This window comes from Oncorhynchus nerka, linkage group LG22, assembly GCF_034236695.1.
Source record: "Oncorhynchus nerka isolate Pitt River linkage group LG22, Oner_Uvic_2.0, whole genome shotgun sequence".
NCBI classification, from domain to species: Eukaryota; Metazoa; Chordata; class Actinopteri; order Salmoniformes; family Salmonidae; genus Oncorhynchus; species Oncorhynchus nerka.
The window spans coordinates 82,902,768-82,974,856 of NC_088417.1; the positions used below are offsets into that span (position 1 = coordinate 82,902,768).

The 72,089-nt window shown below is 44.1% G+C and overlaps 3 protein-coding genes and 1 pseudogene across 5 annotated transcripts; 1 reads left to right on the top strand and 3 right to left on the bottom strand.

Annotated features, from left to right (window-relative positions):
• Positions 1-4,255: 4,255 nt before the first annotated feature.
• LOC115105859 (splicing regulator ARVCF-like) lies at positions 4,256-37,026 on the bottom strand. 3 transcript variants are annotated; one of them, XM_029628307.2, is made up of 17 exons: positions 36,671-37,023; positions 31,566-31,742; positions 28,441-29,024; positions 26,954-27,432; positions 26,643-26,826; positions 26,318-26,435; positions 25,173-25,341; positions 16,413-16,430; positions 13,353-13,424; positions 7,717-7,844; positions 7,337-7,487; positions 7,045-7,237; positions 6,802-6,913; positions 6,566-6,653; positions 5,695-5,759; positions 5,092-5,185; positions 4,256-4,941 (listed from the first exon to the last, which is right to left on the bottom strand). In XM_029628307.2, the coding sequence occupies exons 1-16, from the start codon at positions 36,689-36,691 to the stop codon at positions 5,093-5,095; spliced, it is 2,652 nt and encodes an 883-aa protein (XP_029484167.1). In that variant the 5' UTR covers positions 36,692-37,023; the 3' UTR covers positions 4,256-4,941; position 5,092. The 3 variants fall into 3 exon arrangements, with proteins under 3 accessions (XP_029484167.1, XP_064863551.1, XP_064863552.1); XM_065007479.1 differs by having other exon boundaries at positions 5,707-5,759; positions 36,671-37,021; XM_065007480.1 differs by lacking the exon at positions 16,413-16,430 and having other exon boundaries at positions 36,671-37,026.
• Positions 37,027-48,914: 11,888 nt separating this feature from the next.
• LOC115105860 (palmitoyltransferase ZDHHC8B-like) lies at positions 48,915-68,558 on the bottom strand. Its single transcript, XM_065007481.1, has 10 exons — positions 68,255-68,558; positions 58,309-58,430; positions 55,097-55,254; positions 52,518-52,690; positions 52,225-52,327; positions 51,990-52,081; positions 51,749-51,881; positions 51,453-51,567; positions 51,027-51,139; positions 48,915-50,910 (listed from the first exon to the last, which is right to left on the bottom strand). The coding sequence occupies exons 1-10, from the start codon at positions 68,356-68,358 to the stop codon at positions 49,825-49,827; spliced, it is 2,199 nt and encodes a 732-aa protein (XP_064863553.1). The 5' UTR covers positions 68,359-68,558; the 3' UTR covers positions 48,915-49,824.
• Positions 68,559-69,144: 586 nt separating this feature from the next.
• On the top strand, positions 69,145-70,337 carry LOC115104736 (rhodopsin-like). The gene is made up of 2 exons (XM_065007748.1): positions 69,145-69,984; positions 70,050-70,337. Exons 1-2 carry the CDS (start codon positions 69,145-69,147, stop codon positions 70,335-70,337), a joined length of 1,128 nt encoding a protein of 375 aa, XP_064863820.1.
• A 1,195-nt stretch (positions 70,338-71,532) lies between these two features.
• The window catches only part of LOC115104812 (nuclear pore complex protein Nup155-like), a 25,290-nt pseudogene continuing 24,733 nt past the window's right edge, over positions 71,533-72,089 (bottom strand).

Genomic DNA, 72,089 nt, shown 5'->3' on the forward strand with positions numbered 1-72,089 from the left:
GCTACACTCGTTGTGAATCCAGGCAACAAGTCAGATTTTTTAAATGCTTTTCGGCGACAGCATGAGAAGCTATTATCTGATAGCATGCACCAATACACTACAACAGAAAAGCACAGCAGGGGACGTAAACAAAATAATTAGCATTTCGGCGTTACACAAACTGCACAATAAAATAGAAAACAGTCATTACCTTTCACCATCTTCTTTGTTGGCACTCCTAGATGTCCCATAAACACTATTGGGTCTTTATTTCGATTAAATCGGGCCATATAAAGCCAAGATATCGTTATATGTAGACTGTGTGATAAACGAAAAAACAGCGATTTCACAACGTAACGTCATTTTTTAAATTCAAAAAGTAGACGATAAACTTTCACAAAACACTTCTTAAATACGTTTGTAATGCTACTTTAGGTATTAGTAAACGTTAATAAGCGATAAAAATCATCTGTAGGCGATGTAAATATCATTAGCTGTCGTCTTGGAAAAAATTTCAGGAGAAAGCTCTTCCGGAATGATCTGGGCGGAGACCGGAGGTAAGTCGTGCCCCTCTTTCGGTTCAACCAAGAATCAAAGATGATTCAATTCACAAGACTCTAGACAACATGGGGATGCTGTGGGAGTTGAATGCTCGGTCTTATCTAATTCGGCTCACTGTTAACAATTGCTGGAAGTGGCGCGAGGATATTTATTTCCATTTTCTGTGATCAGGTTTTCCTGCGCTTTCCGATGTAACGCACGTTATGTAATAGCCACAGTCGTGATTTAACCAGTTTTAAAAACGTCCGAGGGTTTCCTATCCACACATTCTAACCATATGAACGTACTATATTCCTGGCATGAGTAGCAGGGCGCTGAAATGTTGCGCGATTTTTAACAAAATGTTCAAAAAAGTAGAGGGTCGACTGAAGAGGTTAACCTCCCCACGTCTACCTTTGACTCATTCCTCTCTGCCTCCTTCTTTCCACTCCTCTCCTCTTTTGACCTCTCCCTCTCACCTTCTCCCCCTACTCACAAGGCAGGCAATACGCTCGACCTCATCTTTACTAGATGCTGTTCTTCCACTAACCTCATTGCAACTCCCCTCCAAGTCTCCGACCACTACCTTGTATCCTTTTCCCTCTCGCTCTCATCCAACACTTCCCACACTGCCCCTACTCGGATGGTATCGCGCCGTCCCAACCTTCGCTCTCTCTCCCCCGCTACTCTCTCCTCTTCCATCCTATCATCTCTTCCCTCTGCTCAAACCTTCTCCAACCTATCTCCTGATTCTGCCTCCTCAACCCTCCTCTCCTCCCTTTCTGCATCCTTCGACTCTCTATGTCCCCTATCCTCCAGGACGGCTCGGTCCTCCCTCCCGCTCCGTGGCTCGACGACTCATTGCGAGCTCACAGAACAGGGCTCCGGGCAGCCGAGCGGAAATGGAGGAAAACTCGCCTCCCTGCGGACCTGGCATCCTTTCACTCCCTCCTCTCTACATTTTCCTCTTCTGTCGCTGCTGCTAAAGCCACTTTCTACCACTCTAAATTCCAAGCATCTGCCTCTAACCCTAGGAAGCTCTTTGCCACCTTCTCCTCCCTCCTGAATCCTCCTCCCCCCTACCCCCTCCTCCCTCTCTGCAGATGACTTCGTCAACCATTTTGAAAAGAAGGTCGACGACATCCGATCCTCGTTTGCTAAGTCAAACGACACCGCTGGTTCTGCTCACACTGCCCTACCCTGTGCTCTGACCTCTTTCTCCCCTCTCTCTCCAGATGAAATCTCGCGTCTTGTGTGACGGCCGGCCGCCCAACAACCTGCCCGCTTGACCCTATCCCCTCCTCTCTTCTCCAGACCATTTCCGGAGACCTTCTCCCTTACCTCACCTCGCTCATCAACTCATCCCTGACCGCTGGCTACGTCCCTTCCGTCTTCAAGAGAGCGAGAGTTGCACCCCTTCTGAAAAAACCTACACTCGATCCCTCCGATGTCAACAACTACAGACCAGTTTCCCTTCTTTCTTTTCTCTCCAAAACTCTTGAACGTGCCGTCCTTGGCCAGCTCTCCCGCTATCTCTCTCAGAATGACCTTCTTGATCCAAATCAGTCAGGTTTCAAGACTAGTCATTCAACTGAGACTGCTCTTCTCTGTATCACGGAGGCGCTCCGCACTGCTAAAGCTAACTCTCTCTCCTCTGCACTCATCCTTCTAGACCTATCGGCTGCCTTCGATACTGTGAACCATCAGATCCTCCTCTCCACCCTCTCCGAGTTGGGCATCTCCGGCGCGGCCCACGCTTGGATTGCGTCCTACCTGACAGGTCGCTCCTACCAGGTGGCGTGGCGAGAATCCGTCTCCTCACCACGTGCTCTCACCACTGGTGTCCCCAGGGCTCTGTTCTAGGCCCTCTCCTATTCTCGCTATACACCAAGTCACTTGGCTCTGTCATAACCTCACATGGTCTCTCCTATCATTGCTATGTAGACGACACACAATTAATCTTCTCCTTTCCCCCTTCTGATGACCAGGTGGCGAATCGCATCTCTGCATGTCTGGCAGACATATCAGTGTGGATGACGGATCACCACCTCAAGCTGAACCTCGGCAAGACGGAGCTGCTCTTCCTCCCGGGAAGGACTGCCCGTTCCATGATCTCGCCATCACGGTTGACAACTCCACTGTGTCCTCCTCCCAGAGCGCTAAGAACCTTGGCGTGATCCTGGACAACACCCTGTCGTTCTCAACTAACATCAAGGCGGTGGCCCGTTCCTGTAGGTTCATGCTCTACAACATCCGCAGAGTACGACCCTGCCTCACACAGGAAGCGGCGCAGGTCCTAATCCAGGCACTTGTCATCTCCCGTCTGGATTACTGCAACTCGCTGTTGGCTGGGCTCCTGCCTGTGCCATTAAACCCTTACAACTCATCCAGAACGCCGCAGCCCGTCTGGTGTTCAACCTTCCCAAGTTCTCTCACGTCACCCCGCTCCTCCGCTCTCTCCACTGGCTTCCAGTTGAAGCTCGCATCCGCTACAAGACCATGGTGCTTGCCTACGGAGCTGTGAGGGGAACGGCACCTCAGTACCTCCAGGCTCTGATCAGGCCCTACACCCAAACAAGGGCACTGCGTTCATCCACCTCTGGCCTGCTCGCCTCCCTACCACTGAGGAAGTACAGTTCCCGCTCAGCCCAGTCAAAACTGTTCGTTGCTCTGGCCCCCCAATGGTGGAACAAACTCCCTCACGACGCCAGGACAGCGGAGTCAATCACCACCTTCCGGAGACACCTGAAACCCCACCTCTTTAAGGAATACCTAGGATAGGATAAAGTAATCCTTCTCCCCCCCCCCCTTAAAAGATTTAGATGCACTATTGTAAAGTGGCTGCTCCACTGAATGTCATAAGGTGAATGCACCAATTTGTAAGTCGCTCTGGATAAGAGCGTCTGCTAAATGACTTAAATGTAAATGTAATGTGTCATTCATTGGCTAAAGTAAACAAAGAAGTGATATCATCAACGGTATAATAAACAAAAAAATGCATTACCCTTCAAACTTGCTGCACACTTGTTCGTAAATTCATTCTGGCGATCTACTTCAATTTCAGAGCACTCTCGCCTGAGTGTACCAGAGCGCAGAATAACTGATGAATTTATGAACGTGAAACACCAGTTGAATATGTCAGTAAATGTTGAGTAATTAAATTGTTGCCAGCAGTACAGTTAGTCACTAACGCTCTAGATAACATGAAAACACCATCTCTGCTAGGGCATAAAATGTTCAGAGTAAGGTGTTCTCTCACTTGACTGTAAGTGGCTAGTAAGCTAGCCAACTTTAGCCAGTTAGCTTGGGTGTGAAATGGCTAGCTAGTTAGCGGTGGTGCGCGCTAGTAGCGTTTCAATCGGTGACGTCACTTGCTCTGAGACCTTGAAGTAATGGTTCCCCTTGCTCTGCACAAGCCACGGCATTTGTGGAGCGATGGGTAACGATGCTTCGAGGGTGACCGTTGACGTGTGCAGGTTCGCGCCCAGGTCGGGGCGAGGGGACTGCCGTTCAACCCTACTTCTCAGCCAGAACGCTTTGCTCTGAATTTACGTAAGCGCACTCCGAACACACCCTTCATTTCGTTTGTGTTTCTCGTCTCTGTTCCAAGCACCGTGGAACTGTCCATTGCTGAAAGTAAAATAACCACAGGACAACTGCTTAAACTGTATGTGGAATACACCCCTGGCCCTTGTCCTAATGGAAAAAGACGAGAACAAAGATGATAAATACAACATTGAGAAATTATGGATTTTATTTGCTTACATTTTCAGTTCAACATCGCGATGCAAGAACAAACACTGCACTGCATATAGCAAATTCATCGTCAGCTCCTGATAAAATGGCACTATTACTTGGTAGTGTATAATGTTAACGTATCCATTCCATTTTTGGTTACAAGATAACGTTCACAACTGTTAATAAATAACATGAATATTACAATATAAATGCCTTCATTTAGAATATGAATCTTTTATTACACATTTACAATCCCATTTCCAACTTGTCTCTCACATGAAAGTAATGCACAATTTGCAGAAGTGAAACAACACAGTATGGAAATACTGGAGGAAAAGGCAGGTCAAGAAAAAAAATTGTTTTGACAAATCCTAATTTCATAGAAAGTGTTAGTATTGTGTTTTTCATCCTGCACTACATTCAGCTGTGTCACTCCACTCATCCCACTGTCCAGTATGTATAAAATATAGTAGAGGTTATGTTCAACTGCAGCCAGAGTTTGAATAACACTTTGAACATGTAAATGTAAGATCCTATATTCACTCCATTCTGATTTTCTGGCGGGAGAATAACCATGTTGTCCTGAATGGTGAATTGACCTACAGAAAGTCTGTCTAAAGAATAAACACCACAATGACCTCCACAAATGTTGATGTTCCACTTGCTCTTTTACTGCCACGTCTCCTGTAAACAAAAAAAGAAAAAGAACAATGATCTATTTTTTCGTAATCTATGACTCCCCCAATAACAAAAGCAATGAACATGTGTATAACATCAATCCTAAAATGGTTAAGTGAAATGTAATTTTCCTGCTCTATAATCCCTTCTGCCAACCTCAGACCCAGGAATCGAGGGGTGGAGGTTTGCGTTCCACCAGACCCACTGCAGGCCTTCCAGCCCGAATGAAGTGCTTCCTCTCTGGGATACTCTGCAACAAAATAGAACCATTATTTAGTTAAAGGTCCAATAGGGCTGTTTGTATCTCAATATCAAATCATTTCTGAGTAACAGGTAAGTACCACACTGTGATTGTTTTCAATTAAAATGGTCAACAAAAAACCCCCCACAAAAATAGCTTCTTAGTAAAGAGCCATTTCTCAAGGAACAATTTTGCTAGGATTGTCTGGGAGTGGTCTGAGTGGTCTGTTATTAGCAGAGAGGTTTAGAACTCTTTCTTATTGGTCTAACTAATTTACCGCCTGGTGATGTCACTAGGTAAGCCAAACCTCCATCCCACCAAAACTGGTAGAAATGTTCAGTCTTTTAAAACAGCTTTTACAATAAAATGGCACTACAACAGTGTTATTCCAACCTCATAGTGTGGAAATAGATATGAAACACAAGAAAATCACATTTTTCACTGCGCTGGCTCTTAAAATCTTGAGTCACCATTGAAAAACTCCTGACCTTTAGGTATAGTAAGGAGCTCATATGTACCGTGTTACTGACCTGGAGTAACCCATCACCCACTCTGTCACTCAGCTCCACGGTGGAGTATCCATCTGTGGGAAAAACAGACAGGATACAATAAACAAAGGTCATTTTGTGTTCAAATGACAAGAAACAGGCTCACACACAGATGTAGGATCTTCATTGAATCACTCTTTTGTTTCTGACCATTTTCCTGCACAGCAGGAAATGTAAACTTGTAGTGTATTTGAGTTTTAAAAAGGCTTCTAAAATTTAAATTTGTAATTTCCACTTTGAAATTTCAGAATTGATTTGCCCTAAAGAAACACATACAAAAATGTCCATTCATTGCAATCCACATAATAATCCAAATGTCCTCTGGCTGCAGGATTATTTTCCTACTGTAGAAAACTGGCTCAAATGAAGATCCTACATCTGCATGAACACACACACTTTCAACAAGTTCTCACAGTCTCACTGCAGAATTAGACATTCATCCATGTTCTCTAAATGAGGAGAATTTCGAATTTGTTCCAAAGATCAAATATTGAAGTGTTTTTGAATCCCTGGGTTGACTCCTGCTGCCCTGTATGTTCCATTTCTCCAAACCGAAGTTAAAGGTAAAGTTTAGGCACTCATTCCGAATGGTTAAGGTAAAGGTTATTGTTTGGGATATGACAAAAAACAGTGTCCACGACTGGGATCGAACAACTAACCTGATCCAGAGTCATGGGATTACTCAAGTCTACTTGATAGTAATAGTGCTCACTGTTGCCCCTAGTGGCCGATTTTGAAGACATTTCCCGATGTCCTCAGGAATGGATAGACTTTCAATTTCGATGTCAATCTCTCTACACACACACACACACTTATGCTGAAGCTACAGTCTCATGCTGACCTTGGTTTTTCTCCATCAGAGGGAGTGTGATGTCATCATAGGCTGCCTTTCCGCTCTTAGTTTTTTTGGGTATTCCACTAGTGGTTGACTGAAGGTAAAAAAGAAAGAAGACTCAGTATGCCATTATGAACTAATTGTGTCCCATACAGTGCTCAATATCAGACTGTGTTTGTGCCACCCATTTAGACTGTGTAGTGAATGAGGAATACAGCCTTCTACAGCATGCCATGCGAAACCTTAAAGTGGCTCTTGTTCCAGCCTCCCTTATAGAGGCTATTTCTCAGGTCCTTGTAGGCCCACACTGTCTGCAGGACATGAGATGCTGCTTTGGTCTCCCGCACAGATTGGCTAGCAAAGAAACAACAGAATAAACCAGAGCTAGCATAAAGGAGAGAGTACAACACGGTGAACTGAGCATCTAGCCAATTGAAACCATCTCCCATAACCAACACCAAAGATACTATGCTATGATAATCTACCTTGTCTTGTTAATGGCCACCAGTTTCTGGATGCCGTGACCCTGTATGAGACCACGGGCATTCTCAGGGCTGTCTGAGATGATCTCATGGATAGTGTTCAGAATGGCCACCACTGTGTCCCCTTCCAGGTTCTTGGCTGGTCGCTGCTGACCACTGGGCAGGTTACTGACCAGGTCCCTCATGGCATAGCTTCCTATGGGGCAAAGGGTAAAATTATGTATCGTGTGTGTGTGTGTGCACTCGCGTGTGTGTGCATGCATTGATGTGTGCATACGTGTTTATGTGCATGTACCTATGAGGTCTTTGTTCCGTCGATCTATGGCCAGGTTGCGTAGAGCAATAGCTACAGCTCGGACCACTTTATCACCATCTGAACGCAGTAGCTCCACCAGGACAGGCAGACCTTTCTCCTTTCTAACTGTGGCCCGGATGTAACTGGACCACTGAGAAAAGGCACAGAGAGAGAATAATAGAAGGATGTCATGTATAAATTGCACACCCCTATTGTGCTACTACCTATCATACTTTTATATACATGATAGCGTTTCAACCACATTTCATTACACCCATCACACAGAGAGAGGGGGGGGGGGGGTAGAGAGGGGATGAGAAACAAATATTCTGTTCTCCCACAGCCTCAGATAAACTTCTCCCCCTTTGCCCTTCACTCACAGCCCAGTGACCTGCAGCAAGGTTCTGCAGAGCTCCAGCTGCTGCCTCCAGGGTGTTGTGGTTTTGACTGCGAGTGAGGAGAGACAGGTACAGCCTCACCACCTCTGGCTGGTACAGCAGCTCCAGACCTACAGAGAAAGAGGGAGAGAAACAGCACATCTGCAACCAGTAGAGAACTCTCATACACATTGGAACTGATATGATGAGACAGTGGATTCTCAAGCCACCAATCAACAACCAAACAGCACATATAGCGCTTATAAAGCTAGCACAGTTCAGACTTCATAGTGAAAAACCGATGTGATAGAACTGAGGACTTGCACCCTACTGTTTCTTTTATGAAGTGGTAGAGTATACTTCTTCTGACAAATTGGAGTTTTTAGGCAAAAGTGTGACGATTTAGCGCAGGATGATATAAAAAATGCAATAGTTGTTTCCTACGACATCAAAGACAAAATCTCAAAACACCTCTTCTTTCATAGTCATGGTTTTATGGTCCAGAACCATGAACAGATCACTGCAAGACAAGGAGCAAATATTTATGATCTATCAGATGCCTCCTCTAGAGAATATAGACAGGCTATGAAGCACAAAATTATCATTGGATTAGTATTTCAGAAATAATATATAATGTACAAAAAAATTATCCCAATTAAAAGCTCAGCCATGCTTGTGTGTGCGCAAATTCAATATTCACACTGGTTTTATGTTGAAGGAATGTTCTGCCTGGCTACGGGATTTGGACTGTGCTTGAAATTACAAAATGTTTTCCCAACTTTAATTTTGTAAAACACGTGCAAACACCCACACAGCATGTAAACATGGATGTCTATTCTATTATTAACAACTGAATGCTGTAGGCTCCACATCTTATCAGCTCTCACAGAGCTCTTCTCCGCTAACAAATCCATCTGTGTACATACGGTATCCCCCACTAACTTCAGCCTATTCATTCACAGACTATACTATTTTACTGGAGTGAGAGGCTTCTAGCTATACCCACATCCCCAGCAGCCTGGCTAGAGTACATAAGGAGTGAAAATACACAGGAACTCTGTTACAAGCTGTCTTCCAGAGGCTTTCCATCCATATTCAGCCAGCTGAAGCTGCTGGGAAGCTGCTGCTGGCTGCGAGGCTTACATGCCATCTAATCCTTACATGGGCTTGTAACCTGATTATCACAAGGATTGCATCCTCTGGCAGGAGCGCGGGAAGGCTCTACATCCGGACGCACAGGTTCTGTTGAGGGTATAGACTTGTGCTACCTGGATGGCTACCCAGGGTCATCAGTAATCATCATACACACTCAGGTGGGCTCTGTTGGGCCATGACCAAACTTTCCATTTGAACCTGTCGACTTCTACATCAAAAGACATCTACAATGCTCAGGGATTTTTTTAAATATCTTGCCTTACATTGTGTTTCACTTATAAATATGTATGTATATGAACATATTCAAACCACAGCGGCAGAGCTGCTGCGATGATGTCAACGTCATAAAGAAGAGAGTTGTATAATCAATTCAGTTCTAACTCTTCTTTCCTAAGGTGTCATCTTCTGTCTGATCTTCTGAATGTCAATGACTAGTATAGAATCTTATCAACAGTCTGGAATATCACACAATGCCTGCATAAATCACACATTATATTTCATACACACAAAAAAAAAAAAAGCCATAGTGCCTTATAATCACATCATGACACAAAATACTTAAAATCCTCACTTAATTTGATGCTGAATATAACCTATAATAGCTGTTCACACCGCTCCCTCCCCCCACCTCAAACACAAAAGCACATACAAACACTATATAAGGCGTTCAGAAAGTATTCACACCCCTTGACTTTGTGTTACAGCCTGAATTTTAAATTGATTAAATTGAGATTTGTGTCACTGACTTTCACACAATTCCCTACAATGTCAATGTGGAATTCTGTTTTTAGACATTTTTACAAATTAATAAAAAGTAAAAGCTAAAATGTCTTGAGTCAATAACTATTCAACCCCTTTGTTATGGCAATCCTATATAAGTTCAGGAGTAAAAATGTGCTTAACAAGTCACATAATAAGTTGCATGGACTCACTCTGTGTGCAATAATAGTGTTTAACATTAATTTTGAATAACTACCTCATCTCTGTACCCCACACATACAATTATCTGTGAATTTCAAAATCAGATTCAACCACAAAGACCAGGGAGGTTTTCCAATGCCTCGCAAAGAAGGGCACCTATTGGTAGATGGGTAAAAAAAAAAACAGACATTGAACAATGCAAAGTTATTAATTACACTTTGGATGGTGTATCAATACACCCAGTCACTACAAAGATACAGGCATCCTTCCTAACTCAATTGCCTGAGAGGAAGGAAACTGCTCAGAGATTTCACCATGAGGCCAATGGTCACTTTTAAAACAGTCACAGAGTTTAATGACTGTGATAGGAGAAAACTGTCAATGGATCAACAACATTGTAGTTACTCCACAATACTAACCCAAATGGCAGAGTGAAAAGAAGGAAGCCTGTACAGAATAAAAATATTCCCAAAATGAATCCTGTTTGGAATAAGACACTACAATACTGTAAAACTGCAATAAATGTTGCAAACACAATACATTACAGTACCACTCTTCATATTTTCAAGTAGTGGTTGCATCATGTTATGGGTATGCTTGTCATAGGCAAGGACTAGGGAGTTTTTTAGGATAAAAATAAACGGAATAGGGCTATGCACAGGCAGAATTCTAGAGGAAAAGCTGGTTCAGTCTGCTTTCCAACAGACACCGGGAGACAAATTCACCTTTCAGCAGGACAATTACCTAAAACATAAGGCCACTGGAGTTGCTTACCAAGATTACTTTGAATGTTACCGCGTGGCGTAGTTACAGTTTTTACTTAAAATCAGCTTGAAAATCTATGGAAAGACTTGGAAATGGCTGTCTAGCAATGATCAATAACCAACTTGACAGAGCTTGAAGACTTTTAAATAGAATGTGCAAATATTGTTTAATCCAGGTATGCAAAGCTCTTAGATTTACCCAGAAAGACTTACATTGGTAATCGCTGCCAACTTGACAGAGGTGTGAATACTTATGTAAATGAATACATTTGCAAACATTTCTAAAAATAAGGTTTTCACTTTGTCATTATGGAGTACTGTGTGTCGATGGGTGAGGGAAAAAACAACAACAATTTAATCCATTTTGAATTCAGGCTGTAACACAACAGCTGACCATGACTCCATTTTGTTGCTCCCAGCCTATAGACAGAAACTAAAACAGAAAGCACCTGCGCTCAGGTCTGTTCAAAGCTGGTCCGACCAATTGGATTTCAAGCTTCAAGATTGCTTCGATCACTTGGACTGGATTATGTTCCGCATAGCGTCCAACAACAACATTGATGAATACGCTGATTCGGTGAGAGAGTTTATTAGCAAGTGCATCAGTGATGTTGTACCCACAGCGTCTATTAAAACATTCCTCAACCAGAAACGTGGATTGATGGCAGCATTCGCGCAAAACTGAAAGCGCGAACCACTGCTTTTAATCAGGGCAAGGTGACCGGAAACATGACCGAATACAAACAGTGTAGCTATTCCCTCCGCAAGGCAATCAAACAAGCTAAGCGTCAGTATAGAGACATGTATGTGGCAGGGTCAATCACGGACTACAAAAGAAAAACCAGCCCCATCGCGGACCACAATGTCTTGCTCCCAGTCAAACTAAACAACTTCTTTGCTCGCTTTGAGGACAATACAGTGCCACTGACACGGCCCGCTACCAAAACCTGCGGGCTCTCCTTCACTGCAGCCAACGTGAGTAAAACATTTAAACGTGTTAACCCTCCCAAGACTGCAGGCCCAGAAGGCATCCCAAGCCGCGTCCTCAGAGCATGCGCAGACCAGCTGGCTGGTGTGTTTACGGACATATTCAATCAATCCTTATCCCAGTCTGCTGTTCCCACATGCTTCAAGAGCGCCACCATTGTTCCTGCTCCCAAGAAAGCTAAGGTAACTGAGCTAAATGACTACCGCCCCGTAGCACTCACTTCCGTCATCATGAAGTGCTTTGAGAGAATAGTCAAGGACCATATCACCTCCACCCTACCTGACACCCTAGACCCACTCCAATTTGCTTACTACCCCAATAGGTCCACAGACGACGCAATCGCCATCACACTGCACACTTCCCTAACCCATCTGGACAAGAGGAATACCTATGTAATAATGCTGTTCATCAACTGCAGCTCAGCATTTAACACCATAGTACCCTCCAAACTCTTCATTAAGCTCGAGACCCTGGTTCTCGACCCCACCCTGTGCAACTGGGTACTGGACTTCCTGATGGGCCTCCCCCAGGTGGTGAGGGTAGGTAACAACATCTCCACCCCGCTGATCCTCAACACTGGGGCCCCACAAGGGTGCGTTCTCAGCCCTCTCCTGAACTCCCTGTTCACCCATGACTGCGTGGCCATGCATGCCTCCAACTCAATCATCAAGTTTGCAGATGACACTACAGTGGTAGGCTTGATTACCAACAACGACGAGACGGCCTACAGGGAGGAGGTGAGGGCCCTCGGAGTGTGGTGTCAGAAAAAATAACCTCACACTCAACGTCAACAAAACAAAGGAGATGATCGTGGACTTCAGGAAACAGTAGAGGGAGCAGCCCCCTATCCACATCGACGGGACAATAGTGGAGAGGGTGTCAAGTTTTAAGTTCCTCGGCTTACACATCTCGGACAAACTGAAATGGTCCACCCACACAGACAGCGTGGTGAAGAAGGAGCAGCAGCGCCTCTTCAACCTCAGGAGGCTGAAGAAATTTGGCTTGTCACCAAAACCACTCACAAACTTTTACAGATGCACAATCGAGGTCCATCAAAGCGGGGACCGAGAGACTGAAAAACAGCTTCTGTCTCAAGGCCATCAGACTGTTAAACAGCCATCACTAACATTGAGTGGCTGCTGCCAACATACTGACTCAACTCTAGTCGCTTTAATAATGGAAAAATTGATGTAATAAATGTATCACTAGCCACTTTAAACAATGCCACTTTATATAATGTTTACATACCCTACATTACTCACCTCATATGTATATACTGTACTCTATACCTGCATTTTGCCTATGTCGTTCGGTCATCACTCATTGATATATTTGTATGTACATATTCTTATTCATTCCTTTACACTTGTGTGTATAAGGTAGTTGTTGTGAAATTGTTAGGTTAGATATTACTGCATGGTCGGAACTAAAAGCACAAGCATTTCGCTACACTGGCATTAACATCTGCTAACCATGTGTATGTGACAAATCAAATTTGATTTGATTTGGGTATGATACTGCAACCACAGAAACCATATCAAGCTATTCCATATTGTATTGTACTCATACAGTAACTGACATACAGCATTCGTATGGACCATGTTGTTCTATCAAAGCATTCAGACGGTCTACTTTTGTGTCTGATTGGTCCCCATACAATCCAGTCACTTCTTGACATTATAACACATTGGGAACTATTCTACATCATGCACAATACATGTTATAGATGCCTCATGCCAAGGTTAAGGCTTTCCACACTGTAGGGCTTTGGAATGCAGATCCACAGATCACTAAAGATGCTACATATTTACCTTTCGTTGGTTGTGTGCGTTTGGGTAAATCCAGTGTACCATATTTTTTGTCACCTGGTCCGTTTCTCCAGCCTAGACAAAATACACGCAGGCACGCACACACGCACACACACAGACACACAAACACACACACCGTGGTTAGCAAAAAGCACAATTGAAATGTCAATTGTAAATAGGAAATATCATACAGTAAATAGGAAATATCAAAACATGGGAAGTGTATAAAGACATGACGATGATAATGAGTCAGAAATACCAAGGTCTTCCATTGAAGCTCAAGACTTGAGGTAGATAACAGGGCAAGCAACCACAGAGAAGAGGTCCTGGAGTCTCATAGTTGACCGAACATTATTATGTATTTGAAGAGTTTATTTCCAAAACGCTATATGCACCAATTTTTTACATTTGTCTTTTTTATTCATCAGAATTGATTGCTTATGAGTACCTTCATGCGTGTGTAAAATATTTATTCATTGATTTTAGATGTGAATGAAAATGTTGTTTTTGAAAACTGAAATCTGTTGTACCTAATTTCTACCAGTATGTCACCGTGCAGCTAGAGGCAAAAAAAACTGTAGATCATCTTTACTCCACACACAGAGATGCATACAAAGCTCTCCCTCGCCCTCCATTTGGCAAATGGCTGGGATCATCAACTAAATTCAGCTGCGGACTGATTTTTTTTTCTTGAACGGAAGGTCAGGGGGCCAGAATATAATTACAAATCATTTGTAGACTGCAAATTAACCACAAGAAGCCCCATAGTTGCACATATGTGGGAATACAGATTTCATAAATGAAAATCACTCAGAGCTGATATGCTAGAGTTTTTACAATATTTTAGGTCCAACAATTAAAACTTTTTTTTTTTTTTTGCTCTGAAAACTTTGGGGGGACAAATAAAATCGCTGCCAGTTGGGAACCCTGCTCTATGGAATATGGAATACGTTCAGCGATTTTCCCACATCTGTCACCAGCTTCATTAATTAAGTGCATCGACAACGTCGGCCCCACAGAAATCCTGCTACGCTTTCTGACTAACCATCAAACAGGCAAAGCATCAATAATGAACTAGAACAGTGGTTCTCAATCTGTGGGAATCCTGAATCCCTGAATCATGTCATATTTTTTGAGTCACTCAAACATCACATGAATACATATTAGAAATGGCAAAATACATAGAATTGCAAGAACATTAGCTTTAAAACTGCACAATATCTTCTGCACTCCATGACAAAGTGTAAAATTGCTTCAAATATGCTTCAAACCTGAACAGTTTTATGTCATGAACAGTGCTTGTGCCCATAGAAATAGATGTGGCATGCAGGGTGGGCAAGGGATGTTCCCCAACGGTGGAAGGGGGGCCTGAGTGAAACAGTTTGGGAACCCCTGGACTAAAGAGTCAGTCGATAAGAGCTTCATATTACTGTATTGAAATTAAAACAAATTCTTATATTGATGTCACCACACGGTCAGGTCTCTGACCTCCTCCCTATAGCCTGTCTCGTCGTTGTCGGTGATCAGACCTACCACTGTTGTGTCATCAGCAAACTTAATGATGGTGTTGGAGTCGTGCCCTCAAAGCTCATCACTAAGCTAAGGACCTGGGGCTAAACACGTCCCTCTGCAACTGGATCCTGGACTTCCTGATAGGTCGCCCCTAGGTGGTAAAGGTAGGTAACAACACATCAGCCACGCTGATCCTCAACATGGGGGCCCCTCAGGGGTGCGTGCTCAGTCCCCTCCTGTACTCCCGGTTCACTCATGACTGCACGGCCAGGCACAACTCCAACACCGTCATTAAGTTTGCCGATGGCCTGATCACCGACAACGACGAGACAGCCTATAGGGAGCAACTCAAACATCATCATTAAGTTTGCCGATGGCCTGATCACCGACAACGACGAGACAGCCTATAGGGAGGAAGGATGGTGCAAGGATAACAACCTCTCCCTCAATGTGATCAAGACAAAGAAAATTATTGTGGACTACAGGAAAAGGAGGGCCGAGCATGCCCCCATTCTCATCGACGTGGCTGTAGTGGAGCAGGTTGAGAGCTTCAAGTTCCTTGGCGTCCACATCACCAACAAACTAACATGGTCCAAGCACACCAAGACAGTCGTGAAGAGGGCACAACAAAACCTATTCCCCCCCAGGAGACTGAAATTATTTGGCATGGGTCCTCAGATCCTCAAAACGTTCTACAGCTGCACCATCGAGAGCATCCTGGCGGGTTGCATCACTGCCTGGAAGGGCAACTGCTCGGCCTCCGATCGCACGTCACTACAGAGGGTAGTGCGTACGACCCAGTACATCACTGGGGCGAAGCTTACTGCCATCCAGGATCTCTATACCAGTTGGTGTCAGAGGAAGGCCCTAAAAATTGTCAAAGACTCCTGCCACCCTAATCATAGACTGTTCTCTCTGCTACCACAAGGCAAGCGGTACCGGAGCGCCAAGTCTAGGTCCAAGAGGCTTCTAAACAGCTTCTACCCCCAAGCCATAAGACTCCTGAACATCTAATCAAATGGCTACCCAGGCTATTTGCATTGCCCCTATTTGCTCTTTAATTATTTGTACTTTTATTTCTTATTGTTTTGGTATTTCTTCTGAAAACTACATTGTTGGTTAAGGCCTTGTAAGTAAGCATTTCACTGTAAGGTCTACACTTGCTGTATTCGGTGCATGTGTCAAATACAATTTCATTTGATTTGATAAATGTATCATTTGTAAATTTCTTCATAAAAAATGTAGTTATTTATTACATTTAACTGTGTAAAACCTAGCAATACAACTTATTTCTCTGAGAGTGAGGCAGATATATAGTATTATTTGTCTCTGAAATTAAACCAAGTAATAGATTTTAAACAAATACATGTCTGTCATTGAACAATACCATGCCATAGTTAGATAGTGAGAAAACACACCAATCTCTTTCATAATTTCTTTAAACAATAAAGGCTATTTTACCAACATTTTTGAAAATATATATATAGCGTTTTGAAATTAAACTACATTTTTTGATTGTCAAATATAATTCATTTATTTAGACAGACTTACTTTGATTGAACCACTCCTCTTGTGAATGATGATGGAAGGAAACAAATCAAAAGACAAATAAGGAAGACATTTTCAAATGGCAAATATAGCATTACAGCAATACAAACGACACACCAGAAATCACCCAATTCTACACCTATTACATGCTTGCCAAAGTATGTGGTACATTTCACAACTCTAAGCACAAAAATCTTAACAGACCATCAAAATGGCTCATTTTTAGAAACTCTAAGCACATTTTCAATTGACCGAGTACAACAAACAAATTCACAAAGGCACTTGTTCGCTGCACCTTTTCATTTGGATACATATTTAATCTATCTGCTTTTCAAAATGCAATATTCACTTCACTTTTTATATGATTTTCTTTTAATTTGTTAACAATACAATGAACTGGATGTGGCCTTAATTACTGCATGATCATTCTTGATCAGCCAGTGTGCGTCAATAGGACAAAATGAAAAGAGTCACTCATGTGCTACCATTTGGAACAATGCACTGCTGAAATACCTGGGTTGTATGTATAACAATATGCTGATTTCCATTCATTATCTGATTTCATTGATACACTGTAAGCAGAGAGACAGTAAATACTGTATCAGTTGACAAGTCACATAGAAAAGGTGATCTTGAACAGTGGTGAACTGTCATTCATGGCAGGTGGGGCTCTGAGCCCTACCTGTTCATCCTCACCTGTTTTTTATCATATGTGACACACATTCATGTGTCACAAATCAGTTTGCAAACAATGTAAAAAAATATATATTTGAGTTAATAAAGCCACATACAGACATGGTCTCTTTTTTGCTTTCTTGACTAAGGCAGCTCCAAAATGCATGTATCTCAGCCTAGCTCAGTGCTTTCTGTGGTGGTGGGGCAGCCAGCGGAAAATACAGAGTGTAGCCATTGGTAAAGTTCTCTAGTTGTGGCTCAGTGTTCTGGCACTCATGAGGACACTACGTCACTGCAAAGTCTACAAGGAGAGCTCGAAAATTCAAGCCCCTTGGGTGCTGCCACAGTTACATTAGAAGTGCTCATCCAAGAAGGCTCAAGGTCATTGGTCACAGATAAAATGGCATCAAATCACGTTATATTTACTGAAGCTTTGATTGGACTGATCATGTCAACATCATACTTTCAAAATCTTAGCTAGCAAGCTAGACAAGCAGTCATCATCATGAATCAAGTCAACAATCTAGTGGCAAATCCTTTTCAGTCCTTGTCATATGAAGAGAAATTATAGATAAAAAGTACAGTTGAAGTCGGAAGTTTACATACACCTTAGCCAAATACATTTAAACTAAGTTTTTCACACTTCCTGACATTTACTATACCTAGGTGTCTGGTTAGACTGTAAATTCTCCTTCCAGACTCACATCAAACATCTCCAATTCAAAGTTAAATCTAGAATTGGCTTCCTATTTCGGAATAAAGCATCCTTCACTCATGCTGCCAAACATACCCTTGTAAAACTGATCATCCTACCAATCCTCGACTTCGGCGATGTCATTTACAAAATAGCCTCCAATACCCTACTCAATAATTTGGATGCAGTCTATCACAGTGCCATCCGTTTTGTCACCAAAGCCCCATATACTACCCACCACTGCGACCTGTACGCTCTCGTTGGCTGACCCTCGCTTCATACTCGTCGCCAAACCCACTGGCTCCAGGTCATCTACAAGACCCTGCTAGGTAAGTCCCCCCTTATCTCAGCTCAATGGTCACCATAGCAGCACCCACCTGTAGCACGCGCTCCAGCAGGTATATCTCTCTGGTCACCCCCAAAACCAATTCTTCCTTTGGCCGCCTCTCCTTCCAGTTCTCTGCTGCAAATGACTGGAACGAACTACAAAAATCTCTGAAACTGGAAACACATCTCCCTCACTAGCTTTAAGCACCAGCTGTCAGAGCAGCTCACAGATTACTGCACCTGTAATAGCCCATCTATAATTTAGCCCAAACAACTACCTCTTTCCCTACTGTATTTATTTATTTATTTATTTTGCTCCTTTGCACCCCATTATTTATATCTCTACTTTGCACATTCTTCCACTGCAAATCAACCATTCCAGTGTTTTACTTGCTATATTGTATTTACTTCGCCACCATGGCCTTTTTTTGCCTTTCTCCCTTATCTCACCTCACTTGCTCACATTGTATATATACTTATTTTTCTACTGTATTATTGACTGTATGTTTGTTTTACTCCATGTGTGACTCTGTGTTGTTGTATGTGTCGACCTGCTTTGCTTTATCTTGGCCAGGTCGCAATTGTAAATGAGAACTTGTTCTCAACTTGCCTACCTGGTTAAATAAAGGTGAAATAAATAAATAATCAGAGTAACAATTCCCTGTTTTAGGTCAGTTAGGATAACCACTTTATTTTAAGAATGTAAAATGTCAGAATAATAGTAGAGATAATTATATATTTCAGCTTTTATTTCTTTCATCACATTCCCAGTGGGTCAGAAGTTCACATACACTCAATTAGTATTAGGTAGCATTGCCTTTAAATTGTTTAACTTGGGTCAAACGTTTCGGTAGCCTTCGACAAGCTTCCCACAATAAGTTTGGTGAATTTTGACCCATTCCCCCTGACAGAGCAGGTGTAGAGGCAGGTTTGTATGCCTCCTTGCTCGCACACGTTTTTTCAGTTCTGCCCACAAATTTTCTATGGGGATTGAGGTTAGGGCTTTAGGATGGCCAATCCAATACCTTGACTTTGTTGTCCTTAAGCCATTTCTCCACGACGTTGGAAGTATGCCTGGTGTCATTGTCCATTTGGAAGACCAATATGCGACCAAGCTCTAACTTCCTGACTGATGTCTTGAGATGTTGCTTCAATATTTTCACATAATTTTCCTCCCTCATGAACCCATCTATTTTGTGAAGTGCATCAGTCCCTCCTGCAGCAAAGCACCCCCACATCATGATGCTGCCATCCTCTGTGCTTCATGGTTGGGATGGTGTTCTTCGGCTTGCAAGCCTCCCCCTTTTCCCTCCAAACATAACAATGGTCATTATGGCCAAACAGTTCTATTTTTATTTCATCAGACCAGAGGACATTTCTCCAAAAAGTACGATCTTTGTCCCCATGTACAGTTACAAACCGTAGTCTGGCCGTTTTATTGCAGTTTTGGAGCAGTAGCTTCTTCCTTGCTGAGCAGCCTTTCAGATTATGACGATATAGGACTCGTTTTACTGTGGACATAGATAATTTTGTACCTGTTTCCTCCAGCATCTTCACAAGGTCCTTTGCTGTTGTTCTTGGATTGAGTTGCACTTTTCACACCAAAGTATGCTCATCTCTAGGAGACAGAATGCGTCTCCTTCCTGAGCGGTATGACAGCTGCGTGGTAAATGTTGTTTATACTTGCGTACTATTGTTTGTACAGATGAACATGGTACCTTCAGGCATTTGAAAATTGCTTCCAAGGATAAACCATACTTGTGGAGGTCTACAATATTTTTTCTGAAGTCTTGTCTGATTTCTTTGGATTTTCCCATGATGTCAAGCAAAGAGGCACTGAGTTTGAAGGTAGGCCTTGAAATATATCCACAGGTACACCTCCAATTGACTCAAGTGATGTCAATTAGCCTATCAGAAGCTTCTAAAGCCATTACATAATTTTATGGATTTTTCCAAACTGTTTAAGGCACAGTCAACTTAGTGTATGTAAACTTCTGACCCACTAGAATTGTGATACAGTGAAATAATCTGTCTGTTAGCAATTGTTAGAAAAAATACTTGTGTTATGCACAAAGTAGATGTCCTAACAGACTTGCCAAAACTATAGTTTGTCAACAAGAAATTTGTGGAGTGGTTGAAAAATTTGTTTTAATGACTCCAACCTAAGTGTATGTAAACTTCCGACTTCAGCTGTATTGGTGCTCATCGGCCATTGGACATAAACATTACACAACAAGTTTGGAAGGGATCAGTGGCTAACTGCAAGCGTTGCAAAGCAATCACTAGCCTGCTATTCAGTGGAGAAGGTGTGTGGTCCAAGTCTGGGTTTAAGGGTCTCTTTTCCATGTTTAAAAGCATAAACATTCACATGCAACACCATGGGCCAGAAAAGGTTGAATACATTGTCCATGCTGTCAATCCAGCATGACTTCCGCCGCATTCAAAATAACTGGAAACTCGGAACTGGGAAATCTCAGACTTCACTGAGACTACTGGGAACTCAGGAGAAAAACAAGCTCTGACAGGGAAAATACATTTTGAACGGTCATCCAACTCAGAAATCTAAATTGGGAACTCTGGCCTCTTTCTAGAGCTCCAACCTGAAGATCACCGACATCGTGATTCAACCTTGTTTTTTGTTTTTGTTTCCAGTTGTCTTGAAAGCACCATAAATCCAGAGAAAGCCAGACTTTGATGGCAAAGTTTGATGACAAACTCTTCCCACAAGAAGAAGCGCCACGCCACCTTCCTGTTCAAGTGAGCACAGCACAACAAGGTGAGTCCAAAAATATATTGTATGCTGCTGTGTAAATTATGTAATTTGCCAGGGAGATATGTATAGTATAGCTAAGACAGTAATACTATGTTGTGTAGTAAGATGTTAGTATCCCATGTGCCTCACCCTAATAATTTGGTCCCTTTCCCACTCATCATTTCAGGCTAGGGTCTATTTTTCTCCACTTCCTGTCTGACTGACATGCCCAAGCTAAACTGCCTGTTACTGAGGCCAAGAAGCCAGGATATGCATATAACTGGTACCATTGGATATAAAACACTTTGAAGCTTTTATAAATGTTAAAATAATGTATGAGACTATAACACAATTGATATGGTAGGAAAAAATCCAAAGAAAAACCAACCTGAATTTTTTTTTTTTTTATAGCATTCCACTGTAGGAGCATGGACTATGGGGCATTTGCAATTCCAGCTCCCAGATTGCAATTCCTATGGCTTCCACTAGATGTCAACAGTCTTTGTTCAAGGTTTCAGGCTTGTTTCGTCCCAAACGAGGAAGAATTTTGAGTTTTGGTACTGGGAGTCAGAGTTGGAAATCAGTCTGTGCGCACGCACGACGAAGAGGACATGCACCTACTAATTTTACTTTCCTATTGAACATACATCTATCCGTATGAAATATTATAGTTTAATTACATTTTAGGGTACCTGAGGATTAGATAGAAACGTATTTTGACTTGTTTTAACAAAGTTTAGAGGTAGCTTTTTTGATTCCTTTCTCTGCATGTTGAACGAGTGGATTACGCAAATCGATGGCAGACTTTTTGGGATATACAGAAGGATTTTATCTAACAAAACGACCATGCATGTTGTAGCTGGGACCCTTTGGATTGCAAATCAGAGGAAGATTTTCAGAAAGTACGTGAATATTTAATCGCTATTTGTGATTTTATGAAGCCTGTGCTGGTTGAAAAATATTTTGATGTGGGGCGCCGTCCTCAAACAATCACATGGCATGCTTTTGCTGTAAAGCCTATTGTAAATCGGACAATGCAGTTAGATTAACTAGCCCTAAGAATAACTTAGCCTACTGTTCTGACTTGGTGGTGCACATGTAGCCTATAGCCTGTTTTAGAGAAATGTCATCATTGAATATTGTAAGAGCTTTCATCGTCTCTGCTTATGTGCCCCCTTTATTTATCCTACGGTTATGACTTGGTGTACAGGGAGAATACTGTAAGAACAGTCCATGTTCTGAATTCTGTCGCTGTACATTTCAAAAGTCCTGAACAAATAATTATATTGACTTAGTCCATCTTAGCTCGCTCATTAATGACTTAATTCAAAATTACAGATGCCTCTTATCCGCTCATCATTCCCTTATTCCATAGTTTGTATATCTTAATTGTCAGTAGAAACCACATTTGTTTAAGCAAGTCAGCCATATCAGCTATGTTTTTTTTAAGGCAGTAAATTAGGCCGAATGAACTGTTTCGCTGCCAGAATAGGCTCCGCTGATAGCCGGGTGTCGCAGTGGTAAGGATTCCCTCCATGGTGCTGAAAAGAAAGTTCTGCTGTTGGGACAGCTTTATGTAGGCCCTAACAGTTTGTGGGCGCGTTTGTCACCGTTATAATGCAATTAATGTATTGTTTAGTGTTGTGTTGTGTAGTGGCTTTGCTGGCATGCATCCCCCCAAAAAATGGTTGAGTTTGCTTCACCAAGATTTACATGATAAAATTGCCATTGCGCTTGAACAATGTTGCATTGAACAATAGCATACAAAACCATGGTACTGTCACGTTCTGACCTTCCTTTGTTTTGTCTTTTGTTTTAGTATGGTCAGGGCGTGATTTGGGTGGGTTGTCTATGTAAGTTTTTCTATGATTTTCTATTTCTGTGTTTGGCCTGGTATGGTTTTCAATCAGAGGCAGCTGTCAATCGTTGTCCCTGATTGAGAACCACATTTAGGTAGCCTGTTTTCGCTTGTGTTTTTGTGGGTGGTTATTTTCTGTCTAGTGTGTTTTGTCACCTTACAGAACTGTTTCGGTTTCGTTTCTTTCTCTTTGTTATTTTGTTTAGTGTTCTGAGTTTAAATAAATATCATCATGAACACATACCACGCCACGCTTTGGTCCTCACCACATTCCAACGACGATAGTTACAGAACCACCCACCACCAAAGGACCAAGCAGAGTGGTAACGGGCAGCAGCAGCAGCAAGATCTGGACTATGTTACAACATGGGACGAAATAGCGAGGTGGTCGGTTGACCCAGGGAGAGTGCCAGAGCCCGCCTGGGATTCTCTGTAACAATGTGAGGAGGGATACCGGCGAATGGAGTTGGCATGGCGATCAAGGAGGCCCGAGAGGCAGCCCCCAAAAATTATTGGGGGGAGGCACACGGGGAGTGTGGCGAAGTCAGGTAGGAGACCTGCGCCAACTCCCCGTGTTTACCGTGGAGAGAGATGGTGTACCCGGTGCGCAGGCATAGCCTGGTGTGGTACAGTGCAGCGCCTCGTATCGGCCAGGCTAGGTTGGGCATCGAGCCAGGTGCCATGAAGCCGGCTCAGCGCATCTGGTCTCCAGTGCGTCTCCTCGGGCCGGGGTACATGGCACCAGCCTTACGCATGGTGTCCCCGGTTCGCCGGCTATTCCACTTCGCCGCACTGGCCTGGCTACGGGGAGCATTCAACCAGGTAAGGTTGGGCAGGCTCTGTGCTCAAGAGCTCCAGTACACCTTCACGGTCCTGGTCTATCCGGTACCACCCCCACGCACCAGGCTGTCTCTCCGTCTCCTCCCTACAGGTGCTCCCGCCTGTCCAGCGCTGGCAGAGTCTCCCGTCTGTCCTGAGCTGCCAGAGTCTCCCGTCTGTCCTGAGCTGCCAGAGTCTCCCGTCTGTCCTGAGCTGCCAGAGTCTCCCGTCTGTCCTGAGCTGCCAGAGTCTCCCGTCTGTCCTGAGCTGCCAGAGTCTCCCGTCTGTCCTGAGCTGCCAGAGTCTCCCGTCTGTCCTGAGCTGCCAGAGTCTCCCGTCTGTCAGGAACTGCCGGAATCGCCCTTCACTCCGGAGCTGCCGGAATCTCCCGCCTGTCCGTTGCTGCCGGAATCTCCCGTCCGTCCGGTACTGCCGGAATCTCCCGCCCGTCCGGTACTGCCGGAATCTCCCGTCCGTCCGGTACCGCCGTCCATTCGGGACACGTGGCTTGGGTCCGGGGTTCGAGGTCCGAGGTCGGCTGAGAGGGTCGCCGCGTTAAAGAGGCCACGGAGGCGGGTAGAGAGGCGGAGAAGGACTATGGTGGAATGGGGTCCACGTCCCGCGCCAGAGCTGCCACCGCGGACAGACACCTACCCAGACCCTCCCCTATAGGTTTAGGTTTTGTGGCCGGAGTCCGCACCTTTGTGGGAGGTACTGTCAAGTTCTGATCTTAGTTCCTTTGTTTTGTCTTTTGTTTTAGTATGGTCAGGATGTGATTTGGGTGGGTTGTTTATGTTAGTTTTTCTATGATTTTCTATTTCTGTGTTTGGCCTGGTATGGTTCTCAATCAGAGGCAGCTGTCAATCGTTGTCCCTGATTGAGAACCATATTTAGGTAGCCTGTTTTCGATTGTGTTTTGTGGGTGGTTATTTTCTGTCTAGTGTGTTTTGTCACCTTACAGAACTGTTTCGGTTTAGTTTCTTTCTCTTTGTTATTTTGTTTAGTGTTCTGAGTTTAAATAAATATCATCATGAACACATACCACGCTGCGCTTTGGTCCTCACCTCATTCCAACGACGATAGTTACAGGTACGTTTTACAGTAGCCAACTGCTTTACATTACCCCTATTTCTGATTATTTGTCCTGCTTATGTACTGTATAAGGATAATGAAACTGTAAGACTGAAATATTTCTGAACATGCTCACAACCTGCCATTGGGTAGATATAATTTCTTTATATTGTTTTATGCATGTCAATTTATATATTCAAATACTGTATGGGAAATTGTATTCACCATCTACTATTCTTTCTATTTAGTACTTCAAAAAGCACAGTTTTGAAATGTGTATCTTGTATTTTTGCTATTGGATTAAAATGTAGTTAAAATGACTGACTGTTGAGCCTAACATTATCTAATGTATTGGTGACTAAACAAAATGTGCTCATGGTATTTCACAGAAAACTTTGATATTGCATGAATGACTAAACCCCAATGAATGCACAATCAAAGATTCTGAACATACGATAGGGGGAATTAAGTGTTATCAGTTAAGAGTTTTGTACTCAGAGTTTTTTTAATATACCACTTACATCTGAAAAATTTGCCAAAGTCATTGAAAAAAAAACGTTAACTGACCCTTGGGCTTTTTCCCTCCAAAACAGTCTCCCTCATTCTTCTTCTTCCCTCCTGATCCTGACCGTGGCACCTGATTGGCTACGGGTTCCTGAAATCGCTCCGCTCCTGGCACCTCTTTGTGGACATGGTAGGAGAGGTTTCTCAGGATACAGACGCAGTTCTCTACTGACTGAGAGAGAGGAGCACAAACAACACAAAGATGCTTATCAAAGACAGAAGATGCATAGAATATAGGGAGGATCTGATTCACACATGTGGTCCAGAATACTTTTGGTCCGTACAATTGCCCTTATTTTAGCGCCCCAAAAACGTAATACTTCCAGATCAACTGTAATGTCAATACCATTGTAAAGCACAATTTCTCCCCTTTCCAACAGAATCAATTACATGACCTAAACACTGCCCGTTTCTGCATAATTCAAGCAGGCAATGAGCCCCGTAGGGTATTTAAAAAAATTGGCGGGTGGGGAAGTGAAACTAACGCGTGATAGTGAGAAGGAGAGATGTCGTGGAGGAAAATTGCTTTTTTTCACTCGATCTGTCCAACTTATCACCTTATCGCCTCTAAAATGTAAATAGAACACTATAAAGAGTTTATATAATGTGTCATTACATACCTATTTGAAGGTTTGAGTCGAATTTGAGTCGGGTTTTTAGGGCGGCGCTAAAGTGATCTTAGAAGTAAACAGCGGCTATGAGAATGATGATTGCATGCAATGATGACTAAAAAATGACTAGGTATCCCCCCCTTACCCCCGTCACTGTCCATTTCTTGTTTTTAAAGAATGATAGAAGTGCTACACCTGGTGGAGAGAGATTGTAAGACAGAAATAGTTGCTTTATGCGTGCTGTACGTTACGACATGACACGTCACGATGTAACGGAGGGTCCGTTTTTTAAAACTTTTCTCCAATACTATAGAGCCAATACCATGTCAATCAACGCTTGAATAGAAACCTAGTTCACACCCCCGATTTTGAAGTCAACACAGTCGCTACAGTCCCATTAGTTTTCTTTGTAGCCTCGTTTGAATGTTGCGGTTGCGCACATTTGTACAGAATGGGGTGAGTTTACCTTACTGATTCGCACTCCCGCCATAGTGTTTTAGTTGGAATTTACATGTGCTCAACCATGTCTGCGGTCACCTTATTGTCTGTCTCCTTGTTGGCAACCGCTGACTGTAGGGCATGGAGGAGAGCGTCCACCAGCCCCTCACACTCCCTCAGCCTCTGGCGAGCCTCTGCCCCATCTGAGCTCACATTCCTGGGACAACACAGGTCTATTAGTGGAGCGGATTAAGTTAGCATAGCGTCACTATTAGTTAGCATAGCGTCACTATTAGCAATCTGTCAGTAACTCATTTACCATTACGTTCAATTTAGAAATGTCCTATTAATGGAGCAATAAACCCTCAATTACTCTTGTGTAAGGTTCCATGACCTTGTCATCTATGTAGCTGCTATATTGTACCTGAGACACCCTGAGGTGTTCTTGAACACGGTTGTCCACTCTGTCTCCTGGGGTCTTGAGTGCTCAGTGAGGTCTCTCCTCCAGCCAGAGTGGGGGATGATGACCTCATCAGTCAGCGTCTGGAGCCCGTGATTGATGACCATCATCTTCAGAGGCTCATGGGAGGACAGATTCCACAGGGTTCCTATACGTAAAATAATATGGATATGTAAGTTACTGTTAGTCAAGTGATGTGTTTGGGTAATAATCAGGGTGACTCATGACCATTGCAGAGATGTTCGTACAGGAATTCTGTCATAGGCTCACTGTACCTGTGACCAACTCTGTGACCTCCATGTTACTGGACTTCCTCAGCAGTCTGACCAGGGCCGGGATGCCGTCACAGTTCTTGATGGCCACCTTGTTGTGGTGGTCTTTCCCGTAGGAGATGTTCCTCAGGGCTCCACAGGCCTTGCGGTGGACCTCGGCTTTAGGGTGGTCCAGGAGGCCCACCAGTACTGGAACCCCCTTTAGCTGCCTGACGTCCTGCTTTATGCGGTCGTTCTCGTAGCACAGGTGCTGCAAGTAGGCGGCGGCGTTGGACTTGACCGGGTCCATGGGGTGGCTGAGCATGGTGATGACCTCACTCAGGTTGGGGTCCCTCCAGCGGGGGTCCTTACGGATGCTGTCCAGGCTGACCATGCTACTGCGCTTGTGGGGGAACTGTAGCATCTGGGCCCTGGACATGGCCTGGAAGAAGGAGATGGGATCCCCATCCACCTGGGACATGAGAGCCTCCTCGTATCCACCTCTGAAAAAATATAAAGGGATGGAGGGGTTAAGTGGGGAGGGGGGGCTGAGACAAGGGAAAGAGAGAGGCCTATATGTAGAGAGAGACAGACAGAAAGCACAGAAAACAATTAGATTTTATTTGTTGAACAATCACTGTTATTTGCTCAGGTGTTTTCTCTGAACAGTTGTGCAAACAGATATTTTATCTTCACAGCCTGAGTTCCTGGTATATGGAGAGAAAGAGAGAGCGCAAAAGATATGGAAAGAGAGACAGAGGTAGAGGGAGAAGAGAGGGTGTCCAGTAGCCTCTGTAAACAGCTCATTCACAGCTTATGAGCTGAGGAAAGTGCTGCTGTCAGTCAGTAATACAGGTGAAACCTTATTTATCGACTGGTGGCAGGCAGCTTCCCCTGATTGATACCACATGCTCCTAAACCGCTGGTCATCTGTCTCGCCCTACTCACCATGTTGACACCACAGGGACTACTGCAGCTAGCAGCTCCTACTGGGGCACACTGCTATGGAATGCAATATGGACATTGACAGGTTCTAATCCATATTGAGCTGAAATAATGTGTTGAGTTGTATGGTGTGATTCTCTAGTCTCCTCTTTTGGAAATGTGTTCATAAACTACATACAAGCAATTGAATCAGATTGTGAGGGTCAATATGTGTGATGAAGAGTTCTCTCTTCACTGAAAACAGCATTTATGCAGATAATGATAGAGTACATGACTCCTCTTCTATTTGTCAGTAGCAAACATTACACAGAATATGCCCTCATTTTCCGAATGACTACATACACACAGCGAAAATCAATGCCCTGTCTTGAAGAAAACATTAGCTTTTGTTAAGGGTAAGCTCATTTACAGAGAGGGTATTGATATTTGTGTGGTAAAAATATAATGTCCTTTTACTATTGTCCATCCTCTGAGTTTAAGTAACTCACCAGTCTTATTAGCTTGGATCTGCTGCTATGGAGTTCTGCTGTCATGCTTGTGCCTAACTAGCTAGCCCATATCCTAACCTGGTTCTGGAAGGTTCCCTCAGGAGCTCCATGGTAGTGATGGGTCTGAGCTGGTGAATTCCACCCAGGGTGTCATCCCCTGGTCCTTCCCTCTCGGTTTGGTTGGTCAGGCCCACCTGGCCGTAGATGTCCCTGGGGAGGGGCAGGGTGTAGTGACCCCCAGGCTGGGGCTGGTAGTTCCTGGAGGGCCAGTAGGTGTGGAGGGAGCTCTGGTGGACACCACCACGAGACAGGCTGCCATACCCAGCATACATGCCACCACCCAGGCCAGGAAAGGGAGGGTCAGGGAGGGTGTAGGCGCTGTTCTGCCCTTCAGGCTTCTCTGTCTGGGGCTCACTGTTGGTGTTGTTGTAGGGAGGAGGGAGAGTGTTGGTGGTAACAGTGGTTGTGATAGGGGTTGTGAGGGACTCAGAGGAGTGTTGGCCGTTGGTTAGAGGACTGGGCTTCAGAGATGGGTCGTCTGAAACCAAGGGGATCTGGGGAACCGAGGGAGGCTGCGGGGCTGGGGGAAGCTGAAGGGCGGTGGTGTCTGGAGTGCCCGGAGTGTCTGCCTGGTCATTCCCCAGTTTAACAGCCTTGGGGTCCTGTAGAGAGGAAGTAAAACAGTTAATCTCAGTACATCTGTCAGACTCAGTCTCAATATAGCATCTAATAATGCCATCTCCAGTCCAACCAATGAGACTACATTCTCAACTTGTGCTCAGTGCCTTAAACTATGTTTATCACTATTACGACACCACTAGTACATCTACCAACAAAACTACTACTATAATTATTTTCCCACCAGCAGAGAACACAAAATGGCACAGTTTGATAAACATTTAACTCTCCATTAAACAAAACAAAAAACCCCACCAGCTCTTGTCTCAAAGGAATGATCCATCATTTTTATTCCAGCAGATTTCTGGCTTTGAGGTGGGCCAGTAAATAAAGAATTCTGTTTGACTGCCAGTGAAATTGTATTTCCCTAGAGTTTAGATTGGACCGTGATGAAACAAGCTGAGGTCCAGCTAGTAGTGTTGAGAGCTACAGTAAACTGCAGAAAATGTAAATTACCTGTTTGATAGAATAAGGTCAACATATAATCAGTGTTTTATCTTGCACCACTACAAATATGATGTAAATATGTATGAAGTCAGATGACTCAAATAGTCTGACTCAGATGTATAGTACACCACATGGCAAAAAGTATATGGACACTGCTTCAAATGAGTGGATTTGGCAACTTCAGCCACACCTGTTGCTAACAGGTGTATAAAATTGAGCACACAGCCATGCAATCTCCATAGACAAACACTAGCAGTAGAATGGCCCGTACTGAAGAGCTCAGTGACTTTCAACATAGCACCATCATAGGATGGTCCGTTTTTAACATTTCTGCCCTGCTAGAGCTATCCCGGTCAACTATAAGTGTTGTCATTGTGAAGCGTAAACATCTAGGAGCAACAACGGCTCAGCTGCGAAGTGGTAGTCCACACAAGCTCATAGAACTGGACCACTGAGTGCTGAAGCGCGTAGCTCGGTTGCAACACTCACTACCAGTTCCAAACTCCCTCTGGAAGCAACGTCAGCACAATAACTGTTCATCGGGAGCTTCATGAAATGGGTTTCCATGGCCGAGCAGCCGCACACAAGCCTAAGATCACCATGCGCAATGCCAAACGTCGGCTGGAGGGGTGTAAAGCTCGCCGCCATTAGACTCTGGAGCAGTGGAAACACATTCTCTGGAGTGATGGATCACGCTTCACCATCTGGCAGTCCGACGGACAAATCTGGGCTTGGCAGACACCAGGAGAACGCTACCTGCCCCAATGTATAGTGCCAACTGTAAAGTTTGGTGTAGGAGGAATAATGGTCTGGAGCTGTTTTTCATGTTTCGGGCTCGGCCCCTTAGTTCCAGTGAAGGGAGATCCTAATGCTACAGCATTCAATTACATTCAAGACGATTCTATGCTTCCAACTTTGTGGCAACAGTTTGGGGAAGGCCCTTTCCTGTTTCAGCATGACAATGCCCCGTGCACATAGTGAGGTCCATACAGAAATATGTCGTCGGGAACGGTGTGGAAGAACTTGACTGGCCTGCACAGAGCCATGACTTCAACCCCATCAAACACCTTTGGGAGGAGTTGGAATGCAGACTGCGAGCCAGGCCTAATTGCCCAACAGCAGTGGCCAACCTCACTAATGTTCTTGTGGCTGAATAGTAGCTAGTCCTTGCAGCAATGTTCCAACATCTAGTGGAAAGCCTTCATATAAGAGTGGAGGCTGTTATAGCAGCAAAGGGAGGGACCAACTCCATATTAATGCCCATGATTTTGGAATGAGATGTTCTACAAGCAGGTGTCCACATACTTTTGGTCATGTAGTGTATGAATGTGGAAATAGTATCCACTAGCCATTCTCTACACTAGGATAAGCTTTGGGTCCTTCTCTGTTGGCTGCTACTTCCCCAAGAAAAAGTCTGTCAGCCTGGCACACACCAGCCTTCAGTTCAAAAAGATATGGTCATTAAATGTACATTCTGTTGAATTGCAATTAGTCTCTGGCGGATGGCTCAGATTAAAATCATGGCTCGCCAGGGCTGCAGATGAAAAACACAGTCCAACAGGAAATGGTTTATTATTGTTTCCCATTGTTCTGGGAGAAATCTTAATGCACAGAGATAGGGAGTTTTATAGGAGATATGATGAAGGAGTAATCCATGCTTCAGATTACAGTGGAGCAGAGAATGATTACAGTATGATCCTGGGGAAGACGGACGGCTGATTGCTAAATGAGGTAATTAAAGCAAGCACTGTATAGGGGATATGGGTGATAAATGAGGTGATTAAAGTAAGCATTATATAGGGGATATGGGTGATAAATGAAGAAATTAAAGTAAGCGTATATAAAGGATATGGGTGATAAATTAAGTCATTAGAGTAAGCGTATATAAAGGATATGGGTGATAAATTAAGTCATTAAAGTAAGCATTATATAGGGGATATGGGTGATAAATTAAGTCATTAGAGTAAGCGTATATAAAGGATATGGGTGATAAATTAAGTCATTAAAGTAAGCACTATATAGGGGATATGGGTGATAAATTAAGTCATTATATTAAGCATTATATAGGGGATAAAGACCTCTGCCTCTGAGTATTGTGTCTCTGTAGTGGAACTGCCATTGGTGGAGGTGACCACGGAGGTGTTGGAGGTGGGTGTGTCCAGGTCATCATCTGCAGGCAATGGATGCTCCCCCGGGGGCTCCTTGGGCTCCAGGATCATGGCCCCCAGAGAGGAGGGCCCCTCTGGGATCTGCTCCTACACAACAGGAGAAAGAGTTAGCTACACACTCAGACTCCTACACAACAGACATGGCATGCACAGCAAAGGGAAGAGATTTAGTTAGAGATGTCCTACTCCTACAGACCAAGTGCAGAAGAGAAAGTTTCACAGAGAGAGAGAGAGAGAAAGGGCCCAGTACCCTTTGTAAAGAGAGGGAGAAATAAAGACATGAACTAAAGGTGACAGGCCCGGTGAGAGCCGGAGAGGGTATTATCTAAATGTGAGAATGAGCTCCACCTGTTTAATTAAAGTGCGGTGGTTTGATTTCTCCTGAGACCCTCTCGCCCCGTGGACCAATCTGCTACTGCCATTCTGCTGACCTTTCACTTCCCCTGCTGACTGCTCGCAATTGTTCATTTTTAAGCCCTCGCTTTCAAACACCCACCTCACTGTATAGGCTATAGAGCAAGGCCATAAAACTATTCAGAATTTCCACACTGATGTGTGGCCATGTATGGGGAATGGAAAAGAGTAGAGAAGGCTGTAGTAATCAGGGTTGGCACTAGCCCACCAACTCGTGGGCAAAACATTTTAGTGGCCCCCATCTTGACGTAAAAAAATGTACGTTTTCAAGTTAATTTCCTGCAATTCTACACATTTTGTCATGGAGTGGAGAGACATTTTTGCCATTTTAAAGCTACATTTCTCCATTACTTATGCCATTTTAATATGATATCTGAGTGAGAGTAACTAAGAAAATCAATGAGGCCCCTGGACACATGCCCTTCGTGCCATGATTACTACAAGTTTAGATAGTTGGGTAGACTACCTTACCAATCAAAAAATAGCTGACATGAGCTAATTGAGTGACTGACATAACAAGAGGAACTGCTGATGAACAACCATTTTTTTTATTGCACCTTGTGAATTCTATTATTCTTTTTTTACCCCCATTTGGTAGTTACAGTCTTGTCCCATCACTCACTGCCATGCGTCCTCCGAAACATGACCCTGCCAAGCCACACTGCTCGCTTAACCCCGGAAGCCAGCCCCACCAATGTGTCAAACGAATCACCATACAACTGGTGATACGAATCAGTGTGCATGCACCCGGCCTGCCACAAGGAGTTTCTAGAGCGCAATGGGACAAGGACATCCTGGCTGGCCAAACCCTCCCCTAACCCGGACGACTCTGTGCCAATTGTACACCACTTCATGGGTCTCCAGGTTGCGGCCGGCTGTGACACAGTCCGAGATCGAACCCAGATCTGTAGTGACGCCTATAGCACTGTGATGCAGTGCCTTAGAACGCTGCGCCACTCAGTAGGCCATATTCTACTATTCTAACGCTCAACAGTAAGTTGAGTCCCCGACTGAGTTCTTAAACTGGTCGGGGGCCCCCTAGCAGCCGGGGGCCCTAGCCAACCCCCTATGTCACTTGTGCCTAGGGCTGGCCCGGGTAGTAATTGTGGAGGTTCAGATGCTGATAGAGTTGATGTGTTAAAAGATTAATGAGGAGAAATGTTTTGGCATAATTACTGAGATATAACAATGTCCTGCCTTTAATCAGTCCTTTCCATCCAGCAGCTAGCCTCAGGCATACAGGGTCATTTAGTTATGTATGCTTATTTACTTCAAGAAGAAACTAACACACTGGTTTAACAATGTTATTTCCACGTCATTTCAACTAAATAACGTTGAACCAACGTGGAATAGATGTTGAATTGACATCTGTGCCCAGTGGGATTGTAGTTTTCCCCAAAACAAGGATTTATTAAATATACAACACAAACACTTAAAATGTGTCTATAAATAGACTAAAGAGGCATAAAATAAGAACATAATGATCCATAATAAATGTTTCTATGTTTTTGCTTAATACTCTTTAGACAAGGACAATTCGGTTTTGATCACATACTAAAGACCAAGAGTGTCTGAATCTGAGATCTTAGTCAATAGGATCATCATTAGAACCGCATTCACCATGGGGGAGAATTTAGATTCATGTGCCAATATCTGTTGCAAGCCAGCAGATAATCTGTCAACATAAAATTCACTGCATCATATCTCACCATACTAAATGAAAGTGCTCTCAATCCGACTGTGCAGAAACAAATGAGAATACCAGGTTGCTTGTCTTATTGAAACATACTAGAACTGAATTCAGGGGTATTCCAACTTCATTGAGCAATATGTAAAATAGTCCACATAAAATCCAAAGGTTTAATAGTAGGGGCCTGAATGTAAAATAGTCCACAGAATGTGGAGCACGAGGTATAATAATAATGGATAACTCATTAATGCAATGGGAGAGCTCGATTCACTCGCAGCCTCCATTTCCCAAACATACAATGTCAAACATGAGAGCCCTCATCTTCATGCAAATACATTTGTCAGAGTAGAGAGAGAGAAGGAGAGATGAAAGCCCAATGGTTGTCACACAGCAGAGAGAGAGAGAAAGAGAGAGCGAGCGAGAGAAAGAGAGAGCGAGAGCGAGAGAAAGAGAGAGCGAGAGAAAGAGAGAGAGAGCGAAAGAGAGGAAAGGACAGGAGATGATGCAGGCTTAAACAGCCTTGGAGGGATGAATGACTGGAGGTATTGCAAAGCAGAGGTAAATGAATAGCTGCGTGGCTAGAATAGGCATGGTATCTCTGTTCTCTAAAAGAAGGCTTGATGGAGGGCTTGAGCGATGGTAATAGGGTTTGAAAGCGGGATAGAGGGATAGATAGTGAGGTTAGGGACTTGTGAAAAAGAATCACACCTGGCCCTGTTTTTAGATTAGACTTCCAACAAATCTTTCAGACACTGTGCAGCCATACCTCCATTTGACCAGCCATCACTTATCATCAAACACTCAAAGCACTCATCCATCCATAGAACACTGTTCAACTACCCTCGTATCTTTTCCTCCATCACATCAAATAAATATCCTCATATTCCTTAATCTACAGCCTGTATTTGCTGTTTACCAATGAGATGAATTAGATAGATGTTAGAGGCACTGAAGCAGGGGACAAAGTGACACGATTAGTGTCTTGTTACATTCAGCTGTCCAATGGGGGCTGACTGCACGACAGTATAGCGGAAAGGCCCACAGTCTGATCTTCTGCTGAGTGAGTTCAGATTTAGTCGCCGGGTCAAGGGCACTTCAGACGCAAGCCACATTTAATAATCACAAGCTCATTTTGATAGATGCTGCCCTCTATCCAGGTATTAATGCAGATCAGAGGAGAAACTGTGATCCTGTTGGAATTAACACTGACAATGCAGTCAATTTGTGTTCATCAGATAGAGGAGAGAGGAATGTGTATTGCTCCAGTACTTGATGTCAAATGAACGTGTGCTCAAAATGTATGTAGATACAGTAATCATCTGTCATAATAGATCTACTCCCAGGGTTCATAATTAGACAGGATCAGAGCAAGAAGTTACTTGTTTTTGTGCTGTAACGCAGTCAAGATGCGGGAGGAAAACATTTTCTGTCCACATTACACAAACACAGCATTGTCCAATCTCCCAGCACAGCGATGCGTAAGCCATTTATGAAATTCTCTTATCCAGAGCAATTAGGGTTAAGTGCCTTGCTCAAGGGTACAATGACAGATTATTGGAGATTCAAACAAGCAATCTTTTGGTTACTAGCCCAACACACTTAATTGCTAGGTGATCTGCCGCCATTAGGATTTCCCATCTTATTCACTGCGGTGCCAAGACTAATTACCATTGAAAATGAGGACAGGACACCTCTCATCCCTTGTGTTTGTCTGTGCAGGATGCAGGAAACAGGAAGCAGGTGGCAGGAAGCCCCCTGGTGCACAAACAATTAAATACTGCATGGTCATATTTAATGTCATTCTAACTTGCAGTTTCTGGCTGGCCAACCTGGTCTCAGAGCATTTTGTATTATTCTTTATGTTAATCCAAGACACTGTTATGTTTGGTATGGTTACATAAAACAGATAAAAACGGCTGCATGGGACCTTTTACTTAAGGCAATACCGAAAGTAGGTTGGTTGGTCGGGATGGATGGGTGGACATATAACCTGAACATCTAGCAACCCGGGGTGGATGGGTGGGTGTATAACACAAATGTCTAGCAACCCAAAGGTTATAAATTCAAATCTCATCACGGGCAACTTTAGCTAATTAGCAACTTTGCAACTAGATAGCATGTTAGCTAACCTTAACCCTTTTACCTTCCCCTAACCATAACTTTAACCCCTTAACCTAACTGCTAAACTTAACCCTAACGTTAACGAGCTAGCTAGAATCCGTAACATATCACAAAGTCGTAACATATCATACGTTTTGCAAATTCGTAACATATTGTACGTTTCACAAATTCATAACATGTAATACCAATCATTTACAACATATCATACGAAATAGGTGATGGACATCCATACGAAACGTAACATATCATATTAAATGGAGTGTCTCGAATTTACATTCAGAATAATACAAAATTCTCTGAGACCAGGTTGGGCTGGCGGTGTGCTGGGTGGTTGGCTGGCTGGCTGGCGGTGTGCTGGGTGGTTGGCTGGCTGGCTGGCGGTGTGCTGGGTGGTTGGCTGGCTGGCTGGCTGGCGGTGTGCTGGGTGGTTGGCTGGCTGGCTGGCGGTGTGCTGGGTGTAAAAGCGTATGAAGCAGCAGCAGCACATTCCCCTGTGGGTGGTTATCACTCAGCCTCCTCTCATAATGTTACCATGATTAACAGCCTCTCCATATGGCCTGCAGTATACACACTGAGCAGAGGTGTTAACAGCATGTCCCTGAGCACACACGAGGAATGGGAAACTGCAACACACTGATCTGAGAGGAGAAAATAATGCTTTCCCCTTCATGAAACAAGCATAGCATACAGAATACAGCGCAGCTGCGGATGGGGCTCCTGTAGGGAAAGCATCAGAGGGAAAATAGGGAGGCTAGAGAAGAGAAAACAAATACTAAATCAAAACACTTACCCCTTTCACCTCTGCAGGCATTGCCAAATCCCTTTGATTAGCTTCCCCAACAAATGATGGACAGAATCAGTCCTCTGTGAGATGAGACCACTGCGTCTGTTTCCCCCCTTCTGCTATTTTCTGCCTTGACTTTCCCTGCGAGTGTGGAGGCAGTTCAGACATGAGCAACCATCCTTCCTCCCGGGCTCTCAATAACGCACATACGCGCGCAGGCACATGCACATGCACACGCTCTCTCTCTCTCTCTCTCTCTCTCTCTCTCTCTCTCTCTCTCTCTCTCTCTCACACACACAGACACACACATATGGACACACTGGCACACACTCTCTCACACATTCACACAGTGGGCTCAGATGAATGCTGCACTTTCCCTTGTGAAAGAGATGCTGAATCAACAACAAAAAGGCAACCTCATCACTACACAACCCTCTCTGTTGTCATAGAAACAAACAGCTGTATCCAAGTTCTGGGTTAGTAGCAAGATGGTGGTTAAATCACACCAAAAGAAACACTGCTAAATACTGCTATATAAACGCTGATTACATAGTTGTAAAGACCAGTAATCTGTATGCTCTGTATACTCTCTCGCCCAAGCAGAGAGAAACAGTGAAACACACACACACACATTTCCCTCTGGGCTGACAAACAGATGCAGCTGGAGCAAGGAGAAGGCTGCACTAGCCCAGCCCTGTCACCCACGTGCAGGACAGACTGAGGGAGGGATATAGGGAAAAAGGGGCTGGAGGGAGAGAAGGATGGAGGAATGGAGGAGAGGAGGAGAGGAAGGACACTCTGGGTACAGCAGGAAAAGAGAGCCCGGCATACTAAGATAGCAGCCTCCAGTAAAACTAGACATTTGCATGTAATTAAATGATACAACATTACATTTGAATGTTAAACCCACTCATCTAAAGAGACACTAAAATCCTATAGTGCTCTGTGAAAACATACCTTGCACCATAGAGTGATGTAAGCTCCAACTCATGGTCAATGAAATGCAAATGCAAAACAGAAAGCTACACATAGTGAACAACATATGTTTGTCATTGATTTGAATATTACAGTAATATGATTCTTTAAATGTAACCTTTATTTAACTAGGCAGTAATAGGATGGCTTAAAGGTCCAATGCAGCCATTTTTTATCTCAATATCAAATAACTTCTGGATATCTATTAAGTACCTTGGGCCTCCCGAGTGGCGCAGTGGTCTAAGGCACTGCATCGCAGCGCTAGCGGCGTCACTGCAGATCTGGGTTTGATACCAGGCATGAGGCAGCGCACAACTGGCCCAGTGTCATCTGGGTTAGGTGAGGGTTTGGCTGGCTGGGGTGTCTTTGTCCCATCGCGCTCTAATGACTCCTGTGGCGTGCCGGGTACATACAGTCGCCAGGTGTCCAGTGTTTCCTCTGACACATTGGTGCAGTTGGCTTCTGGGCTAAGTGAGCAGTGTGTCAAGAAGCAGTGCTGGTTGGATTTTGGGGAACACATGGCTCTCAACCATCGCCTCTCCTGAGTCAATACAGGAGTTGCAGCGATGGGACATGTCACGCCTTGACCATAGAGAGCTGTTTATTCTCTATGTTGGTTAGGTCGGGGTGTGATTAAGGGTGGGTTATCTAGGGGAATTAGATATCTATGTTGGCCTGGTATGGTTCCCAATCAGATGCAGCTGTTTATCTTTGTCTCTGATTGGGGATCATATTTAGGTAGCCATTTCCCCATTGTGATTTGTGGGATCTTGACTATGTTTTTGTGTAGCTGCCTGTGAGCAACCCAGAACGTCACGATTTGTTTTTTTCTTCTGTTTTGTTTGGTGAGTTTATCCTTTATTAATCATGTGGAATTCTATGCACGCTGCGCCTTGGTCCAATCATTATAACGATCGTGACAGGACAAAAGAATCATAAAACACGGGACGAGATGTTAAAAACTGTCCATTGTGCCAATAGATGGAATGCACTCACATGAGATTTGCCGTGATGTTGACAGAGTGGCATGGGAGGTTTATTTCTTAGACTGGGGTAAGATGTCAATTTTGGGACACATCCTCAGTAGTGTGCCTTCGAATCAGTGGGTGTTTCGGCCTTTAATCACTAAACACCCTCATCAAAGGTGGCCAGCTAAAGGGTAATCAAGCCTTAGCTTGTGTCCCATGCCCAATTAAGATGTCCCACGGGACTATGCAAGGCAGGGGCGTCCTCTTCCCTGAGCCAGCCATACAGCTGACCGCATACCTCATATTGTAACTACCAATTGGATATCATGAAAAAGTACAACAAAAAATAAAAACATTTTTAAAGCACCTTACTGTGATTGCTTTAAATGAAAATGGTCAAAAATAGCCAATAATAGCTTCTTAGCAAAGAGCAATTTCTCAAGCTAGAATCTTGCTAGAACTGTCTAGGAGTGGTCTGAGTGGGGAGGGGAAAAGTGACAACTAGTTGTTTTTGGCAGAGAGGTTTGGAGCTCTCTTTCTTATTGGTCTATTAACTAATTTATCGCCTGGTGATGTCACCAAGTAGGCCAAAACTCCATTCAACCAAAACAGGCTGAATATATCCGGCAGTCTTTTCATACAGCCCTTGCACTATCATCATCATTTTCAAGTAATATTCCAACCTCATAGTGTGGAAATATATATAAAACAGAGGAAAAATCACATGTTTGACTGCACTGGGCCTTTAAGAATTGTTTTAATTTTTTAATTTCACCTTTATTTAACCATGTAGGCCAGTTGAGAACAAGTCTCATTTACAACTGCGACCTGGCCAAGATAAAGCAAAGCAGTGCAACACAAACAGCATAGAGTTACACATGGAATAAACAAACGTACAGTCAATAACACAATAGAAAATAATCTATATACAGTGTGTGCAAATGAGGTAAGATTAGGGAGGTTGTCACGACTCCGACCGAAGGTGGCTCCCCTTCCCGTTCGGGTGGCGACTCCAACCGAAGGTCTTCTAGCTGCCACTGATTCTTTTCTCCCCCTCCTTATGTGTTATTGAGTACACCTGTTTTGAGTTGGTTATAATTAGTGAGGCTTTATTCGTCAGCCGGCCCGCCTGGTTCTTTGTGCGGGATTGATTATTGTAACCCTGGTTGTAACTGACAGTTAGACTTACAGGTTATGTCGTTGTCTTTTGTTTGAATTGTTTACGTTTCCGCTGTGCGGGGGAAATGATAATACAAGCGGAACTACGTAGCTAATGCTGTTGTAACGGGGATCCTTATTGTAGCAACACACTTTTGGAGGGAAGGCAATCCTGCGCTGTGTTAGCTAAAATGTCATTGGGTGTAGTTCATAAAGGTTGAAGAGTGTATGTTAGGATGAAGTGTGAATTCATGCCAGGAATAATAAGTGTGAAGTTTGATTTCCTCCCTTCTGTAATAAGCAGCCAATGAGGTATTTTTTCCATTATTCATGTGTTTAATTTGAACCCGTTATAACGCCGGTTAAACTGTTATGTATGTAAGCACTTCAGAGTTATACCAAGCTAATAAGTCAATCGTAAGATAAGGTTGTAAGAGTGTGCTTAACTGTAATTTTCATTTACTTTATAGTTCTCACGGAAGGTGATAATTCTGACTAAAACTACAGAATAAAGCCGCCAGTTAAAATCAAGGAACGGTTGTGCTCGTGGTTACTGAAGGGAGCTACACTGGTGTTTGCATTAGATGTACATGTTCGTGTATTTAGTGCTAGACTGTTTTCGTTCCCCTGTGTCTTGGGCATTTGGTTTGAGCACCTGTAAGTGGGGTGACCGTAGTTCACCGTGTGTGCATAAAAAAAAAACACTTTATGGAACTCTGCTTTCCTGCGCCTGATTTCACCCTCACGACACCCAGGACCTTACAGAACAGAGGTAAGGCAATAAATAGGCCGTAGTGGCGAAGTAATTTCAATTTAGCAATTAAACACTGGAGTGACAGATGTGCAGAAGAAGAATGTGCAAGTAGAGATACTGGGGTGCAAAGGAACAAAAAATAAATAACAATATGGGGATGAGGTTGTTGGATGAGCTATTTACAGATGGGCTATGTACAGGTGCAATGGTCTGTGAGCTGCTCTGACAGATGATGCTTAAAGTTAGTGAGGGAGATATGAGTCTACAGCTTCAGTGGTTTTTGCAATTCGTTCCAGTCATTGGCAGCAGAGAACTGGAAGGAAAGGCGGCCAAAGTAAAAATTGGCTTTGGGGGTGACCAGAGAGATATACCTGCTGGACCGCGTGATATTTGTGGGTGCTGCTATGGTGACCAGTGAGCTGAGATAAGACGTGGCTTTACCTAGCAAAGACTTATAGATGACCTGGAGCCAGTGGGTCTGGCGACGAATATGAAGCGAGGGCCAGCCAACGAGAGCATACAGGTTGCAGTGGTGGGTAATATATGGGGCTTTGGTGACAAAACGGATGGCACTGTGATAGACTGCATCCAATTTGCTGAGTAGAGTGTTGGAGGCTATTTTGTAAATGACATCGCCGAAGTCACAGATCGGTAGGATAGTCATTTTACGGGGGTATGTTTGGCAGCATGAGTGAGGGAGGCCTTGTTGTGAAATAGGAAGCCAATTCTAGATTTAATTTTGGATTGGAGATACTTAATGTGAGTCTGGAAGGAGAGTTTACAGTCTAACCAGACACCTAGGTATTTGTAGTTGTCCACATATTCTAAGTCAGAACCATCCAGAGTAGTGATGTTGGACGGGCGGGCAGGTGCTGGCAGCGATCGGTTGAAGAGCATGCATTTAGTTTTACTTGCATTTAAGAGCAGTTAGAGGCCATGGAAGGAGAGTTGTATGGCATTGAAGCTCGTCTGGAGGTTAGTTAACACAGTGTCCAAAGAAGGGCCAGAGGTATACAGAATGGTGTCGTCTGCATAGAGGTGGATCAGAGAATCATCAGCAGCAAGAGCGACATCATTGATGTATACAGAGAAAAGAGCCGGCCCGAGAATTGAACCCTGTGGCACCCCCATAGAGACTGCCAGAGGTCTGGACAACAAGCCCTCCGATTTGACACACTGAACTCTATCTGAGAAGTAGTTGGTGAACCAGGCGAGGCAGTCATTTGAGAAACCAAGGCTGTTGAGTCTGCCCGATAAGAATGTGGTGATTGACAGAGTCGAAAGCCTTGGCCAGGTCGATGAATACGGCTACACAGTATTGTCTTTTATTGATGGCGTTTATGATATTGTTTAGGACCTTGAGCATGGCTGAGGTGCACTCATGACCAGCTCGGAAACCAGATTGCATAGTGGGAGAAGGTACGGTGGGATTCGAAATGGTTGGTGATCTGTTTGGCTTGGCTTTCGAAGACCTTAGAAAGGCAGGGTAGGATGGATATAGGTCTGTAAAAGTTTGGGTCTAGAGTGTCACCCCCTTTGAAGAGGGTGATGATCGCGGCAGCTTTGGGGAACTCAGATGATACGAAAGAGAGGTTGAACAGGCTAGTAATAGGGGTTTCAACAATTGCGGTGGATAATTTTAGAAAGAGAGGGTCCAGATTGTCTAGCCCAGTTGATTTGTATGGGTTCAGATTTTGCAACTCTTTCAGAACATCAGCTGTCTGGATTTGGGTGAAGGACAAATGGGGAGGCTTGGGCAAGTTTCTGTCGGGGGTGCAGGGCTGTTGATTGGGGTAGGGGTAGCCAGGTGGAAAGCATGGCTAGCCGTAGAAAAATGCTTATTGAAATTCTCAATTATCGTGGATTTATCGGTGGTGACAGTGTTTCCTAGACTCAGAGCAGTGGCCAGCTGGGAGGAGGTGCTTTTATTCTCCATGGACTTTACAGTGTCCCAGAATCTTTTGGAGTTTGTGCAACAGGATGCAAATTTCTGTTTGAAAAAGCTAGCCTTTGCTTTCCTAACTGCCTGTGTATATTGGTTCCTAACTTCCCTGAAAGGTTGCATATCGGGGGGCTAAGAATGCCAGCCTCTACATATAAAGATGATAATACACGAGAACAAGGGGCACAGCTAGTAAGAAACATGCCAATAGACCTACCCATACGAGCATGTTCATGCATCTGGGATCCCACACAGAAATACTGTACGTATGTTATGGACATTGTACAGTACAGTAGAGTAATCATTGGCTCAAATAGACACACATCCTGTCATGCTCAGCATTGCATTCCTCCACATCCACTCATGCCAGCAGCATACCACCCTGCATAACACTGCTGACTTGCTTCTGAAGCTAAGCAGGGTTGGTCCTGATCAGTCCCTGGTTGGGAGACCAGATGCTGCTGGAACTGGTGTTGAAGGGCCAGTAGGAGGCAGTCTTTCCTCTAGTCTAAAAAATATTCCAATGTCACAGGGCTGTGATTGGGGACACCCTGCTCTGTGTAGGGTGCCGTCTTTCGGATGGGAAGTTAAACAGGTGTCCTGACTCTCTCTCTAAGGTCATTTAAGATCCCATGGCACTTATCGTAAGAGTAGGGGTGTTAACCCCGGTGCCTTGGCTAAATTTCCAATCTGGCCCTCAAACCATCACGGTCACCCAATAATCCCCAGTTTACAATTGGCTCATTCATCCCTCTCCTCTCCCCTGTAGCTATTCCCCAGGTCGTTGCTGTAAATGAGAATGTGTTCTGAGTCAACTTACCTGGTAAAATAATGGATAAATAAAAATAAAATTCCCACGTTCACAGAGACACATTCAATGCCTCCCGTTCATCCTGTTCATGCCTACTAAACCCTCGTACCCCTCCTTCCCCCACACACCTCTGTGAAAGTCTGATGTGACCAAGGCTAATTTATTAGTAGAAATTAACATGGAGGACTTCACAACACAGCTAGTTTAATAAGCAGAGCAGTTAGCGTCTAAGGATGACTAAAATACACAATAAACTGTGACCAAGGAGATTAAAGTGAATTTGTAGATATTGTTGACTCAGCAGCGTAGTCCATTGAATCTGGAAATACCAATAAAGGTCAACAATGAGCTATAACACAGGATAATGTTCTGTATTTAGTCCTCGACACAGTTGGAAGTACAGCAGTACCTGCCAATCAGAATAATCCACAAAAAAAGGAAAAGGAAAAAAGGAAAAGGAATGGAAATTCAGACAGGCCAACAAAGCACCAATGGGATGTTAAAGTTACCAGATGTAGGATTTTCATTTGAGCCAGTGTGCTAAAACAGGAAAAGAATCCTGCAGCAACATAAAATGTTAAGTATTATGTGGATAATAATGGACATTTTAGCAGGGGTTGATACATTTTTCATAAAGGAAAATCAAATAAATTCTAATGTGAGAAGCCTTTTTAAACCTCCGATACACTACATATCATGACACTAGGCGAGACCCAAATGCAGACACAGGAGGCAGATGATTGGAATTTAAGATGTTTAATAAATTAAAAGGGGATAGGCAAGAGAATGGTCGTGGACAGGCAAAAGGTCATAACCAGATCCGGATCCAGGAGGAACAGAATGGCAGGCAGGCTTGAGGTCAGGGCAGGTAGAATGGTCAGGCAGGCGGGTACAGAGTCCAGGCAAGGGTCAAAAGCAGGAGGACTAGAAAAAGAAACAAGGCAAAGCAGGAAAATGTGAAAAACTGCTGGTAGGCTTGGACATACAAGGCAAACTGGCACAGAGAGACAGGAAACACAGGGATAAATACACTGGGGAAAACAAGCAACACCTGGAGGGGGTGGAGACAATAACGAGGACAGGTGAAACAGATCAGGGTGTGACACTCCAAGTTTGACTTTTCCTGCATTGCAGGAACGTTCTCCTGCAACAGGGTGATCAAATTAAGATCCTATACCTGTATAATAGCTAATACATGATATATAAGTCTCCTTGAATTGTGATAAATAATGGATGTAAACCAGGGCCCCCCAGAGACCTGAACTACCCAGAGTGTTGTGATTTATACTGATCCTTCCTGTCAAGTGTCACCACAGGAAACCCTTCATCATAAGCAACCCAGGGAGAAAATTAAACGCATCAGCACCACGGTAATCTGAACCTGGCAATCAGCAAGGCACTAATGAACCTGATCGATTTGGCATATCAATTAGGAGGAGGGTGTGTGTGTGTGGTGCGCCTCTGAAATAACTTTATCACCATTTGTCACCGAAACATAACCATAAGATGGTGTGCTACGCTGACACCAGAATCTGCTTCACTTCACACAGTCAACAAACCACAAACCCTCTTTCACAGCAGCCTTCTCCATTAGCATATTACCCCAGGCTACAGAAAGAGAGACGAGAGAGAGTGTGTGTGTGTGGGGGGGGGGGGGGTGAGGTGAGGGGTTTAATAGTATTAAAACTACATCAAAACCAGAAGCTCAGAGATCTGTAACTGGGCCAATGCTAAAAACACACGTGAACAGAAAACCAAGATTAATATTTGATTAACAGATTTTAAAGCGATCCCATTGCTAGACTTCAGACAGTTGATGTGCCAATCATGATTCCTACAAGCTTGGTGAAGATCAAAAGCGCTCATTCACACTGGTGATTAGACACAGTAGGGTTGCAGTGAGCACCACCTCATAATCAGGGGGGATTCAGAGAAGAACAAAGAGAAGAAGAAGAAAATGAAAGGATGAACCAAAGTCTGAAGAACAGTAGAATTTTACATACAACAATTGATAGGTAAAATGAAGGGGGGGAAACAGAGGAGACCAGGAACTGTTGTCATGTGATGTTCTAGCCCTAAGAAGAGATGAATGGTCATGAATAGTGCATTGGTTGGGACTCCCAGACACATGCATCTACAAAACACATGTTCTGTGAAGCCACACGGTTCTGTGATAAAAGGAATGAGAAAAAAGACTGCTGCCAACTGCAGAACCGTAGAAACGGAAAGATTGCAGAAGGGATAGTCTACTGTTAAAAAAGGCTGTTCATTCCACTTTCTTTTGTATTATGAGCACCTGACCCTGTGTAACCGCTTAATGATGTTGTCAGTACTTCTCAGTGCAGTCCTACAGTTCTGGAATACTGCCTCAATCTCTCTGTGGCTATGGCAACCATCACTGGCAGTCAGAGAAATATCACAGCATCAGAATTCTAGTGTAAAATACAATCTCAGTGGAATTACAGTATCTCAATCCTGAAGGCTTAATTTGTTTAGGATATACAATACATACTTCTCTGAAATCCTTAGTTGAGCTCAGCAAGTCGACAATCAAAAGAGTAGAACCTATAGGTTTTCCCACTCAAATTCTCTTGTGGAATTTTTCTATATTCTACTCACAGGTAAATCCAGTAGGGGGTGCCAATTTGTCGTACTATCTGTACAAATGTTGATTTGAGCTGGATTCCAACACCTTGTGTCAAAGGGAGAGCCAGGTGGAGCCGAGCTCCAGCACCTTACAGATCCAAAGACAAATGTAGGATAAAAAGTAAGATAAACAGAGGTGAGGGTTGGAGTTGTGGTTGAGGCTAGAGTTAGAGTTGAACTGGGATGTGGACATGAAGCTAGGGTTAGGGTTGAACTGGGATGTGGACATGAAGCTAGGGTTAGGGTTGAACTGGGATGTTGACATGAAGCTAGGGTTAGGGTTGAACTGGGATGTGGACATGAAGCTAGGGTTAGGGTTAGGGTTGAAATGGGATGTTGACATGAAGCTAGGGTTAGGGTTGAACTGGGATGTGTACATGAAGCTAGGGTTTTGTTTGAACTGGGATGTGTACATGAAGCTAGGGTTAGGGTTGAACTGTTTGAACTGGGATGTGGGATGTACATGAAGCTAGGGTTAGGTTGAAATGGGATGTTGACTGAAGCTAGGGTTAGGTTGAACTGGGAGAAGCTTTTGTTTGAACTGGGATGTGTACATGAAGCTAGGGTTAGGGTTGAACTGGGATGTGGGGGTTAGGGTTGAAATGGGATGTTGACATGAAGCTAGGGTTGAACTGGGATTGAACTGGGTTTTGTTTGAACTGGGATGTGTACATGAAGCTAGGGTTAGGGGTTGAACTGGGATGTGGGCATGAAGCAGGGTGAAAATGGGATGTTGACATGGGGGTTAGGGTTGAACTGGGATGTGGACATGAAGCTAGGGTAGGGTTAGGATGAACTGGGATGTGGACATGAAGCTAGGGTTAGGATGAACTGGGATGTGGACATGAAGGTAGGGTTAGGATGAACTGGGATGTGGACATGAAGGTAGGGTTAGGATGAACTGGGATGTGGACATGAAGGTAGGGTTAGGATGAACTGGGATGAATGAAGGTAGGGTTGGGGTTGAACTGGGATGTGTACATGAAGCATTAGGGTTGAAGTTTAGGTTGAACTGGGATGTGAACTGGGTTATGTTGGGGATTGACATGAAGCTAGGGTTAGGGTACTGGGATGACAGGAGGGTTGAACTGGGATTGACTGGGATGAAATGGACATGAAGCTAGGGTTAGGGTTGAACTGGGATGTGGACATGAAGCTAGGGTTAGGGTTGAACTGGGATGTGTACATGATGCCTGGGTTAGGGTTGAACTGGGATGTGGACATGATGCCTGGGTTAGGGTTGAACTTGGATGTGGACATGAAGCTAGGGTTAAACTGGGATGTGTAAAAAGCTAAACTGGGATGTGTACTAATACAAAAAAGGGTTAGGGTTGAACAAAAAGCAGGGTTAGGGTTGAACTGGGATGTTTTTATTGAACTGTCAAAACAACTACAAAAACTATTAATAAAGGGTTAGGGTTGAACTGGGATGACTTGCCTGGGTTAGGGTTGAACAGACATGATGCCTGGGTTAAACTTGGATAATAGAATGTCTCATCAACTCAAAAAAAGGAACAAAACAGTCACATGACATTATTCCTGACAAATGCAAAATCAAACAATGTCATATATCAAATTATTTCTCAAATGCATTATCAAACACATATATCAAAACACATATTTCAAAACACATATACCAAACACATACAGTACCAGTCAAAAGTTTGGACACACCTACTCATTCAAGGGTTTTTCTTTATTTGGACTATTTTCGACATAATAGTGAATACATCAACATTATGAAATAACACATATGGAATCATGTAGTAACCAAAAAAGTGTTAAACAAATCAGAATATGTTTTATATTTGAGATTCTTCAAAGTAGCCCCCCTTTGCCTTGATGGCAGCATTGCACACTCTTGGCATTCTCTCAACCAGCATCATGAGGAATGCTTTTCCAGCAGTCTTGAAGGAGCTCCCACATATGCTGAGCACTTGTTGGCTGCCTTGCCTTCACTCTGTGGTCCAACTCATCCCACACCATTTCAACTGGGTTGAGGTCGGGTGATTGTGGAGGCCAGGTCACTCCTTATTGGTCAAATAGCCCTGACTCATTTCCCTGTTGAAAAACAAATGATAGTCCCACTAAGCTCAAACCAGATGGGATGGCGTATCACTGCAGAATGCTGTGGTAGTGATGCTGGTTAAATGTGCCTTGAATTCTAAATAAAACACAAACATTCACCAGAAAAGCACCCCCACACCATCACAACTTCTCCTCCATGCTTCACGGTGGGAACCTCACATGCGGAGATCATCCGTTCACCTACTCTGCATCTCACAAAGACACGACGGTTGGATCCAAAAATCTCACATTTCGACTCATCAAATCAAATTAGACGGATTTCCACCGGTCTAATGTCCATTGCTCGGGTTTCTTGGCCCAAGCAAGTCTCTTCTTATTATCGGTGTGCTTTAGTAGTGGTTGGTTTGCAGCAATTCAACCATGAAGGCCTGATTCACACAGTCTCCTCTGAACAGTTGATGTTGAGATCTGTCTGTTACTTGAACTCTGTGAAGCATTTATTTGGGCTGTAATCTGAGGTGCAATTAACTCTAATGAATTAATCCTCTGCAGCAGAGGTAACTCTGGGTCTTCCTTTCCTGTGGCGGTCCTCATGAGAGCCAGTTTCATCATAGCGCTTGATGGTTTTTGCGACTGCACTTGAATAAACTTTAAAAGTTCTTGAAATGTTCTGGATTGACTGACCTTCATGTCTTAAAGTAATGATGGACTGTCATTTCTCTTTGCTTATTTGAGCTGTTCTTGCCATAATATGGACTTGGTATTTTACCAAATAGGGCTATCTTCTATATACCACCCCTTGTCACAACACAACTGATTGGCTCAAACACATTATGAAGGAAAGAAATTCCACAAATGAACTTTTAACAAGGCGCAACTGTTAATTGAAATTCATTACAGGTGACTTGTAACGAATCTCCTCTTCGTCTGAGGAAGAGCAGTCAAGATCGGACCAACAAGCAGCGTGGTAAGTGTCCATGTTAATATTTTAATATAACAGAACACGAAACAAAAATAACAACGAGAATGTAAGAAACGAAACAGTCCTGTCAGGTGAAACAACACAAAACAGGAAACAACTACCCACCAACACAGGTGGGAACAGGCTACCTAAGTATGGTTCTCAATCAGAGACAACGATGATTGGGAACCATACCAGGCCAAACACATGGAAATACAAAACCTAGAACAAAACATAGAATGCCCACCCCAACTCACGCCCTGACCAAACCAAAATAGAGACATAAAAAAGGAACTAAGGTCAGGACGTGACATGACTACCTCATGAAGCTGGTTGAGAGAATGCCAAAAGTGTGCAAAGCTGTCATCAAGGCAAAGGGTGACTACTTTGAAGAATCTCAAATATAAAATATATTTGTTTAACACTTATTTGGTTACTACATGATTGCATATGTGTTATTTCATAGTTTCGATGTCTTCACTATTATTCTACAATGTAGAAAATAGTCAAAATAAAGAAAAACACTTGAATGAGTAGGTGTGTCCAAACTTTTGACTGGTACTGTATATCAACAATCAAAGATAAGTATTTTCAACTCTGTTCTAGTTGAGCTTATTGGTTCCTTTGACTACATGAGGAGGCACAACTGTCTGTCAATTGGCCACTGTCCTGAGAATCAGATATCTGCATATGGTGTTGGTTAACACTCTGTCTTTATTCAAAACACACCCTTGTCTAGCAAGAGGACCAAGTATAAATATCTGTACAAAATGATTCCCATAACTGCATATTGATGTCCTCTCCACTCCCACACAGACACACTTACACCGTGCTGGGAAGTTGTGGATATACAGGCTAACACTGCAGAGTGGTGTGGCTGACTGGCTGCATACACCCTCAAGAAGATTTAGTGTTTCCTACTTGGATAGAGCCAGGGGTGCTGAGTCCTTGCCCTCCATGGCGCATATGAGTGAGGGGCGTTTTGGGGGGACGCATGGGGCAGAGGAAGAGGAGGAGGTGTGGGGAAGGGTGGAGGAGGAGGGTGAGGGCTTGGCCTGCCTGTCTGGGGGGAGGTAAGATGGGGAGGGTGAACGACCCTTATTCTGTAGGCTACTGTTGCTCTGCAGTGGGGAGCTGGAAGTCCTGGGGGCTCGGGTCAGAGAGGATGATGAGGCGCTGGAGAGGGGCGACCTCGTACCTGCGTACCCCAAAATACCTGTGCTCATCATGAACTCCCTGGAGCCGTATGAGGGCGGGGTGGGGGCGCGGGAACCCGGGGGGCGCATGCTGTCTGCAGGGAGGCTGCGTCTGCTGGGGATGTCGTAGACCCCCATGTCTGGGCAGCCATATAGGGCCTGGGACCTGGCCTGCATCCGCAGCATCCTGTCCTTCGCCTCCATCTCCTGCCGCTCCTTAATGGAGGCCATGATGGACTTGGAGAGGTTATCGTAGCGGATCGGAGAGGCCTCCCGATGGATCAAGGTCTGTGGGGAGAGGTCCCTGTGCATCAGGGCCTGAGGGGTGACATCCCGTAGAGAGGGGTCCCTGGGTAAAGTGTCCCTTGTCTGGGGAGATTGTCTGCTGACCCCCATGAACATGGGGCTGTAGGCATGTGAAGGGGACCCCTGCAGCACACTGCCATCGAGGCCCAGGGTCAAGAATTGGGGGTGGTAGTGAAGTGGCGGTCCCCCTCGCTGGGGCAGGTAGTTAGGGTCACCTGGGTTCACCAGGTTGCTGTAGGAGAAGCTGGTGTGAGGGGGGAACCTGCCCGGAGACACCTGGTGGGAGATCAGACCCTCTGAGTGCAAGGCCGGCAACTTGTTTCCATGTCTATAGGCGTGTTTATGGGTGAGGAAGCGGGAGTTAAGGGTGAGAGAGTTGAGCTGGTGTGGAGAGGACATGGGACCCGACTGGAAGGCTAGCTGCTGGTCCACTCTGGCCAGGATGGGTTCTGATGACAAGTAATGACCTCTACTGCTGCCCCCCTGTTGCTCTGGTGCCACCTAGATGTAACCACAACATATAACAGACCGTCAGAGAGCTCTCAAACCACAACCACGATCTGTGAAAACGGCTGCACAGTGTATCTGATGTCATTATTGTGAATGATATGACTGACCTGTTGGACAGATAAGGGGGGTGTTGGCTTGGTGGGGGACTGCAGTGCTGGCCTGAGCTGCTGCAGGATCTGCCCAGGGGGAGGGCTCAATGGTTTGGGATGAAGACTACTCTCTGAACTGAAACACAGAGGAAGGAGGATTAATATTCACCAAAATAAATGTGAAATAAATGACAATCGTATCTAGTGGGACTGAGCTAGTCCAGAGAGAGACAGTAATGTATGTGGAATCTAACACAAGCCTTTCATGGTACATGAAATAATGTCGCCACCATGATGCAGTGTTAAGAGCAGTGGATGACCGTTTGAGGGGTTTCTGGACTGTTTCAAGTTTCTTCATGATAATTTCCTCAAGTCATCTATAATACGAGGTGCATAAATACAGGTACTGTATGCTTGTTTGTCAGATTAGTAACGTGACCCTACCCTCTAGGGCTGCTAGGTGGCTCTTCAGCAGGTTGGGGTCTGGTTTGGGGTGCAGTGGGGGTGGGGTGTTCAGGCGTTTAATATCTGGCTCGTCCATTCCGTCAGCAGACGGGCGCTGAGAGCGGAAGAGAAGGAAACACAGTTCATTATACCTGATCTGCTGATGAAGTCTAATAATGATGCTGTGTGTGTGTGTGTGTGTGTGTGTGTGTGTGTGTGTGTGTGTGTGTGTGTGTGTGTGTGTGTGTGAATAGGGGATCTTCCCTACTGAGGGTATTTGGGGTGGACAGACGTACTTTACTTTGGAGATCATGACGCTGGACACCGTTATCCCTGACCCTAATAATTGGGATCTGTCTGTCAGTCTCTGGTTTCAGGAAAGGAGGCATGATGCAAACTGCTGATTTCTTAATGGGCCTCGCTGTATACCTGGTATGGTCCAAGCAAATAGATGAGTTAATGAGCTCCAATTTAGGGTCCGTTTACAATATATTATACTGTACATGATGTTTACATAAAACATGAAATGTTTCTTACTTTGGAGAGATGGGACTACATATGAGATACTCCAGGTTGCCACAGCAACCTAGAGTGAAAGGGTTGACCTCTCCTTGAAACTTCCCAGTAACCTGTGAAAAAGTAACCAACAATTTCCTAATTAAAGTGAGGACTCAACCTAGAGTCACCCCATTATATAGTACAGAAACCTTTTATCTAGTCATTTAAAAGCATGAGTAACATGGAATGAAGTACAGCCCAGGGTTTGTCTGACCTGTTCATTGGTGGTTCTGCCCCTAGATACCAGATAGAGGTGGAACCCTGTGAGGCCCAGGACAGGAATGAAGAACAGGCCTGATACACTCATCACCACCAAGCTGGACGAAGCAGTAAAGGAGACTCAACAGCTCTCTTTAGGAAGCTTTGCAAATGAATGACCATGATCATACTGCACATACCGTATGAACACACACACACACACACACACACACACACACACACACACACACACACACACACACACACACACACACACAGAGCACACAGAGTGTGTGTAAGTAAGGATACGTGACAGTACAGTGCAGCTTCAACAGGTCTTCCTGATGGTGTAGAATGTAGAGCAGGCCACCGGAGAACACGCCCACCATGTGCATCGTGAGTGACAGCAGAAACAGGAAGAAGTAGCGGTAGTTCCGCCTCCCGATACAGTTGTTCACCCAGGGACAGTGGTGGTCAAAGTCCTGCATGCGATTATGACACAATGGAATACAACATTAGATAAAACATTCAATCACTCTGAGAATTATGACAACATATTGTAGCAGCCTACTTTACATGACTCTGTCCAACATTGTGTATCCATGCTACAAACAGTATTTTGGAGTGGTCTAGCTAGCCACTTACACATGGTATTGATAATGATTGGACAATGAAAAAACATTATCATCAGAAGTCAAATATCACACAAATGTTGATATGCACTTAGCTGTCTTAATATACCTCAGTGTACACACACAGATTGTCCCAACCCTTTTTAAATATCTCTCTCCGCTCCAGGGACAATAAAGGATTGGGGGAAAGGGATTAACCTGATTAATGTGATCCCTCTCTCACCCCTCCCCCTCTATCCCTCCATCATTCTCTCTCCTCTCTCATCCACCATTACCTTACAGCCACACACACATCACAGACAAACTGAATTGGTCCACCCACACAGACAGCATCGTGAAGAAGGCGCAGCAGCGCCTCTTCAACCGAGGGGGGGGCTGAAGAAATACGGCTTGTCACCAAAAGCACTCACAAACTTCTACAGATGCACAATCGAGAGCATCCTGTCGGGCTGTATCACCGCCTGGTACGGCAACTGCTCCGCCCACAACCGTAAGGCTCTCCAGAGGGTAGTGAGGTCTGCACAACGCATCACCGGGGGCAAACTACCTGCCCTCCAGGACACCTACACCACCCGATGTCACAGGAAGGCCATAAAGATCATCAAGGACAACAACCACCCGAGCCACTGCCTGTTCACCCCGCTATCATCCAGAAGGCGTGGTCAGTACAGGTGCATCAAAGCAGGGACCGAGAGACTGAAAAACAGCTTCTATCTCAAGGCCACCAGACTGTTAAACAGCCACCACTAACATTGAGTGCTGCCAACACACTGACTCAACTCCAGCCACTTTAATAATGGGAATTGATGGAAATTGATGTAAAATATATCACTAACCACTTTAAACAATGCTACTTAATATAATGTTTACATATCCTACATTATTCATCTCATATGTATATGTATATACTGTACTCTATATCATCTACTGCATCTTTATGTAATACATGTATCACTAGCCACTTTAAACTATGCCACTTTGTTTACATACCCTACATTACTCATCTCATATGTATATACTGTACTCGATACCATCTACTACATCTTGCCTATGCCGTTCTGTACCATCACTCATTCATATCTTTATGTACATATTCTTTATCCCGTTACACTTGTGTGTATAAGGTAGTAGTTTTGGAATTGTTTGGTTAGATTACTCGTTGGTTATTACTGCATTGTCGGAACTAGAAGCACAAGCATTTCGCTACACTCACATTAACATCTTCTAACCATGTGTATGTGACAAATCAATTTGATTTGATTTGACTATTGACCCTACTCAGACCCACCCTCCCCCTCAACAACTACAGCACACCCTCCCTCCCCTCCGTCCACGCTCCCTCATCACCCTCTCCTCCACCCCTTCCTACCCTTCTCCACCAACCCTTCCTCCCCACCACCCCTTTCTCCCCCTCTCCTCCGCACCACCCCTTCCTCCCCTTCTCCACCAACCCTTCCTCCCCACCACACCTTCCTCCCCTTCTCCACCAACCCTTCCTCCCACCACCCCTTCCTCCCATTCTCCACCAACCCTTCCTCCCCACCACCCCTTTCTCCCCCTCTCCTCCCCACCACCCCTTCCTCCCCTTCTCCACCAACCCTTCCTCCCCACCACCCCTTCCTCCCCTTCTCCACCAACCCTTCCTCCCCTTCTCCACCAACCCTTTATCCCCACCACCCCTTCCTACCCTTCTCTACCAACCCTTCCTACCCTTCTCCACCAACCCTTCCTCCCCACCATCCCTTCCTCCCCTTCTCCACCAACCCTTCCTCCCCACCAACCCTTCCTCCCCTTCTCCACCAACCCTTCCTTCCCACCACCCCTTCCTCCTCCACCACCCCTTCCTCCCCTTCCACCAACCCTTCCTCCCCACCACCCCTTCCTCCCCTTCTCCACCAACCCTTCCTCCCCACCACCCCCTTCTCTCCCCTTCCTCCACCAACCATTCCTCGCCACCACCCCTTCCTCCCCTTCTCCACCAACCCTTCCTCCCCACCACCCCTTTCTCCCCTTCTCCTCCCCACCCCCTTCCTCTCTCTCCCCCACCACCCCGTCCTCCCCCTCTCCACTACCCCTTGCTTGTTCTGTCTCCCTTTCCTCCCTCTCTCCCTTTATCACTTTCTAACCTGTCCTCCCTTTCTCCTCCTTCCCTCTCCCTCTCTCACCTCCCTCTCCCTCCCTCTCTCACCTCCCTCTCCCTCCCTCTCTCACCTCCCTCTCCCTCCCTCTCTCACCTCCCTCTCCCCTCCCTCTCACCTCTACACAGTGGTCACAGACACTGCAGTGGGAGCATCGTGGAGGTCTGTAAAAGTGGCAGGAGGCACACCACTTCAGCCTGACCTGGACACCCTTCACATCCACATTCTTGTAGAGCGGAGCGCGGAGGTCATCGTCCTTGTCCTCGTCCTCATTAGCTGAAACACAAACACACAGCTCAACATGAACTACAGATCAATGGCACAACACTGGGAGTGGGGTAACACTAGACATACACTACCGTTCGAAAGTTTGGGGTCATTAGAAATGTCCTTGTTTTTTAAGGAAAAGCACATTTTTGTCCATTAAAATAACATCAAATTGATCAGAAATACAATGTAGACATTGTTAATGTTGTAAATGACGAACGTAGTTGGAAACGGATTATTCTTTTATGGAATATCTACATAGGCGTACAGAGGCCCATTATCAGCAACTCCTGTGTTCCAATGTCACGTCGTGTTAGCTAATCCAAGTTTATCATTTTAAAAGGCTCATTGATCATTAGAAAACCCCTTTGCAATTATGTTAGCACAGCTGAAATGTGTTGTTCTGATTAAAGAAGAAATAAAACTGGCCCTCTTTAGACAAGTTGAGTATCTGGAGCATCAGCATTTGTCGGTTCGATGACAGACTCAAAATGGCCAGAAACAAAGCCCTTTATTCTGAAACTCGTCAGTCTATTCTTGTTCTGAGAAATTAAGGCTATTCCATGCAAGAAATTGCCAAGGAACGGAAGATCTCGTACAACACTGTGTACTACTCCCTTCACAGAACAGCGCAAACTGGCTCTAACGAAAATAGAAAGAAGAGTGGGAGGCCCCGGTGCACAACTGAGCAAGAGGTCAAATACATTAGAGTGTCTAGTTTGAGAAACAGATGCCTCACAAGGCCTCAACTGGCAGGATTCATTCAATAGTAGCCGCAAAACACCAGTCTCAAAGTCAACAGTGAAGAGGCGACTCCGGGATGCTGGCCTTCTAGGCAGAGTTCCTCTGTCCAGTGTCTGTGTTCTTTTGCCCATCTTAATCTTTTATTTTTATTGGCAAGTCTGAGATATGGCTTTTTCATTTGTAACTCTGCCTACAAGGCCAGCATCCCAGAGTCACCTCTTCACTGTTGACGTTTGTCACGCCCTGACCGCAGAGATCTTTTTATTCTCTATGTTTGGTTGGTCAGGGTGTGACTCGGGTGGGAAACTCTATGGTCTTTATTTTGGTCGGGTATGGTTCTCAATCAGGGACAGCTGTCTATCGTTGTCTCTGATTGGGAATCATACTTGTGGGATGTTCTGTGAGGGGTGCTCTGTGTAGCCTACTGAATGTTACGTTCGTTTTCCTTTTGTTGTTTTTAGGTGTTCAGATAAAATGTACGCCGACCACGCTGCACCTTGGTCCGATTATTATTATTATTTTTTATTTGACCCCTTTTTCTCCCCAATTTCGTGATATCCAATTGTTTTCAGTAGCTACTATCTTGTCTCATCGCTACAACTCCCGTACGGGCTCGGGAGAGACAAAGGTTGAAAGTCATGCGTCCTCCGATACACAACCCAACCAAGCCGCACTGCTTCTTAACACAGTGCCATCCAACCCGGAAGCCACACTCACCGTGCACCTGGCAACCTTGGTTAGCGCGCACTGCGCCCGGCCTGCCACAGGAGTCACTGGTGCGCGATGAGACAAGGATTTCCCTACCGGCCAAACCCTCCCTAACCCGGACGATGCTAGGCCAATTGTGCGTCGCCCCACGGACCTCCCGGTCGCGGCCGGTTACGGCAGAGCCTGGGCGCGAACCCAGAGTTTAAGGGCTCTGCAGTACAGCGCCCTTAACCACTGCGCCACCCGGGAGGCCGGTACGATCATTTCGACGAGCGTAACAGAACATTCCACCAAAGAAGGACCAAGCAGCTTGGACAGGACGAGTGGATGTGGGAAGAGATCCTGGACGGTAAAGGACCCTGGACGCAGGCTGGAGAATATCGCCGCCCAAAGAAAGGTGCGCTCGGAGCCAGCTCTCCGCAAGTGCCACGCTAGAGTGGGCATCCAGCCAGGGCAGATTGTGCCAGCTCAGCGCTCTTGGTCTCCGGTTTGTGCCAGGGTATCCTGCGCCGGCTCTGCGCACTGTGTCTCCGGTGCGCTGTGACAGCTCAGTGAGTCCTGTGCCTGCGCTCCGCACGTGCCAGGCTAAAGTGGGCGGCAGGGTAGCCTAGTGGTTAGAGCAGTGGACTAGTAACCGGAAGGTTGCAAGTTCAAACCCCCGACAAGGGATTACTGACAGCTGACAAGGTACAAGGTACAAATCTGTCGTTCTGCCCCTGAACAGGCAGTTAACCCACTGTTCCTAGGCCGTCATTGAAAATAAGAATTTGTTCTTAACTGACTTGCCTAGTTAAATAAAGGTAAAAAAAAAAAAACATTTAAAAAGTGGGCATCCAGCCACGAAGAGCGGTGCAAGTTATAAGCACCAGATCTCCAGTGCTCCCCCACAGCCTGGTTCATCCTGTGCCTGCTCCACGGACCAGGCCTCCAGTTGGTCTCCCCAGCCTGGTGAGTCCTGTGCCTGCAGCGAGGGTCCCCAGTCCTAGACATGCAGAGAGGGTCTCCAGTCCAGGGCTTTGTTTCTGGCCATTTTGAGCCTGTAATCGAACCCACAAATGCTGATGCTCCAGATACTCAACTGGGCTAAAGAAGGACAGTTTTATTGCTTCTTTAATCAGTACAACAGTTTTCAGCTGTGCTAACATAGTTGCAAAAGGGTTTTCTAACGATCAATTAGCCTTTTAAAATGATCAACTTGGATTAGCTAACACGTGCTAAACGTGCCATTGGAACACAGGAGTGATGGTTGCTGATAATGGGCCTCTGTACTCCTATGTAGATATTCCATAAAGAATCAGCCGTTTCCAGCTACAATAGTCATTTACAACATTAACAATGTCTACATTGTATTTCTGATCAATATGATGTTATTTTAACGGACAGAAAATGTGCTTTTCTTTCAACAACAAGGACTTTTCTATGTGACCCCAAACTTTTGAATGGTAGTGTACATCTGGTGTAGTTTATCATTCTATTCAAGAATAAATCCAATGCACTAGCTAGTATGTTATAACTAGTAGACAATAATTCAATACAGTTGAACAACTACATGCCCACCAACTGTAATTTACAGTACTGAATAGACTTGTGCATAGTATAGTAGTTATTCACCCATGGGGAGAACGCCTGCATCCATAAAGGTTGCCATGGTGAAGTTGGCCAAGACAAGGAAGAACAGGATGGCACTGCATGGTGGTACGTAGGTTGACACAGTCACTGCCAGCCACGGGCACCTGGGACAAAGACAAGATGCAGATCAGTGGACTCACAATACACACACATTACACTCACAGTACACACACATTACACTCACAGTACACACACATTGCACTCACAGTACACACATTACACTCACAGTACACACATATTACACTCACAGTACACACATTACACTCACAGTACACACATTACACTCACAGTACACACATTACACTCACAGTATACACACATTACACTCACAGTATACACACATTACACTCACAGTACACACATTACACTCACAGTATACACACATTACACTCACAGTACACACACATTACACTCACAGTACACACACATTGCACTCACAGTACACACATTACACTCACAGTACACACATTACACTCACAGTATACACACATTACACTCATGGTACACACATTACACTCACGGTACACACACATTACACTCACAGTATACACACATTACACTCACAGTATACACACATTACACTCACAGTACACACACATTACACACACATTACACTCACAGTATACACACATTACACTCACAGTATACACACATTACACTCACAGTATACACACATTACACTCACAGTATACACACAGCACACACACAGTATACACACATTACACTCACAGTACACACACATTACACTCACAGTACACACACAGCACACACACAGTATACACACATTACACTCACAGTATACACACATTACACTCACAGTACACACACATTACACTCACAGTACACACACATTACACTCACAGTACACACACATTACACTCACAGTACACACACATTACACTCACAGTACACACACATTACACTCACAGTATACACACATTACACTCACAGTATACACACAGCACACACACAGTACACACACATTACACTCACAGTATACACACATTACACTCACAGTATACACACAGCACACACACAGTAATATACCTAGGTTGAATGTGTTCAAAGGGGCATAAATCTATAGCTCTCTGGCTCAGTGTAAGAATAAATCAACAGTCATGATCATAAATATTTGGTTGCCTCAGCAGGAAAATGTCATTTAATACATTTATATTGTTTTACTGTCCAAAACATACACTAGTTTCCGAACTGGGCAATGCCAAATTCAGTCTGATCTCCAACTTCATGGCGTTTGCACTGCCATAAAGCAAATAAGTTTCAAACTAGAGAATTAGATTTGCTGTGAGGATTCCATGATTATATATCTACAGTATGAGATGAAATAGAGGCTCTGTACATTAATCAGGGTTCCTGAAGGAGACACAGAGAAAAGGCACAGTGAATTACAGTATAATGATTACATTTCAGCATGAGTAACCTATGCATTATCTTCATTTTAAGAACAAATGTATTGTACAGTGGAATTGAGTTCAAAACCATGCTGCTGTGAAGATTTTATCTTGAAAAACTTTGGGCCTCTTACATTATCACAACTGGTATTAGCATCTCCTTCCTGTGGGTATTTTATTTTTTTAGGGACAATAACAACAGCAGTAGTGTGGTATGCCATTGAAGTGCAGACTGTGTATTAATGACCATGAATGTAACAGTGACCGTAACAGGACTGTGATCAGTGTGAAAACAGAAACTGGACGGCTCCTCCACCCCACATGACCCAAAGCTGCAAATGTCAAGGGTCAGGATGTGACGAGGGCAGAACATGTACAGTGCATTTGGAAGGTATTCAGACCCCTTCCCTTTTTCCAGATTTTGTTACGTTAAAGCCTTATTCTAAAATTGATTAAATTGTTTTTTTTTCACCCTCATCAATCTACACACAATACCCCATAATGACAAAGCAAAAACAGGTTTTTAGACACTTTTGCAAATGTATAAAAATAAACATCATATTTACATAAGTATTCAGACCCTTTACTCAGTACTTTGTTGAAGCACCTTTGGCAGCGATTACAGCCTCGAGTCTTATTGGGTATGACTCTGTACTTGGTTCCATTCATCTTACCCTCAACCCTGACTAGTCTTCCAGTCTCTACCGCTGAAAAACATCCCCACAGCATGATGCTGCTGTCATCGGGTTCTTGGCCCTTCTCCTCCGATTGCTCAGTTTGGCCGGTCAGCCAGCTCTAGGAAGAGTCTTGGTGGTTCTAAACTTTTTCCATTTAAGAACGATGGCGGCCACAGTGTTCTTCGACCTCATGGCTGGATTTTTGCTCTGACATGCACTGTCAACTGTGGGACCTTATATAGACAGGTGTGTGCCTTTCCAAATCATGTCCAACCAATGGAATTTATCACATGTGGACTTCAATCAAGTTGTAGAGACGTCTCATGGATGATCAATGGAAACAGGATGCACCTGAGCTCAATTTCGTGTCACATAGCAAATATATTTGCAAACATTTATAAAAACCTGTTTTCGCTTTGACATTATGGGGTATTATGTGTAGATTGATGAGGGACATGTTTTTATTTGATCAATTTTAGAATAAGGCTGTAACGTAACAAAATGTGGAAAAAGTTAAGGGGTCTGAATACTTTCTGAATGCACTGTATGTGTGAACTGAACTCCAATGGAATGTCTTTAGACTGACCGTGACTGTGAAACAGACAACATTTTGACCAAATTTAGAGTCCCTTCCCCAGCTCTAGCTCCAGCCCAGCGTAATGCAAGCCCCAGTTAGGATGAGAGTGTGGGGGAAGGTGGTTACCCCGGAAGGAATGCCTGGTAATGAAATGCCAGCTGCAATCCCAATAATCCCAGGATTATGGACTCTGGATTACAGACCACTCTGCCAGCCCACAATGGTGGCATCCTCGCATCAGATGCCAAACACACAGAACCTGCTGTCAGCGGCCAGCAGCACACATAGCCCAAAAGACTCCATTCCATGCATATAGAATAAAATAAACCATACATACTCCATCACCTATACAGCTGCAACAGACATGCCTGCCTTTAAAGACAAACAGCCTTCAAAGGCAAGTACAGTATAGTTATGTACTGGAGAAACAGCTGTGTCTGAAGATCTGTCAGAGTAATGCTCCTCTATAAGGATTTATTTAAAGGCCCAACGCAACAGTTTTTATCTCAATATCAAATGATCTCTGGGTAGCAACTAAGTACCTTACTGTGATTGTTTTCAATTAAAATGGTCAAAAAAACAAACAAAAAAAAAGAGCCCTTTAGCAAAGAGAAATTTCTCAAGCAAGAATATTGCTAGGACTGTCTAGGAGTGGTCTGAGTGTGTAGGGGAAAACGGAAAACTAGACATTTTTGGCAGAGATGTTTGGAACTCTCTTTCTTATTGGTCTATGAATTAATTTACCGCCTGGTGATGGCACCAGGCAGGCCAAAACTCCTTTCCACCAAAACAGGCTGACATTTTAGTCTTTGTAAACAGCTCTTACACTAAAAAGGCATTATCATAATTTTCACAATTTAACAGTATTATTCCAACTTCATAGTGTGTAAATATACAGTGGGGCAAAAAAGTATTTAGTCAGCCACCAATTGCGCAAGTCCTCCCACATAAAAAGATGAGAGAGGCCTGTCATTTCCATCATAGGTACACTTCAACTACGACAGATGAAATGAGAATTTTTTTTCTCCAGAAAATCACATTGTAGGATTTTTTATGAATTTATTTGCAAATTATGGTGGAAAATAAGTATTTGGTCAATAACAAAAGTTTATCTCAATACTTTGTTATATACCCTTTGTTGGCAATGACAGAGGTCAAACGTTTTCTGTAAGTCTTCACAAGGTTTTCACACACTGTTGCTGGTATTTTGGCCCATTCCTCCATGTAGATCTCCTCTAGAGCAGTGATGTTTTGGGGCTGTTGCTGGGCAACACGGACTTTCAACTCCCTCCAAAGATTTTCTATGGGGTTGAGATCTGGAGACTGGCTAGGCCACTCCAGGACCTTGAAATGCTTCTTACGAAGCCACTCCTTCGTTGCCTGGGCGGTGTGTTTGGGATCATTGTCATGCTGAATGACCCAGCCACGTTTCATATTCAATGCCCTTGCTGATGGAAGAAGGTTTTCACTCAAAATCTCACGATACATGGCCCCATTCATTCTTTCCTTTACACGGATCAGTCGTCCTGGTCCCTTTCCAGAAAAACAGCCCCAAAGCATGATGTTTCCACCCCCATGCTTCACAGTAGGTATGCTGTTCTTTGGATGCAACTCAGCATTATTTGTCCTCCAAACATGACGAGTTGAGTTTTTACCAAAAAGTTATATTTTGGTTTCATCTGACCATATGACATTCTCCCAATCTCTTCTGGATCATCCAAATGCTCTCTAGCAAACTTCAGACGGGCCTGGACATGTACTGGCTTAAGCAGGGGGACACGTCTGGCACTGCAGGATTTGGGTCCCTGGCGGCGTAGTGTATTACAGATGGTAGACTTTGTTACTTTGGTCCCAGCTCTCTGCAGGAGAGTGGTTCTGGGATTTTTGCTCACCGTTCTTGTGATCATTTTGACCCCACGGGGTGAGTTCTTGCATGGAGCCCCAGATCGAGGGAGATTATCAGTGGTCTTGTATGTCTTCCATTTCCTAATAATTGCTCCCACAGTTGATTTCTTCAAACCAAGCTGCTTACCTATTGCAGATTCAGTCTTCCCAACCTGGTGCAGGTCTACAATTTTGTTTCTGGTGTCCTTTGACAGCTCTTTGGTCTTGGCCAGTTTGGAGTTTGGAGTGTGACTGTTTGAGGTTGTGGACAGGTGTCTTTTATACTGATAACAAGTTCAAACAGGTGCCATTAATACAGGTAACAAGTGGAGGACAGAGGAGCCTCTTAAAGAAGAAGTTACAGGTCTGTGAGAGCCAGAAATCTTGCTTGTTTGTTGGCGACCAAATACTTATTTTCCACCATAATTTGCAAGTAAATAAATAAAAATCCGACAATGTGATTTTCTGGATTTTTTTTCTCATTTTGTCTGTCATAGTTGAAGTATACCTATGATGAAAATTACAGGCCTCTCATCTTTTTAAGTGGGAGAACTTGCACAATTGGTGGCTGACTAAATGCTTTTTTGCCCCACTGTATATAGATGTTTTTGACTGCACTGGGCCTTTAATTGAAACAGATTAATACCTAATTGTACTACTGAGTAAACCAGATTAATGAGGGGAACAGAACAGTAGGTTCCTAAAACTGGAGGAGGGGATTCATATCTATATCTTCTCTGAATAAACATTTCACTAAATATTGTCATGTTTGAGATGTACTTAAATTGTCATAACAGAGCTAGATTACATGGATATGTGCATTATACTCTACCCTTGTACTACTACACAGAGTCCATACTGTACTTGTCCCAGTATATCTACAGTATACTGTACTTGTCCCAGTATATCTACAGTATACTGTACTTGCAAGTCTAGCCACCCTACAGTATAAATAGGAAATGTGGATTAAGTTGGCAGATTCAGGGGTAGCTGCCAGCTGGGCAGCACTAAATAGTAGGGATCAAGCCCAGTCAGTCTGGAGTGGTGTTCATGTGCCTGCATACCACTTTCACTGCCCTCCTATACCAGCAAGACCAATGGGTAGTGGGGAAAACAAGGAGCCAAAAAGGCAATTAGGAATAAGTATACTGGCACTGTTCATCTTTTTAAAACAAATTATTTATCTGGTTGATTCCCCTACCATTTCACCCATCTGTCAAATAATGGATACATCACCTAAAAATACTAAATGAGCACAGTATGGAAGATAATGATATTGGATTCCAAATAAGTAGAAATCAGTCAAACTGATTTGGGATGAGTGCGGAGGGTCGGCCCGCGACTGATTGTTTTCTTATCAAATGGATTATTTCTGTGGAAGCCTTTGCATGAGTGGCTCTGCTGCCTGGACCATCATTGGTTTGTGACCATCTGGAGCAACTGCACATGGAGAGTTCCTCACGCTGCAGTGTGGCCAGGCGGGTAGACAAGCCCCTGCCCTGCGCCTAATGAAACAGACAGCAGAGCTGTATTAAATCATCCAGAAGGGTAAACTGCTGCTGAGACTGTCCAATCTGCACACTGCCCTGCCTGAGAAGAGCCCAGCTGTTGGTCAGCGAGTCAACACCACCACTGTTGCATCGGTCAAGCAGCAAGCAGAGGAGAGCATTAGAGATTCTCACAACTACAGATCCTTGAACATTTCATGGATGTTAGACATGTTGAATAAGATATGATCATCAGACCTATGGAAGGTACTGTATGACTTGGCTTTAGCCACAATTGATTACACTGAATGAACACACAACACTGTTATAAGATGGTTTGGAGAGACTACTTCATTGAACTATAAAAACTATGGCTTGAATATCAACGACATATTTCTATTACATATAATAATGTTGTATGTGTAGGGATCGATGTGTAGGTGGGAAAAAAACAAAATGTTTGTTTGGGTGGGGAGGGATAGAGAGGAGTGTAATTCTATAAATATCTGACCCACTACGGGTGTGTATCACATCTGACCTCCTCCCCTCTGCACATGGTCCCATAATTAACTCAGAATGAAAGGTCAAGAAGGCTTCTACGTACAGAACTTTGCAACATCTCAGCTACATTAAATGTTGAGATTAACTGACAAATTGTTACTAGGAAACACCCTTGACGTTACCATTTGTAAGAATCTTTGCTTGTTTGTGGCTCTACCCTTAGTACCAAACACTATAAGTGTTTAGTGATGCTTGAATGTCCAACGAATGTAGCTTTATAAAAAAAACTAGCTTTATAAAAAAAACTACATTAATTCTACTGCCAACAATCAAACATACAAAATGACATTCTGCAGCTTTATCCAAGGCCCTTTGGCCTTTGTATGCCTTTTGTGAATAGGATAAAAGCAGAAGTCAAATGTCCATCTCGCGTGGAGTAATTAAGCAATAAGACCAGAGGGGGGTGTGGTATATGGCCAATATACCACGGCTAAGGGCTGTTCTTATGCACAACGCAACACGGACTGCCTGTATACAGCCCTTAGTCGTGGTATATTATCCATATACCACAAACCCTGAGGTGCCCAATTGCACCCTCACCCTCACCTCCCCACCCCTTGGCTGAACCAAGGTTGATTTTATGACGGGAGACAACCAATGTCCCTTTTCCTCAGTGGTACTAAGGTGGGCTTGTATTTGGTCAAGACACTGGCAGGAGCTGTCATCTGTCCATCCCTGCTTTTAAAGGAACTAAGTAAAGGCCTGTCTAACAGTAAAGGCCTGTCTAACAGTAATGTAGGCTTACATATGATGTAATGGCAAAATATTGTCCCTCCAGATTCCATTTCTTCTGCTGCTGCCAAATAATTATATAATTTACAGCAAAGGGTGGTCCCCAAAGATCTGGGGTCATGTCCAAATAAATAAATGTGCTTCCTGCGTTGATGAAACGGGCCTCCACTGCTTCCTGAGTGAAAGGGAAAACAAAGAGCTTGTGTGATTGGGCTGGACTGCTCTGTTTCAACATGACCTTATCTATGAGTAATGGATGTTCATGGAATAGACAATTTCAGACATACAGTGCCTTTCGGAAACTACTCAGACTCCTTTACTTTTTCCAAATGTTGTTAGGTTACAGCCTTCTTCTAAAATTGATGAAATGGTTTTTTCCATCATCTATCTACTCACAATACCCCATAATGACAAAGCAGAAACAGGTTTTAAGAAATGTTTGCTAATTTATAAAAAATAAAAACGGGTATATCACATTTACATAAGTATTCAGACTCTTTACTCAGTACTTTGTTGAAGCACCTTTGGCAGCAATTATAGCCTTGAGTCTTCTTGGGTATGATGCACTCTGGAGCAGGTTTTCATCAAGGATTCGTTCTTCTTTGCCTCAATCCTGACTAGTCTCCCAGTCCCTGCCGCTAAAAACATCCCCACAGCATGTTGCTGCCACCACCATGTGAGTCAGTGACTTTCAACCTGGCACTGTCATAGGATGTGACCTTTCCAACAAGTCAGTTCGTCAAATTACTGCCCTGCTAGAGCTGCCCCGGTCAACTGTAAGTGCTGTGAAGTGTGAAGTGGAAACATCCAGGAGCAACAACGGCTCAGCCGCGAAATGGTAGGCCACACAAGCTCACAGAACGGGACAGCTGAGTGCTGAAGTGTGTAGCACGTAAAAAATCATCTGTCCTCAGTTGCAGCACTCAATACCGAGTTCCAAACTGCCTCTGGAAGCAACGTCAGCACAAGAACTGTTTCGGTCATGAAATGGGTTTCCATGGCTGAGCAGCCGCACACAACCTTAGATCACCATGCGCAATGCCAAGCATCGGCTGGAGTGGTGTAAAGCTCGCCGCAATTGGACTCTGGAGCAGTGGAAACGTGTTCTCTGGAGTGACGAATCACGCTTCACCATCTGGCAGTCCGACGATGAATCTGGGTTTGGTGGATGCCAGAACACTGCCAGTGAAGGGAAGTCTTAACGCTAAATGACACAATGGTATTTTAGACGATTCTGTGGTTCCAACTTTGTGGCAACAGTTTGTGGAAGGCCCTTTCCTTTATCAGCATGACAATGTCCTGTGCACAAAGCAAGGTCCATACAGAAATAGTTTATCGACATTGGCATGGAAGAACTTGACTGGCCTGCACAGAGCCCTGACCTCAACCCCATCGAACATCTTTGGGGTGAATTGGAACGCCGACTGCGAGCCAGGCCTAATGGCCTAACATTAGTGCCCGACCTCACTAAAGCGCTTGTGGCTGCAGCAATGTTCCCACATCTAGTGTAAAGCCTTCCCAGAAGAGTGGAGGCAGTTATAGCAGCAAAGGGGGCACCAACTCCATATTAATGCCCATGATGTTGAAATGAGATGTTCGACGAGCAGGTGTCCACATATTTTTGGTCAAGTAGTGTACTTTTACTTCATTACGTTCCTAAAAAAAATTAATGTACTTTTTACTCCATACATTTTCCCTGACACCCAAAAGTTACACTTTGAATGTTGGCAGTACAAGAAAATGGTCCAATTCACACATTTATCAAGAGAACATCCCATCCCTACTGCCTCGGATCTGGCTGACTCACTAAACACACATGACTCTTTGGTCAATTATGTCTGAGTGTTGGAGTGTGCCCCTGGTTATATGTAAACAAATAAAAAACGAGAAAATAGTGCCTTCAGGCTTGCTTAATATAAAGAATTAGAAATTATATATACTTTTACTTTGATACTTATGTATATTTTACCAATTACATTTTCTTTTGATACTTAGGTATATTTAAAACCAAATACTTTTAGACTTTTACTCAAGTAGTATTTTACTGGGTGACTTTTCAGTCTTACTTGAGTCATTTTCTATTTAAGGTATCTTTACTTTTATTCAAGTATGACAAATGGGTAATTTTTCCACCACTGGTAACTACTAATGGACAGCTTTGGGTACAGTATTGCTGAACTGTTTTATGAATAATATTGCATATTGATATGCAAATAAAATTACACCAGAATATTTTTGGGGGTCTTTTTTACTAAATTGCTTATTCTCACCCCCAAAAATTGTGTCATCGTTACACTTCTGTTCGATTGAACGCTACAAAAACACTGGGGAATGTTCTAAATTCCGAATGTGAATGTGTAAAATGTTTATACTAGTTTGCATAGTGCGTGAGCAACATAACCTATTTTATCACAATATTTCCCTGTAGAAAGCTACAGTTTGGAGTAAACGTGCATGCTCATTGCCTTATCCATTGAATTCTCTTTAAATCTCCAGACCACTTCATGTATGGAATAGTATACTGTAGTTTCGAAAGGGTAGGCCTACATTCGTGTCTGTTTTTAACTACTTTTCCTGAAGGAGACATAGTGGTCAACTTACGTAAATACGAAGAATAAAGTGGTGGACCCAACGAGGAGTACGGCAGCGGTGGACACTGGAATAAACGCACTGGCTTTAATTCTCTCATCGCCGCTGGTGGGCATTCTGTAGCCTACTTTCCACAAACATCAGCAGTTTATTCTAACGAAACGATTACACCAAGATAAAATAATGATCCACGATACGATGTATTCCCACTCTTCTATGTCCTGATCTCTGTCCTGGTTTTCGATGGATCCAATGCAAACGAATGCATGGTGAAAAAGTCCAATGAACTGTGACCGTCTTCGAAATCCCACACAGTCCCGACTGGTCCCGAAAAACTTAGCGAAGCCGCGCAGCTTACTGGTCAGGGCTCTGTTTGTGGGGGTTTCTCCGGGGGGAGAATGAATTACGTAAACTACACTATAGCAGGCTAGACCACGTTGTGCTGTATGTTAACCAAAAAAATACAACAATTTTTTAATTTCATATTAATTTAATTTTTAATCATACTCTTGATTAAAAATGTAATTTGCTTTACCATGGAAATGCATTTGTGTCATTAGAAATTGACAATAATGTTGCACTATAGTCAGAGATAGAATATTACACATTTGTACATAATTGAATGCTAACAACCTAGACATAGGCTATTCACACCCTGGTACAGTATATGGTGGTCAGGTTACTCCTTTACACTGATCCAAGTTTAGTTAGGTTTTTCTCTTCTGTATTGGGATACAATGAGCCTCATGTGTTCTCCAAGTACTGAAGACAAGAAATGTACAGCAAATGTGAGGTTGAGTCTCTAAGGACTTGTTGTGGGGTTGGACCTGAAGCATGATATTAACATCCCTTATACATGTTGAGCCATCAAATAAGGCTCAGACATAAATGCCTCAGGTGTGATGGATGCAAAGGATTGGATCGAAGCCTTAACCCGAGGGCTGATGTGCCTAGTAGGGATCCTGGGGAACAACTGGCTGGGTCTCCGCTCTCTCCCTGGACCTAAGTCCCATCTCCGCACCAACGAGCTCCTCTTCATCAACCTGGCCGTCTCCAACCTCATCACCAACTACCTGGTGGACCTCCCTGATACCATGGCTGACTTTGCTGGCCGCTGGTTCCTGGGGGAAGCCTACTGCGGTGTGTTCCGGTTCTGCTCGGACCTGTCGGAGACCAGCAGTATCTTCTCTACCTTGTTTATTAGTGTGTTCTGGTACCAGAAGCTGGTGGGCTCTCTGAAACGCGGAGGAGCTCCGGTCCAGCTGGACAGCCTCCGTCTCGTAGCCTGTCTCCTGGCTGGCAGCTGGACAGTGGCTGGGGTCTTCAGTGTTCCACACTTCTTCTTTGTCCAGGTGGACAGTGGGAATGAGAGCCACAAGGACTGTATAGAAGTATTTCCCTCCCAAACTGCAAGGCAGACCTATGAGACATTGTATCTGACCCTCGCTAACGCCCTCCCCATCGCTGGTATAGTGTTCTCCAGCATCCAGATTGTGATCACTCTGCTAAGGAACCAGATGCGTATCAAGGGCCTGACTTCTGACCATCACAAGGGGACAGATAATGCTCTACCTAACCAGCGGGAGAAGATGGACATCTCAGAGAAATATGATGAAACAGGCATCAAGACTTCTGATAAAGAGGCAGATTTACCAATAGTTGCTTCTCCAGATTTCCCTCAGAGTTCTAGAAACCAGAGGATTTCAGACATCCGCCCCAACCTGCCTGGTGTCTCCTGCTCTGTCCTACCTTGTGCAGGACCCTCTGTTGTACACAGCTCAATCAGTTCCCCCTCTACCAGGTTGAGGTTGGTGAGAGCAGAGTCAGAGCTTCACCAGATCTCCAGAGGACCTCCCAGCCTCCAGCTAAGCTCAGCCCAGGCACGCAGGTGAAGGCAGCCAAGAGCGTGGTGGCTGTGGCCACTGTGTTTGTGGTGTGCTGGGTGACCCACCTCTTACTGAGGATATCCAGCAACATCCACAAGTCCTCCGTAGTGGTGGAGGTGGCCAGCTACATCGCATCCTCTTACACCTGCATCATACCTTACATCTTCCTCTATGGAGTAAAGAAACTGTCTTGCTCCTGCAGAAGGTAGATAGATATGGTTATACAAAACATTGCTAATTTACTGGCATCAACCCAGACCCACTGCTACGTAGAACTGCTGCTCTTTAGGACATCTGTGTTGTCTGAAAATAAATTGAAATGAGATTGGCTAATCATGATTTCATTAGTGTAATTATACTACTGTAAACAGGCAGTATATCCACATTTTTCTGGTCATGGCGGGGCTGCTCTGGTCTACTTATTGCACCTGCCCAGTGGAGGGGTGGCTGACAACGCCTGGGTAGACGAACACACCCTATAAGTAGATAAGAGCTGGCTGTTCCCTCTCGATTGATCATGCCAGTGATCATGAAGGAACGAGAAAGCATGCTCACGTAACGGGGAACGCCCACTTACGCAGACAGGAACCATGACCATTCTTTTCAATAGTAAACAGCCTGAGTGAACTATATTATTTATCAATCTTTGATGTATATACTATCACATCTAAGTGAATATCAGCGAACTCTAACTACTCTGAAAGATACAGCTAGGGTGGCAGGTAGCCTAGCAGTTAGAACGTTGGCCCAGCAACTGAAAGGTCGTTGGTTTGAATATCTGAACCGACAGCGTGAAAAATCTGTCAGTGTGCCGTTGAGCAAGACACAACCCTATAAAACACATTTCACTGCACCTATCTGGTGTGTGACAACCTATTTTTGGCAATGGTGACAATCACAAGAATGTTAATGTTGTCAACCCTGCAGAATGTAAGCTACATAAAATACACTATAGATATTACATACTAAAAAGTTAACAGCACTTCAACTTCAGGTGAGTTTAATTTAAGTGCTTCATGAGGTTGGGAAATCAATTCTGCATCTCTGGAGCAGAAGCTACTTTAATTATTTTGTTTCCAGCAAATTAAAATCAAAGGCCCGTGCCTGAGTACTTGGGAGAAAAACATCCAACAATAATTACTACGTTGCAGTGACAGCAACCAGCCCTGAGGTACAATTATCCTCCATTAAGGGTAATTATGTCAACAAAAACAGCAGGGACACAAAGTATGAACCTTTAAGCTGGGGAACTTTGTTAATTGACAACTATGATGTTGGTCCTGCAGTCAAATCACTACAGTTACCATAAAATGGATCTCTGAAGATTCACTTGTACAAAGTGTATTTTTATTATACTGAACAGGTTTTATTATACTTAGAAATTATACAAAACTTTCAACCAAAGAAACTTGACAAATTTTAATGATTCAATTTGTAAAATATAAAATTGCATGCCTAAGTTGTCAGACTAAAGTCATTTGAACAGCATCATTATACAAGGCATGGATCAAGGACTTCTGGCATAACCACGAAATCTCAGTTGAGTACAAGACACATAAATCAGACAAAACTCAAATGCTACTTAACTAGTCAGCCCAAAGCAAACAGACTGTTCAAGGTGTCTGGTCATTTAGAAAGAGAAAATACAAACAAAACATGTAAAAGAAGGGTTGTGTTGTCATTGTTGTTATAAGCCTTTGGGAGAAGAGAAGGCCTTCCGAGCGGAATATTTGGAGTACAAATATTCCCCTTTGTATTACAGAGAGGTTGATTTGTACAGACAAACCCAAATACAAACAGCTTAACAAAGTCTTCTTGACATCTAAACTGGGGGGGAATTAAAAGGGGCTTAAATGAGTGGAGGATGCTGTCTTAAATCACAATGTCCATGTAACACACGGCAATACTTATGACTCAATCATGGCATGTAGAGGGAAAGACATCAGCATATGGATTGAAGT

Bases quoted from the DNA above. Each gene is read 5' to 3' on its own strand.
- LOC115105859 (XM_029628307.2), bottom strand. From the start codon at position 36,691: ATGCCTGCAGAGGTGAAAGGG. The intron at 26,436-26,642 runs GTACAATATAGC...GTGTTGTCCCAG, and splicing joins AACACCTCAGGGTGTCTCAG to GAATGTGAGCTCAGATGGGG. The intron at 7,488-7,716 runs GTGAGTGAAGGG...GCCTTTTCTCAG, and splicing joins TTGCTGCAGGTCACTGGGCT to TGGTCCAGTTACATCCGGGC.
- LOC115105860 (XM_065007481.1), bottom strand. From the start codon at position 68,358: ATGCCCACCAGCGGCGATGAGAGAATTAAAGCCAGTGCGTTTATTCCA. The intron at 58,431-68,254 runs GTAAGTTGACCA...TCTTTGTCCCAG, and splicing joins ACTTTATTCTTCGTATTTAC to GTGCCCGTGGCTGGCAGTGA. The intron at 52,691-55,096 runs GTGAGAGGGAGG...AATCGCATGCAG, and splicing joins TCTGTGACCACTGTGTAGAG to GACTTTGACCACCACTGTCC.
- LOC115104736 (XM_065007748.1), top strand. From the start codon at position 69,145: ATGGATGCAAAGGATTGGATCGAAGCCTTAACCCGAGGGCTGATGTGC. The intron at 69,985-70,049 runs GTCCTACCTTGT...TACCAGGTTGAG, and splicing joins TGCCTGGTGTCTCCTGCTCT to GTTGGTGAGAGCAGAGTCAG.